We start from the raw sequence: 72,089 nt of genomic DNA, 5'->3' as shown, positions 1-72,089 counted from the left end.
ACCTGGTAAAGCTGGCACCACCCAAAAAATTAGAGTGTTTTGGAGCACTCTGGTCCCCCCAAAAACCTTCCCTGGGCACCCCAAGACCCAAATTCCTTGAGTCTCACAACAAAGGGGAATAAACCATTTCCCTTCCCTTCTCCCTTCCAGGTTCCTGGAGAGATACACAGAAGCAAGCTCTGTGAATCTAAACAGAGGGATTCCACCCTCTCTATTTCCAGTCCTGGAAAACACAAGCACTTCCCTCTTCACCCAGAGGGTATGCAAAGTCAGGCTAGTAAATCTAACACACAGAGATTTTCCCCCCCTGACTCCTTCCTCCCACCAATTCCCTGGTGAGTACAGACTCAATTCCCTGGAGTTCCCCCCCCAAAGAAAAACTCCAACAGGTCTTAAAAGAAAGCTTTATGTAAAAAGAAAGAAAAATACATAAAAATGGTCTCTCTGTATTAAGGTGACAAATACAGGGTCAATTGCTTAAAAGAAATATGAATAAACAGCCTTATTCAAAAAGAATACAATTCAAAATACTCCAGCAACTACACACATGTAAATACAAAAAAAACATATAAATCACTATCTGATCTTTTGTACTTACAACTGGGAAACAGAAGATTAGAAAGGCAGGAAACAGAGATCCTCTCATAGCCGAGAGAGAGATAGGCACAAGACCAAGAACAAAGGACTCACACACAAACTTCCCTCCACCCCGATTTGAAAAAGTCTTGTTTCCTGTTTGGTCTTCTGGTCAGGTGTTTCAGGTTACTCCTTTCCAGGTGAAAGAGACATTAACCCTTAGCTATCTGTTTATGACAGCTTCTGAGCCCAACCCACTGCAAAGGGGAGCCAAGATCAAGCAACTCATCAAGAAATGTAAGACCAATGGAGATGAAGCTGAGCCCATTAGAGCCCTTGTATGTATATGGACTCTGCTGAGAATGAGCCTAACCCAGAGATCATGTGTGATCAATCATATTTGAACATATGTACAATCTACTGTGAGTGTCAGCTCATGGAGTGTGTGGAGATCATTTTGGTGGGCAGAGCTTGGAAGAGTACTACTCACTCCCTCACAACTTGGTCTCTAGTTAATCTTGTGGTTAAGGCTCTAGACTGAGACCTCAAAAGGTTTGAATTCAATTCCCAGATCTACCACACATCTCCTGAGTAGTTTGGGCAACATGTATGAAACATCTGCACATATAAGAATCTATCCCCTGGATTTTCATAGGGATCTTATAAGACACTCTCGTTTCCATATAGGCCCAAAATGTTTAGACAGTCTCATCTCCTTGAGCTCTGCCTCTGTTCTTTTCCTCACTAACCAGGACAGAATTCCATTTAATCAAATAGTTAAATGTAATTTTTCATAAGCCCCAAAAGCCTCTAGAGATGACAGAAGCTATCGTATGAGCAGTCCTTCTCTGTATATAGTAGACCATAATTTATTTTTACATGGTCTTCTCCTAAGTGAAAACTGAAGTACGTGCTCACCTTAACCCAAATACTATAGATATGAAACCCTGCCATGACTTCAGCAAACTTCTCTTGGCTTCAGTCTTCCGGATGAGTTCAAAGAGAATATCTACTGTAATAGTAGTCACTGGTGTAACTAGACACTGGCTGCAGTGTATCCTTTTGTACAATGACTGATTTAAATTGTTTTAGACACTGTTATGTTAACAGTATATGCACAGTGCTCCTAGATTAATAACACCAAATACTTTTGCTGGAAGTTTGCAATATAACACTACTTTTATGTTTAGAATTCAGACTGATAACAGTCAGTAACCAAAAGCAGAGAGAGACAAAGCAAGGTGCTCCCTGAGGCAGAGAGAGAGAGAAAACTCACCCCATCTTGTTCTAGGCTGCTTATTTCCTGATTGACTCTAATCATAAACTTCCCTACTGAGCAAACAGGACAAGGAACTCCCTTCACCCACCCCACCACCTCACACTCTGAAAGTGATACATACCTGAGGAGCTGATACAAAACTTTCACCCCTTGGTCTCCTGATCTCAGCCCCTGAGGTTGTATAAAAATACAAAACTGATAGCTCTCATGATGGTTTCAAGCAGCTCCTGAGCTAGCTCAGTAACTACAAACACTTTTCCACATTTTGGGGGTATTTGTAGCTGTGTTCAGCTTTCTACATGTGTAGAAGCACAAATGACTACAGTCTATACCTTCATAATCCCCAAATGTTGATTACAGAACTAGAACCATTTATAATTGATGCATACATTTTTTAATAGTTTTCAGTAATTAATAAAGTCAAGGTAAATGGATACAACACTAACAGGAGAATATGCAATGATTTTTGCCTTAACTATTCATTTGTGAATTTGACTCCTATAATTAATTTAAAACTCAATTGGCACAGGAAGACTAGATCCTGGGTGTCTCAGCTACCCATGGGATCCCTAACCACCACGCTACATAGTCATTTTTATGTTTGTGTGTTCTCTCTGACTGTCTCTTTCTCCTCCCGTGACTCCTCAACACAGTCCAGTAATTCTTTCATTATTTATCCACAGTAGAACAATTTCAAGGGAGCCCCACATCAGAATATCTCATAGCCCAGTGATTAGGACAATCACCTAAGTGGTAGCAGCTCTCTGTCCAAATCCCTTCTCTCTCTCTCAGGCAGAGGAGGGACTTGAACTGATGGTCTCCACATCCCAGGTGAGTACTCTAACCACTAGGCGAAAAGTTATGAGGGAGGACCACCTGCAATTCCCTCCCACCCTCATTGGGGCCTGATTTTGGGCTTTAGGTGTCTAAAGTGGCAGTTAGACACCTAAATCCTTTTGTGAATCTAGCCCATTGTACCTTAGTAAAGATTTTGAGCAGAACAAATAATTCTTCAAGTCATTATTAGACACAGCTTTGTCCCTAGTTCATTTAATTTGTTTTGAATTTGAAGAATTACAAATTCAGTACTTTGGAGAGCTCCAAACTACACAGCTTGCTGCAAATATGCATTTGAGCTTTCATGTAGGTAACTCAAGCCAGTGCACATTGACATCAGTGGGACTTGGATTGAGCCCTGTGTGTCCAGGTCTGTTACATGCACTTGTACAGAGTATTCCCATTGCTTTTTAGTGTGACTACATGTGGAGTAAGATACTGCCAAAGGTGAGACGGTAGCAGAGGTGGGTCTTGTATAACTTAGGCTGGAATAGAGCCTCCCAATCTATAATGCTGATGTGTTTTAGAAATGCATATAATAATGATAGTGATGTTTTACATCCGCAGCAAGGCCCAGTTCAATTTCTTTGTAAATCTTAGTCTAAACTTTTTCTCCTTTCTGCACTATGGGAACTTTAGAATTATCCTCGCTACATTGCTGATATCAGCTCTGACCCAACAGCATACTGCTGCATTTCATGAGGCCCTGCAAAGTAGCTTTTATGTTATAAGGTACAACCAACATAATCTCTTAACTGATAAAATTTTAATCTTAACCCTTTTTTCATATGTCTGCCCAGGAAAGATGCCTTGACAGCATCTTATTTTGCTTACTTTTTCCAGCATCCCCACCCCTCTTGCTTTTAATAGCTTATCTTCTTCCTCCAGTTTTCCTTACCTCTCTGCCGGAATCTCTTCACTCCATTCTGCTTCTGTGGCTGAGGGCCAATTTTGCTTTATCCTAATAATTGTGCAGGCCATATTCTGTTATCAAACCCTCCTCTTTGCCTCCTAAAATGCTCTTGTACCTTATCATTAGATTCTTTCAATGTCATCACTACTTGTGCTTTTGCCTGTCTTGATTATTTGATCATTGAAGACAGAAAGGATGAGCTGAGGTTTATTAGATTTACTCTGTGGGCCATGTAGTTGCTAGGTGTTACCCCCAGCCACTTCTATAAATACTTAATAATTTTAAGATTAAATTTCCTTGTTACTTTTCATTTAAGTAGCACAAGGTGCCTGGACTTGGATGATTTAAAATGCATTATAAAACTGCTTGGATTTAGGTAGAATTCTGATTGGCTGTTAGATTAATGTTAAAGACTGGATTAATTTATGTGAAGTACACAGTTCAGCACTGCTGTTCAGTATTTCAAACTGCTAACCTCATCTTATTCCAGCTTTCAGATACATGTTTTACTCGGAATAAAGATTTCAGCCAGGAAGGGGAGAATGAGTGATAAGACACATCTAAATAGGATATTTGGTAATCATGAGAACACTCCAGAAGGATTCAAAGTATGCAGCTGTATCTTGTAGTATGATTATACTATGATAACCATACTCCTTGTCTCACTTGACTGCTTAACTTTCATCCAATTAAAAGTAAATTTTCTTGTGATGCTAGCAAATTAGCACATACTCTTCCATTATGAGTCTGTGTTAAATACAATACCATGAGTCTATCAGAATCCATTCTTTGTATTACTTATAACAGGAAGTGTCTGCAAAAAGATGTAGCGATTTTAGGTCTCTGGATTATTTCTTAATTAGTATTGTTTTGAATTGGATAATTCTCCTCCTATCACCAAAGACTGGAAAGAGAAGAGAAAATTGCATGTGCCTATCTATGTCAAGCAGTGGAACAAGTTAATAAAGATTATTCTACCATTTTAATTTTTGTAGGTCACCATTCTAAACTTTAGCCAATCAATACTGAGGGGTATATCCATTTTATAATATATATATTACTCTTAGCTCATTTCATCCTCAGTAATTAATGATTTTATCTTCTGCTTCTCTGTGATTTATTTCAGGAATAAATTCTCAGTCTACAGATGTATTTTATAATTTTTATCACTTATGTCAGTTGCTGAGTCATATGATTAGTTTTTCATAGTGTGCTTCCTTTTCAGGATATTCTTCCTTCCTTCTACTCATCTTTAGGAACATTCAGATCCCGCCCTCCCTCCCCTCAAGCCCCCCCCAAACTGTTATTTATTAACTTGAGCATATTTTTGTCTTTTCATATTTAGATTATTAGCTCTTCCAGGTAGAGAATTTGTCTTTATTATGTTCTGGAAAGCACAGTAAAAATACACAATGTAATGTAAATATTTTATAGTAGTTTAAATGATGCTTCCTTTTCATCTTCCAGAAACATCTGTTCATTGAAGAATGAGATTCATCTGCACTCAATAAGCCTTTAAACTAAAAAAAAATAAAACTAGTATAAATTTTGAACTAGTTTACAAATCTGTGTTTCAAATATCGTAATCTAGAACTTACAAAGTGAATAACCTAGGAAAAAGTACAGGAGTCCAGAAGCACCTTAAAGACTAACCAATTTATTTGACGTAAGCTTTCGTGGATAAAAAAACCCACTTCTTCAGATGCATAGAGTGAAAATTACAGATGCAAGCATTATATACTGACACATGAAGATAAAGGAGTTATCTCACAAGTGGCGAATCAGTGCTAACGGGGCCAATTCAGTCAGGGTGGATGTAGTCCACTCCCAATAATTGATGAGGAAGTGTCAATTCCAGGAAAGCCAAAGCTGTTTTTGTAGGGAGCCAGCCACTCCCAGTCCCTGTTCAGTCAGTCCTGTGTCAGTATATAAAGTACCACTGGACTTCTTGTTGTTTTTGTGGATACAAACAAACAAAGCTACCCCCTGATACTAGGAAAATGTGTTTCTTATGTGGTTTTAAATGACTTCTTAAATCAAAATCACTATACAAATTGCATTGAGAGTATCGGAAACTATTATTTGACCATAACTGAGCTCATTGGCAGACTTAGAATGTGTGTCTAAATACATAAATTCCTTTTTATTATTAAATGAACTTCTAAGGGCCTAATCTTTACAGAGCCTCTAATTTTGCACCTGCAATTCATTCTGTGCAAAAAAAGGAAGATACAATTCATAATACAAATAGTAACAAAGTGGATGTTTTGATTTGTGGAAGCAAACAGATTTTAAAGACATGAAACACTGCCGTTAGTATTCCTCATTGCCTGTGCTTGCCTTAGTGCTCCTGCAGTCATATGTGGTTGCAAAAATGAGGACTTTAATGGAGACTGGTTTTAAAAATCAGGTCTATGTGTCAGGAAGTGCTAGAAGCATAATTAGACCTTCTCATCTTACAACTTGTAAGCTACCCACACCCTTTTAAAGAAATCAAAATACTTTTTATCTTTATAGAATTCTACACAGTGCTAAGGCTGATTTTAAGGCAAATGATTAACAGTCTGAGATCTACTTTTAAGCTAAATAGGCAGGAAGTCAGGATAACTTACATTATTGTAATCAGCTTCGAGGAATTTTGTTCAGACATATATGGTATTTAGTTGGTTTCAGGTTTTTTTGTTGCTCTACACCTGATCCAGCTCTCTGTGGGCTCTGTTGTGTAGAAATGTATTTGGCATTTTATTTCTAATATGATAGGGCATCCAGCCCAGACTGGCAGGGAAGGGGTTAGTAGAGCACTGGGGAGGCAGGATGAGGACATCCAATAGGAGAGGGGCTGCGAGGAACAGCCAATCCAGGCCCGGTAGGCCTATATAAAAGGAGCTGCCGGGCAGAATAGTTCAGTTGCTGCTGGGAGCCCAAGGAGTAAGGACTGCATCCCTGGAAAGCTGAGAGGACTGTAAGAACCTTGGACAGAGCAGTGGCTGGTGACTGGGATTGAACAACTGAGGCCCTAAGATAAGGGTGAAGAAGGTGCTGGAGCCATGAGGAAGTGGAACAGGGAAATAGAACTACACTGTCAGAGGTTACAGAAGCGCATCGGTAAGGGCATGGCTACACTTGCAGATGTAGAGCGCTTCAAGTTAAACCAGCCTTTGTAGAATGCAGTAGGGAAAGCGCTGCAATCTGTCCATGCTGACAGCTGCAAGTGCACTGGCATGGCCACATTAGCAGCTCTTGCAATGGCCACAGAGAGCATGCATTGTGGTAGCTATCCCAGCATGCAAGTGGCTGCATGTGCTTTTCAAATGAAGTGGGTGCGGTGGAGTGTGACAAGGAGTGTGTTGTGTGTATGTGGGGGGAAAGAAAGTGTTTTTTGGGGGGCTGGGAACATGTCAGCGTACCATCTTGTAAGTTCAGACAGCAACAGACCTCCTCTCCCCACTCCCACCTCACACACAGTATTCTACAGTAATGGTTGCTTTGGAGCAGATAAGCATGTTGGCTGTCAGAAACAGAGCTTTCAAAGGGCATATAGGCATGCCTGCAGTGATTCCAAAATAATGACAAGAGTGGCTACTTGACTTAGGGGGGATTATGGGACGTTTCCAGAGGCTGATCGGATCCCAACACCTCCTTCACACTGACACCTGGGCATTTTAGCCAATGCACACCAAGTGTTAATCTTCTCGCCGACATGGAGTACCAGAAGCACTCTAGCCCTGGAGTCAGAGTGCTCTACATGCCTTGCCAGTGTGGCCGGGTAGTTAGCTAGGGTGCCTGGGGCTGTTTTAATGCACTCTAATTCGCAAGTGTAGCCAAGCCTTTACAGGGTTCATGGATGAGGCATGGAATGTTTCTGGAGCCCGACAGAGTGTTTGATGCTGTGGACTGAGCCCCGGGAGGCTTGTGCGATGGGCATGTATTTTATGGAAGCAGGTCATGAATAAATAACTGTGCATGTGACTCAGATGGCACATGGAAACCGCTCCGCACACCTCATGGTGCCTGGGAGCAGAAGATTGCAAGCGCTTTCATGACGCAATCCATTATCACATTCTCCATCATCTCCACTCAGAGTGCACGGAGACCCTCCTTGCAGCTCTACAGCACTAATTATGTATTGATCCCCATTGCAGCTTCCATTAGGCCCAGCACTTTCTGCCTTGCCTTTGCCCAAGGATGGAGAATGCAGCACCAGCTGAGGAGGAACACGGCTAGGCTGAAAGCACAGTCTTCCCATACTGCCTGTTTTCCCAGCTCCAAGCAAGGCCCTAAATCGAAAGTGTGGCTCGGAAACAGCTTCACGGTGCTCCACCCTTAGACTCAGACAAGGCCTGAAGTATCAAAGGAAATCAATATTAAAGAAGCCTCTGCTAAGACAGCAGTGGCTTAATTTTCCAATGCCATGTGATACATCTATGTTCTGAGGCATCACCCGCTATATTCACAGACTCTGTCGAACCAGGGAGGAGCAGGATTTATGCAAATGTTAGATGGGGAAAGGGCTTCTCGCTTTACTTTGTTCCACCATGGAGCTGAAATAGCTAGTTCTTTGCAGTAACAGACTGCTGGAGTCTCTACTGCAGACAGACCATGGGCTTTGTGGCTGCCATGGTGGTAAATCCACAAGCACATGCCAATGGAGCTAAGGCATATGGAAACATGAGCCAATCCCTGCATTCCTGATCTGCAGCTCAACTTTCCTTTCTGAGCATTGGAGGAACCAATCTGGCCAGGAGGCTCTGCACATCTCGCAATAACTGTAATGGAAGCCTCCCTTCGGTCCACTAGCTGGATTCCATCCTCATTCCAGCGTTAAGGTGAATGAGTTGCTATAGGAACAGAGAGCTCTCAGCACTGGCCATTTTCACACCAGCGACCCAGGATGTGCTCTGCTCATCCACTTAGCAGTGAATTCAGAGAGACTCAGGCCTATGGTGGATGGCGAGCATAACTGTGGACACAGTGAGAGCAGCATAGTAGCAAAGCAGACCAACTGTGTGTTCATGCATCTGTCCCTGTCTGTTTACATGCAGCATCCCAACCTGGTATGACTCCAGGTATTCCCAGATAGACCTAATGGTTCAGGCAAATCCAATGGCCCATGAAGCTATTTGGAGCAGTATAAGAGGACTATAGGAAGAGTGCAGAAGAGATGAAGGTACCATCACAACTGGGCAAAATTCAAATCTAGACAGTAGTTAATGATGGCCCTCCATGGGCATTGAATTGGGTGAGTCACATACGTGAGTGCCTCTTAATTAGCTTCTTGCAAGAGAAATGGATCATAGAATATGGACTTGGGTCAGAAGACCTGTGGCCAAGGCAGAATGCTGAGAGAGAGAAGTGAAGCAACACCATCTACCAGATAGTAACTGTGTCTCCAACACCAAGAGTTCACGAGTCATGAGTTCTCCCCTGCCCCCAAGTCAAGATGGGCTTAACAAACATGAGATTTAGATCATTTTAGGATCTTTATATCTGCTCTCTGGTTTTGAGCTTTTTGTGCGGGTGTCACGTTTTCAAGCTTTTCACTGCAAGCAGTGGGTAGATTCTCTCATAACATGACTCCAGAAGTTGGCACTTCAGGAAACACCCTCGATATCACAAGACTTGGGGTAAAATCATAGGCACTGGCAAGACTGACAATAGGCAAGTTTAGCTACTTTATCATAAGACCTTTGCATCTAATTTTTTATTCTGCTCTTTCAAAATTGGCAGTGGCCCTGGAGGTTTTTCACCTTTCTCTGCAGCTTGGGGCATGGGTCACTTGCTGGAAAATTCTCTGCACCTTGAGGTCTTTGAACCACAATTTGAGGACTTCAATAACTCAGACATAGGTTAGGGGTTTGTTACAGGAGTGGATGGGTGAGATTCTGTAGCCTGCGTTGTGCAGGAGGTCAGACTAGATGATCATAATGGTCCCTTCTGACCTTAAAGTGTATGAGTCTATGAGTAGTAGGCAGGCCTGTGTTCCACCCCCCACTTGCCACTGGGGAAATGGATGGACTGTTGAACAGAAATGCCTACTCCCAGAAGAGGAAAACAGACAACGATCTAGCCAGAGGACCGAGTCATGAAGAGGATGCTGTGTTTCTGGGAGCTGAGAGAGGAGTCATAGGCAGGAACAGAGACAGAGTGCTGCTGTGCAGACTATGTATGAGGGCATCAGCCTAAAGCTAATCCACAGCACAACCAGGAGGAGGCACCAGTCTGGCAGTGAGTGGTATGCCCCATGACATCTGCATGCAGTACTGTATTTTTTCTTTCTTTATGTTCTGTCAACTCCCTTTTCTCTGATTTCTGTTCAGGAAATATTTTCCCAGTTTCTCTTTGTTTTCTTCTTTTTCTTTTACACTTATTTTTTCACACTAATGAATGTTTTGTTCTCTTCATTTCTCCTCATAGGACTATATCCTGCCTTCTAGCACATAGTTTTAATATCTAGATGACTGGATAGGTGACACGGAAGTGCAGCATAACTCTGTACTACTTTGTTTTTCTGAGAGTAATATTTAGCACCCTTCACAGTCCTAATGAAGAACCATTAGTTAGCCACTCTGTGCTGCATGCACTGTGCAAGGACGCACACTTCAAGGTGTGTTGCTGAGAGATTAGGTGCCAGCTCATACTAGGGTCCCCAAGACTCAACTGAATAATGAAATATATATAGATGGAATCAGTCTAGTTCACCTGTTTGCTATTATTGTTAAAATAAGTATTAGGATATTAAGAATGTATATCTACAGCTCATAATGTAAGGTAAATATTTGAGCAGTTGTATTGTAAGCCTCCATGATGGTGTAAACCACCAAATAGGAGAGAAACGTTAGAAAGTGTGAAGTACTGGTCTTCAACAGAAGACATTCTGTCCTGCCCAACAGAAAAGATCTATCAACATCAGATGGGCTATTGTGGAACATCAAAAAGGACATAGGACTTTGTTTCAGCCAGCACCCCACTCCCTGGGAAGATAAGGCATGCAAGTTAATTTCTCCTGTCAGCTGTTTCCAACTCAGAGCACAAAAGAGTAGGGGGATAAAAAAACCCTAACAAGGAGTAACAGTAGAGCTACACTGTTCAGACTTTGGACAAGGTTTACTAGGCATAAGCAAGAGATCCCGTAACTGCTTAGCTTGAGTTAGCCCTGAAGGATATATACAAAGCTTGCATATTATAGAAGCGTCTATTAGCTTTTGAAACTTAAGATTGTAACTCATTTTTGTATCTCTGTTTACCTGCTTTAACCTTGTAAATTACTCTCATTTCCTTTTTCTAGTTCATAAAACTTTATATAGTATATTATAGGATTGGGTACAAGCATTGTCTTTGGTGTGAGATGTAAGGCTCAATTGACCTGGGGTAAGTGACTGGCCCTTTGGGACTGGGAGTAACCTGAATCTTGCTGTGATCTTTGGTGTAACGGACCATCTATCACAAAGGTATGCTCATCCAGGTAGTGAGATAGATTGGAGTACCTAAGGAGATTTTCTGTGACTTTAAGTTAAGGCTGTTGAAGTGCCTGAGGAGTTTTTATTTGACTGGTGAAATCCAAGTATAGAACTCACAATCAATTTTGGGTATAACCTCTATTTCTAACAGTCTGCCCTGAGGTTGGTACTTATGCTTATGAGTCACTGCAGGCAGCTTGATACTGGTGTAGTTGGCTGGATTCACATGCCACAGGTCAGTAAAGGCTGTAGATCATAACCCCAGCTCTGTTAAAGTTTGAACTTGATATTGAAAGTTTTAAAGGTTAAAGAATACTCACAATGCATGAACCACAGTCATATAATGGTCTTGAGAGAAAAGACCATGAGAGTTTGTTTACAGAGGGGACTCTCTCTCTCTCTCTCTTTTTTTATTTTTTTTTAAATTTTTTTAAAGAACCAGTTTAGGACCTGAGAGCTTTGCTCATAAGTTCTGATCAAGGGCCAGGGGAAGGAGAGGACCCTCCTCCCCACACACCTCTGAGGAGATGGATGGAACTGACCTGATTGCAGTAGCTGAGAATCAAGAAAGTATGTGACCACCAGAGACTGATGGCAGAATTGCGGGTCAAGGAGAACAACACATCTGAGGAGAAAGCCCACCAAAGATGCATGCAATAAATAGCAAAGCCAGCAAAGAAGCTTGAGAGAGCACACAAAGGAGGCAGATGGATGCTCACACAATACAGCTTAAATTACTGGAGCAGCAACTTCCCCTTCCAGTGATTACATCCCCTCACAACACAAGGGAGTGGGAGAAAGTCTGTTCAATTTATAAAGAGATTGACTGACTGTTTAAATGTCCTCATTTGAGATATTATGTGGGATGCACAATATACCAACAGACAAACAGATGCCTATCCTCTTAACCAGCTTAAGTGGGAAAGCCAGACAAATTTTTTAATGATAAAGAGAAGGGTGATGCTAAACTATATAAGAAATTTAAAGAAAATATATTGAAAAGATTTAAGATTACCCCAGAGACCTATTGATTGAAGTATAGAAACTGTCAAATGTTTGACAATGTCGCTCATGTAGAATATTTACATAAAATGTGTAATTTTATGACAAAATGGATAATGAGGTAGGACCTGAAGGTGATTATGAAAAACAGTTTGATCTGATGTCCCAGGAGAAATTGTTATGGGTAGTTGCAGATGAGTAAAAGCACGCATGTGTGACAAAAAAATCCCCACTGTTTTAGAGGCTAAAGAAATTGCTGATGAATATGTTCAATCAAGGACCAATGAGGAGGCAAATCCCCATGTCACTCAGATTAGGAGGGGATTGGAAATAAAATTAACCCCAACTTTGATTTAAAAACAAACAAACACGAGAGCCTGGAGTTTAACCCCTCCCTCCACCACTACCAAGAGGAAAGGCAAGTAACCTGCCATCCCTAGAGGGCTCCTGACCATAAAAAATCAAGTTGCCCAAAACTTCAGATAACACCATGATCCACACCCTCATCTATCCAGTGAATGCCACTACCTTTGCTCCAGAGGAAGAGTGTTGAGCAGGAGAAAAATTTAGTGAATTGTATTAGGACTGAGCCTTGGGAGGATACTGAAGCATTTTAAATAAATTCTAAGGTAAATGACATAGATTGTAAATGTAGGAGGACCACAGACACCCAAGTCACTTTGATCAAGGGAAGTTTGGTAAGAGAGGAAGAGAGACTTCCTGGTAAAGCTTAAATATATTAGTTTTGGCCAAATTCCCTGTAATTGTACCTTTAACCAAAGTTGACCTTGGAGGATTTTAAAGGAGATATTATTGTGGGCATTAGGAATCTACTTTCCACTGATGTTTTAATAGGTCATGATATTTTAGTCATGTCTAAGAAGGTTAATATCACAACTTACAGCCAGAAAGAGTACCTCACCTGGCTTGTTTGTGGACAGCAGGGAGGGAAATGCCATCAGTCCTTTGTCAGCTGAAAGTAAAAGTTGGTCATCAGAAGTATCAGAGGGGTAGCCGTGTTAGTCTGGATCTGTAAAAGCAGCAAAGAATCCTGTGGCACCTTATAGACTAACAGACGTTTTGGAGCATGAGCTTTCGTGGGTGAATACCCACTTCCTCAGATGCACCAGAAGAAGGCTTTGGAGATTCCATTGCTTTGCCAAAGTCTGCTCATAACTGAAGTGAAACTCAAAAGGAGCTTGAGTCTCAACAGGCTGATCCTTCCCTAGACAAGGAGAGGAATGAGGCTCAGAAAAATAAATAAAAGGGTAGATTTTTCCTAGAAGGAGGTTTGTTATACAGGGAGGCTCCCATAAGGGAAAAGAGGAACCCTGGTAAGGTTTGCAAGCAGGTGCTTGTGCCTGGTAAGTACAGGACAGAGTTGCTGTAGGTAGCTCATGATTGTCCCTTTGCTGGAAACACAGGCGTGGAAAGAACTTGTAATAGACTCAAACAGAATTTCTATTGGCCTCACATGTGAGACAGTAAAAATGTGAGTTTCTGTAGATATTGTGGGACCCCTACACAGACCTTCCAAAATAGAAAGAAAAATATAGTGGTTGTGGTGGATTCTGCCACCAGGTACCCTGAAGCCACAGCTCTCTCTAATATGGGAGATGAAACTGTGGCTACTGACCTAATGATAATTTTCAGTAGAGTAGATTTTCCCAGGGAAATCTTGTCAGACTATGGTTTAAATGTCATGTCTCTACTTTTCAAAAAGTTATGGGAGTTGAGTGTAGTAAGGCATATAAAGGCTTCCCACTATCATTCAGAAACTAATGGTCTGGTAGACTTCAATGTGCCACTGAAATTTTCTGTGCTAAGGATACTGCCCAGCCAGAGAATGACTGAGAAGTTTTTTTCCCTTAGTGTTGTTTCCATACAGGCGCATACAGAGTCTATGGGTTTGCAACCTTTGAACTCCTTCATAGGGAGAAAATCCTGAGTACTCAAAGGCTCTTTACAGTAGCAGTAAAAAGAGTAGCAAGAACCAATGGTTGGAAGTGAAATTCAGATGAATTCAAATTAGAAATAAGGTACAATTTTTTTTAACAGTGAAGGTTATTAACCACTTTAAAAAAAAAACTACCAAGGGAATGCTTCCTTCACCTTATGACTTGATGCCTTTTAGGAAGGTGGGTTTTAGTCAAGGATAAGTTATTGGGCTCAATACGGGGTAACTGGGGAAAAAAATTCTATGGCTATATGCTGGAAGTCAGAGGAGATGATTTAATGGTTTCTTGTCTCCTTAAAATCTATGAAAACACTGCATGAAGCTTGAAGGAAGCTTGAAAAAATATACCAGAGCCAGCAAGAAGGAAAGGAAACAGAAAATAGAAAAAAAGAAACAGAGGAAGGCCAAGCATACTAGAGAAGCAGAAACACAGAGAAAGTATTATTATTATTTATGTATTTATTACCAATACAATAATCCCTTAGGGATCAGGGTCTCACTATAGTAGTTGCTGTACAAAGAAACAACACAAGCACAGTGCTTGTCTCAGAAGATTCACAATCTAACATTTACACAAACACAACAGGATGAATAAATAGCCAATTGGGAGCTGCAGGGAAAGATAAGGTTATAGTACAGACAGGTGTGTATGCTTAGATTAGTTGTCACAGTGATTTCAGTGGTCACCAACCTAACCAGTGGCAGACAGTAGGGATTTGTAGATATATGTTACACAATTTCTCTTGCAATTAATAATAGGAAGCAAACAAGTTTTATATGCACTTTATTTTTCTATATCACATGAAATGTGAAAATAAAGTGTCATCTTAATTTCACACTTTATCCACTGATTAGTGTAAATTGAAAGTAATAATCACTTCGATGTGTGTGTACACAATGTAGAAGTCTAGGATTTCCACTGATTATGGTAAAATATTTGTTCTAAATAATTTCAGTGATTACCCACATTTCTATGCTTTGTCTATTATAAAACTCTGATTAGCTACCACTGATTTGATTACCTCTGCATTTGCAATTCATACTCTCACAACCCACATGACCATGTCAGCTTCTGAGCCCTCCTACTCTGCTTAACCTACATATTAGAGACAAGGGGAACGGGTGGTATAGGGAATCAAAAGGTGAAGCAGTTGTGTCTCTTGTAGAGCTGCTTTGATTGGCTATTGCCATCAGATGTACAGTAGCTAAGTAAAGTGAAGGATGAGAGGATATAAAGCTATAACATACATAATAAATAGACTCAGACTCTAGGACTGGAAGGGACCTCAAGAGGTCATCGCGTCTAGTCCCCTGCCCTCATGGCAGGACCAAATACTGTCTAGACCATCCCTGATAGATATTTATCTAACCTACTCTTAAATATCTCAGAGATGGAGATTCCACAACCTCCCTAGGCAATTTATTCCAGTGTTTAACTACCCTGACAGTTAGGAACTTTTTCCTAATGTCCAACCTAAATCTCCTTTGCTGCAGTTTAAGCCCATTGCTTCTTGTTCTATCATTAGAAGCTAAGGTGAACAAGTTTTCTCCCTCCTCCTGATGACACCCTTTTAGATACCCGAAAACTGCTATCATGTCCCCTCTCAGTCTTCTCTTTTCCAAACTAAATAAACCCAATTCTTTCAGCCTTTCTTCATAGGTCATATTCTCAAGACCTTTAATCATTCTTGTTGCTCTTCTCTGGACCCTCTCCAATTTCTCCACATCTTTCTTGAAATGCGGTGCCCAGAACTGGACACAATACTCCAGTTGAGGCCTAACCAGCGCAGAGTAGAGCGGAAGAATGACTTCTCGTGTCTTGTTTACAACACATCTGTTAATGCATCCCAGAATCACGTTTGCTTTTTTTGCAACAGTACCCCTAGATCTCTTTCTGCCATACTCCTTCCTAGACAGTCTCTTCCCATTCTGTATGTGTGAAACTGATTGTTCCTTCCTAAGTGGAGCACTTTGCATTTGTCTTTATTGAACTTCATCCGGTTTACCTCAGACCATTTCTCGAATTTGTCCAGATCATTTTGAATTTTGACCCTGTCCTCCAAAGCAGTTGCAATCCCTCCCAGTTTGGCATTGTCTGCAAATTTAATAAGCGTACTTTCTATGCCAACATCTAAGTCATTGATGAAGATATTGAACAGAGCTGGTCCCAAAACAGACCCCTGCGGAACCCCACTTGTTATACCTTTCCAGCAGGATTGGGAGCCATTAATAACTACTCTCTGAGTACGGGTATCCAGCTAGTTATGCACCCACCTTATAGTAGCCCCATCTAAATTGTATTTACCTAGTTTATCAATAAGGATATCATGCAAGACCGTATCAAATGCCTTACTAAAGTCTAGGTATACCACATCCACCGCTTCTCCCTTATCCACAAGACTCGTTATCCTATCAAAGAAAGCTATCAGATTGGTTTGACAAGATTTGTTCTTTACAAATCCATGCTGGCTATTCCCTATCACCTTACCACCTTCCAAGTGTTTGCTGATGATTTCTTTAATTACTTGCTCCATTATCTTGCATAATTTGAGGTAAACTCTTATTTCTGTAATAACGACATCCCGGGCAGACATCAGCAGATAAACACATTAGCAGTAGGTCTAATTTTCTTAACCAATGAGATTTTATTACCTCATAAACAGGGAACACTCTTAGCTTATCACCTAAATAATGTTATGTCTTAAGGGCTTTATCAAACAGGAAGCAGAAGCCTAAACTTCTAGCACCGAAGTGCATCATCATTTCCGTAGCATGTTAGTTATGTGTTACTGCTTTTATAAAACGTTTTATTCAGAATAATAACAAAAACAATGTTTAAAATGTCCCAATAGTACATGAATGAAAGTTTCATGATGTACAACCATTGAAGAACTGAGAAATGACACTTTTTTGAAATGTGGAATCCTTGGCTAAAATAGAGAGTAGAATGAAAGGAATAGCCTATCATCTTAATTCTATATTGGGATCCACTAGAAGGATTCCTGGGCCATGCAGAGTCCTACTTAGTTAATAAGAATCCACTTGGGCTCAGAGGTCAATACTACAGAATCCTGATGTACAACCAGGACCATAGTTTGTGTGTTTAAAAAAAAATGTGCTAGATGTAGAGGAACCCAAGATAGATTTTTAAAAACACTCCAAAAAAATTAATTGCATTACAGTTAGTTTAGGTACATCACATGTTGCTGTATCGTTTGTGACAAACCCATCATAATGAGTTTATGGTACCTTAAGTCTCTCCTTAAAAAAATCTATTTAAACACAGGATAAGAACGATTATGTCCTTTTAACAATCACATTTGTCCATATTACATAATAACACCAGAATAAATATTTTCCAGATGTACTGTATGCCAATCTAATCACGTAATATTCTGAATATCTTAATATTCTATTCAACAATACATTTAGTAGAAATTCTATGTTAAATTATTAAAACATTTAGCCCCACCCACCACCCCCTTTTTTTTCCAGCAAGTGCAAATGGTATCTGCAGTTTCAGATTAGATTATGGCTCTTTTTATCATACTCTATTTGCAACAAATACTTATACTTCTAATATTAAATTTTCCATACTTTACACAGACACCTTAAATTTTGTTATGCCTAATTACTCTATTATCTTAGTAAAATATATGAAACAAATTTAAGACTAAAAATAGATTAACAGATAAAAATAACCCCTTCCTCTCTATAAAAAGAATGTAGTTAGTAGTGTGTGATTTTGACTTCCAGACTAGATCTTTGTGATGAGCAATACTTCTAGGATTGCCGGCTAACCCGAATTTTGAGGAGTTGCTCTGAATTCCATGGAAACATCTTTTTTCCCTTATTATTCTAGTGAGGATATTACTATGAGAAATTACTTTTTGCCCCTGCAACAAAATTAGTAGGTTACAACATATCTTTACAAACACAGCAAAGAATGACCATGAAAGAGCAATCCCATCTCTGCAGCTCCTCATTAGGAGGTTATGACGAAGGGTGTTAGTCTAGTCGGACCTCCCGTATATCACAGGCCACCAACACAGCCCAGAAGCCACACAGTAAACCCAACAACCATGAGATCACAGTGTTCATCCCACAGGAGACTAGATAAAGTGCCACTGGCAGAGAATAGGAGGGAACAAGGTATACTAGTGTCCAAGCTCTTCTCCTCCCTCTGCCCCAATGGCAGAGAAATGATTAAATGTAATATACCTAGAAAATAGTGGCAAGAAACACGTACCCACATGCTGAAGAGGAAGATGGAACATCCCAAAGGTCACTGCCAATCTGACCAGGGGAAAAATTCATTTCTGATCCTGCATATGGGGATCAGGGGCCTTCCTGGTCAATTCCACTTCCATCCAAGCAGGTATAGTAGTTTTGGAATTGGAGAATGACCTTTCTTTACTCAGAACAGACATTTTCCCAGCTGCAACGAACTTAATTTGAACCTCAAAGGCTTAGTTGAGCCTCAAAGACACAACTAAGTTGTGTGGATTGCTCCCCTCTAGGATATTGTCATCACCTCCTTGAAGCTGTTGTCATGTTTGAGAAGGTGTGCTCTAGGCCACTAATATTTTGCAAAGAAAAGAATGTAAAAAGAAGCCATAGGAATTAATACAACTCTGAAGAAATTATTCTAACAATTCCTTTAAACAGAGAATTAAGTACTTATAGAATTCTAAGTTTCTTCACTGTCAAATTTGTATTATCTATTGCTGACCATAAATGTAGAACCAAATCCTGCTTACCTTACTCATATGAATAGTGCCATAAGGTGAGCCAGACTTGTCCACAAATTATTTTCTTGTCTGACTTATTTTATAATACAAATCACTGAGGGATTTTTTTACTGAAAAATATATCAAAAATGTAAACAGAATTCACCTCAACACAGGATGCACAATTTTCAGTTCATTGCACCAGTTGTTAATTATAGAAGTATACACATTTTTTCTTGTCTTTTGTTTTACTTGAATTCTTTGAACCTGTCCCCATTTCTGCAATGCTGGGTACACCTCCATGGTACAGAAAGTACCACAAAGTGTAGGGAACATTGCTGAAAGGAATATAGGGGCAAAAAGGACTTTAAATAATAAAGCAACTCACTGTTCGTACCATGCAACAGTTTTTGTATAGCACTCAAACAATTCTTGTTTGTCACTGCTTCTACTTACAAAAGGGACAATGATGATTATAATGACCATGACAAGATGAAATAGGTGAGAACCATTATATAGAGGAGCTTTCAAGATGTTTTTATTAGGCATCTTTCCTATGTTCTAGAGAGTTTTGTTGTGATGGACAATTGGAACTCAAATTTGATGATCTTAGAGGGGTAATCAGGCCATATGCACTAAACATTGTCCAATTATTTCTTCAAATCTTCTGATTATTATTGCATTAAACAGATCGTTAGGTCCAAATGTTCCCTATTCATGTTCCCCCCCCCAGATAAATGGTATTTAAGCTCTGCTGATATTAGCCATCATAGATCTAACTCAGGACAAAATTATATTGATCTGAAGCCTGCTACATAAACCAAGGATGCATCTGAGGAAGCTGGAGGCCAAATGACCATTTTTATGTATGCTTTCAAATAGGAATTCAAAGAGACAAGCTTTCCTTAAAGGAACAAGGGATTTTGAAATCTGAGCTTTAGTGACCTGAATGCCATGCACAAAGCCTAAGGGATGTTTTCTGGAAGTTACATTAAAGGGGAACATGCTTTTCAAGAAACTGATATTTCATCCACAAATTACGAGTTGGCTGCAGTTATATGTGACTAAAGCAAATCTGAGGCTGCTTATTTTTCTTAAATAAGAAATTCTTGATAGTCGCATAAATGCCAGAAAACAGCTTACCTGTTGGACTGTAAACACTATGAGCTTAAAAAGATTCTAGCTTTCATTTATTGTATATGATGTAAATAAATATGTACTAATTTGGTCATTGCTATATATTGTTGTTACTCAATGTTTAATGACAAGGCAACTATATATGATGGGTTTTCTTCTAAGCCACTTCAATAAATTTTACCTGTGTTGTAGTGCCAGTAGCAAAGCTAATGCACTGTACTGGAGCTGTCAGTCTCATCTACCACAGAAAAGTCAGTGGAATACCTTTAATAATATCTTCAAGGAACATATTTTTAGAAGTTTGTTGCCATCTGTTGAACACAGGGCTATTTTAAAAAGCCCCAGTCCTAAAGCTCCTACTCAGACCTTTTTCAAGCAAAACTTTTATTTGAATCCATTGGATGCAGTGCCTGAATAAAGGACTATAGGATTAGATCCATAAAGGTAACTGATGGACAGACAAGCTAAATACTGAGGATTCATAGGTATAGTTGGTGTAAAAGAGAGAGATCGTATTGCTTCCTTGCCCTGGTACTGGATGTCTCTGCACTTGTGACCCAAAATAGCATTAACTTTTTTGCTGTTGTTTATCTTTGCAAAGTCATTCACTGTGTGTAGTGGTTCATTAGAATCTCTACGTCTCTTTTCAGCATCACTGCTTTCCATGTCCCTTCCTCCGGTTGTGTATATGTGTTTCAGATTCTTCTTCTCCAGAGGTGATAGCATGCATTTTTCCCAGAACTAGTCTCATTTTGTTACTCCGTGTCTGTATGACATTAAAATACAGCCAATGACAGGACATAAGACCAATCCATATACCATTCCCCCTACACCTCCCAGCATTGCTGGTCATCATTATTCTTGATTTGTGGTCTTTCATCCAGTTAATCACAGTGTTTAAGAATCAAGAAATGTTGAAATAATTTTATCTCTACGTGAGATTCCATATTAAACTAAAATCAAAATTGCCTAAATCTTCTGCTTTCCCCTCATCCATTCAACCTAGCATGTCTTCAGTGGGGGCATGTGCCTATACATGAGAGCAGGTTTTAGCCCATATACATCACTCAGTCCATCAAAAAGTCCTGAGATTTGTTTCAGATTAACTTTATCATGAGTGCCGTATCTCATAGTGGGTTGTGCCATTGTGATTGCACTGAAGCATCCCCTTTCCAATTCTCATTTAAGAGAGCACTTTAGTTCATTTTCTCTTTCTTTCTCATGCTCTCATTCTTTCAAGCCAGATTTTCCCTGACCCAACTATAAGTGTATGGGTTGTAGACCCTGTCAGAAGCATGTACTCCCACAAAAGGGCCAGGAACAATGGCAGTTCCTGCACTCATGGAAAGGGAGTCACTGCTTCCATTACGTACCCCAGGGGCAGAAAAAACATCTCAAAGGAGCTGGGAAGTGGCTGGGTCATGGTCCTGTCACTTCTCTACAACAATGTGAGAAGCTTGCCTGGTGTGGAATGGGGAAAAGCTCTGCACCATCTCAAGGGATGGTTTAGGCTGCACATTTTCCTGTATCTCAAGTGCACAGGGAGAGTATTGTTCTTACTCAAAGTTGTGAATAAATGTAGTGTCTGAGGGTATGTTTACTCTGCAATGTAAGCCCGGGCTCAAACTCTGGCTCCAGCCTACCCCTCGCCCCATCCATCTACACAGAAATTGCACTAATCCAGGGCTCAGACCCAAGGCCCCAGGACAGTGAGGGTCTAAGCCCAAAACAAGCCAGAACTAAAGGTTCAAGTCTTGATGCTTTGCAGTGTAATTACAGCCCCACTTGACCTGTGTCCTTGGAGTACACCAGAAGTACCCCATAATCCTATGGGCCAACTTCCTTTGTGCTTTGTGTCCCAATAATCTCCAGTTGACTCAATTGAAAATGGAAGCCCTCTCTCCTTGGCATACAACGGCAGTTCAGTGAGTCAGTGTTAAATCATTGTCTTCTGATCCACCAAGCTGCAAATACACCACTGGAGAGCCTCCTGGGTTTGCAATGGAGACTGAACGAGCAAGTCTTTTACAAAGTGTCCTGTTTCATGTTCAGAGGAGCACAACCAAGTTTTGGTGAATCTCTGATGGAAGGTCAGTGAAATGGTGGACTTTAGCAAAAATACCTGGAATGACCATGCATATAGCAGATAGCTAAAAAGCCATCAGCTTTGCAAATTTTCCAGGCTGCTGACTACTGTGGGGAGTATATTAAGATACTGAAGAGTGAGTACTAGAAGACCAGGGATCAGAACTGCACCTTAGGCAGCTCATCAACATCATGTCCATTTTATGATGAGTTTGACCAGCTGCTGGGCACTGCACCCAGCATGGAGCCAACCATAATGCATGATGACCTGGTCATCCATCATGGTGTCCTGATGTCCCTGAATCTAGCAGAGGGACTAATGGGAGCCAGCAGCAGGCTCCTGAGTGAGGAGCATAAAGTGACTCTGTTTCCAAAACTCATCCCAGAGCAGGATGTGAAAAAGGATCATCAACAAATTCTAGGTCCATACTTGGAATAACAGTGGGGACAATAACTTTTTATGACAGAGTCATTTGGTGGGAATAGTGTCCCAGCTTGTCCATGAATGTAGACTCCTGAGTGGTGGAAAAACTCTTGCATTATGAACTTTTCCAGTGCAGCCTGCACTGACATTCATAAACCAGCATCACATTCTACATGATCTGCTCCATTTCTACACAGCATTCAAACAGATATGCCATCCAGGAGATCTTCATTGCACGATACTGCCAGCTGCCCAGGACTGCACACCAAGGTTCTGGTGAACCTATGGAGTGAGATCAGTAACGTCCATGATTCGGGAAGCCAGACCCAAAATCATCACCTGTACTATAACATCTCCAAGAGACTGGCAGAAGAGGGACTTAAATGGATGGCAGTTAAATTCAGGAAAGAATAAAAAAATTCCAAAGCTCACATACTGGCAGAAGACACCAATGACAAATCTATAAACTCACTGTCAACTTGCCCTTACAACAGGGAGTCTGACCTCCAGGAGCTGCCCCAAGCATGGAGCCCAGTGTTGTTCTGGATGGGACTTTGAGAATGAATGATGTTATTTTTGGAATAGAACCAGAAGAACCAGCAGAGCCGGAAGAGACCTCGATGGCAGAGGGACCAGAGGAGCTGCAAATAGCTGCCAGAGCCAGAACAGACCATGAATGCAGGTAGAGGGACTGGAGAATGTCTTCAGCCTGGAGTCCATGGAACTGTTTGGGGAAGCAGCTGGGAAACCAACTAGGTAGGAAGCAGCATTAGATCCACAGCAAGGTTAGATTCTGTCACCATCTTTGTTATTGTTGGGGGGGAAATTACAGCATAAGTGGGAGGGCTTTGCTGGTTTATGACCAATGCAATTATTGTTTTGGGGAGATGATGTTCTGTGGGGTGGCTTTTGCTTCAGTTAAGGGCAGAAGCCACACCGTTTCCCTATTCCCCCTTTCCTCCTCTTGTCTCCACTCCCAGACACTCATGGTCCAAAATTGATTCCAAGCAGTGGAGAAAATTCAAATATACAACTACTGATTTATTCTAGCACACACCGTTATATGTGTTCAAAGTTGGATTACAAAGTGAACAGTGCTTGCAAATGCGGGGAACACATGCAACACAGGCATGTATGTGCGCACACACACACACACACACATATATATATATATAATATACTGCACTTTGCTTTTTCTCATACTGGCACTAGCATTAAGGCATTGCCAAGGACAGTCTAGATTGTAAATGCCATTTTGTGACCTGTGGCTGTATTAAGTGAAGAACACTTAAAAAAGATCTCTTGGTATTGCTAGTCCACTGTCTGGAGAGGTACTTGTAAGAGATGCAGGGATATAGTTAAAATGCCATAACCAACTCTCAGACAATAACAGAGAGAAGATTTGCCTCCACCAAAGCTTCATTTTCCTATTGTGTGAGGCACTTGTCACTTGACTGGGAGTCAAGAATTCTCAAGAATGCTTGACAAAAGTGTCTTTAAACACTCAACAGACTCAACCTGGAAATGGATGTTAATTAAAAATTACTTTGTAAGACAAAAGCATTTCCGTTGGCATGTTAAAGTGATGCAAGGCAGCTCTGGAAAGGATTGTGCACCTCCCTACAGAATTCACCTTGGCAAGGGACACGTACATTTTGTACGCGTCCCACACCCCAGGAGTTCTGTCAGGAGGGCAATAATAAAATGCAGGTAGAGTGATACAGGATCCCCATGATGCCTTCCTGAGCTCTCCAGTATGCAGGGGGAATATGTACACTGCCTCATCTATTGGGATGCTGTGGCATGCTCCTGTCTTCTAAGTCTGAGGGAGGGACCCAGGACATGGCCCTGCCTTTTCTCTTTTGGGATTGCTTATACCTTTTGGCAGTACAGAGGGACCAGTTGTCCCTGGCCCTTCTACAAAAGAGACAGGAAGGCCCATTTTGCCCTCCTGTCCTGTGCATCCATGGCAGGGCCAAAGACAATCAGAATCTTTCTTTTAATTCATATAAATATAGTTCTTCAGGTAACTGCACACGTCCATTCCACTGTAGTTGTGTGCACGCCTCATCCACATGTCCGTTCCACTGTAGGTGTGTGCACGTCTCATGCCCAGATGTCAGATTTTTCCCTGAGCAGTACCTGTCAGGGAAGCATGAGTACCCTCTGATGCCTGGTGCCACTGCACTTAGGTACAAAGGACCACACTGACCCTGACCCCCCTCAGTTCTTTTTTACCACAAGCGATGTTTGCCAGAGCTGTTACCTTGTATTTGCAAGTGTTCCCTCTCGTTTAATGTATACAGTACCTGTTGTGTTAGTTTTAGTCTAGTGTAGTATATTTTATAATCGTGATAAGAGTAAATTGAATTTAGTTTTTAGTAAAGCAGTCTTTGGTTCTGTCCCTGCCTGCAGGTATATGGGATCTTGGGGAGCAATTACCACACAGGTGGGGTGCAAAATAAACTTTATTAAGAAAATGCAAAAACAGGGAAAATTTAATAGTGAGGGGTATGGGGTTTGTTAAGGTAGGCAATTGGGGAGGGAGTTCTTTTAGTATAGTATAGGGGGTTTCAATAGTGGGGTACAATACAGTGGGGTACAATACAGTTGGTAACCAACTAACACTGAAGTATAAATGTAACAGGTAGCTAACAATTTCTAGGTAAAGGGTGTGTCACAGCAGCATATAACCAACTAACAGTTATGGGTAAAATGTGTTAAATAACCAACAACTCTAGGTAAAAATGTGTCACAGTGGTGTAAATATAAAATGTGAGGTGTGTGAGAGAGAAAAAGAGTAACCAATGGGGTTTTATGCTAGACTTCAGTAATACAATTGAGGTTTGGCAGCAGTAGGAGCGGGGTGAACACGTGGGGGAAGGGATTAAAAGAGAGAGAGAGAGAGAGAGAGAGAGAAAGGCAGTGGTAGAGGAATGAGGTTAGGGGATGGGGGAAGAGGAGCACGTGGTGGAGCAGAAACCAAAGATAGAGGGGCTACAGAGGGAGATTTAAACTCAGGGAGACATAGAGAGCAGACAGGCTGCAATTTTAAACAGCAGAGAGACTGCAATGAGTGACTGGGGAGCTCGAGGGGGGAGGATTGGGGCAGTGGGAAGACAAATTCAAATAGTAAAAACCTTATCTATCCCATAACTTAATCAAACTTATATAAAATGACAAGCAGCTACAGAATACAACCAGGCAATGATTTTCTAAACTTATCTTAACCAACAATTAGGCAACACAACAAATATCACAGAAACTTACAAGCTCTACAATCTTAACAAACTATGACTTATTAAATTAAAAAAAACAAGACCTATGGTGCACCTTATGCTATGGGGAGGTTACAGAGGGCAGAGTGGTATGTATCCAGGACCCAGCTCCCAAGGAAGCCAAGGGATGGTGGCTACAGCGGTGGATACAGCTGAAAGCAGAGAGCCCCAAGGCAAAGCCCACAGGAGCAGAGCTTAGCAGTGGCAAAGAGCCCTGTAGTTTAAGAGAGGTTTTAAGACACAGACCAAGGTTTAGCTTGAGTCTGTGTGCTGGGGAAACAGAGCCAGCAGCTAAAATAATAAAATAAAAGTATAGAAAGTTTTACAGAGGGATTCTTACCAGTCCCCAAGGCAGCAGCAAAGGCAGAAGCAGCAGCAACATCAGAAGAGGCAAGGAGGGTTCTGTACAGTCTCAATAATCAGGAGATCTCTCAGGTAGCAATTCGTTCTTCGTGGGGGGGTTTTCAAAAACGGGGGTACGCTCAAAAATAAAACGAGAGCGGAGAAAGGACCCCCCAGAACCCCTGGCTGATCAGACCAGGCAGCAATGCAAGAACCTTTCTGAGGTGTGTTTCAAAAATGTTTGGTTTTAAAGGCAAACTTGGGCAGTTTCCCACCAGTAATCCTGATAGGCTCCCTCTGTCACAGGGGAAAAACTGAAGGTAAGCCCAGAGACATGCCTGGACATAGTCCTGTGCAATAGGTGACTCAAGAGCACATGAGACTATGACTCATGCCCAGGATCTTAAAACCACAATAGGCCTTGCAGCTCTGGACATTGCCTACCCTACACCAAGCCCAGGTTCAACGAGGTGATAACAGGACTAACCCTTTGAAAAGGGCAGTGGTCCCACTTAGCATGCAGCACAAGTGGCCATCCCTTTGAGAAGGGCAATGGCTCTTGTTAAACAACTTAAGGGGCCCTCCCTTTGAGAAGGGCAGTGGCCCTGGTAAACAACTTAACAGCCAGGGAAGGGTGGCCACAGGAGAACAGAAAACAAAATGGAGTCTGGGGAAACAAAATGGAATAGGGGAATAGCTGTAACGGACAGGTTCCTGTTTGAGTACCGGGTCCAGTACTGGAATTATGCCACATTCTCCTGGCTTCAAGACCTAATACTCTTCGGACAAGTCTATGCCAGTGAACGTAGAGGGCCAGCTGCCGTAAGTGTCTGAGAGAAACATATGTGAGTGACAAATTTCACATTTGTAGAGTGTTCAAACCTCAATCTAAAAAGGACATGGCTGTAAGACTCAAGTACCTGCTTATGGAGTCTGCACTTCACCCACCATTGGAAACTTCTTTCTCAGAGTGGGTACCAAACACATCCAAGTCTGTTAGAGGTGCTGTCTTGATCTAACTGAGTCAATAGACGCATCCTCCTCCCAGAACCAATAAATCTGAAAATCCTCAAAGGATTTGGTATCAGGGCTTCTGAAGTCTGAAGGCAGGGCATTGAGTTGAGGTAAGGACACTGAGAACAGACCTCCAGACACTCTGCATGCCAAAAATAATTACTGACTCCAGAGCCCAGGAATGACCCTTTGAGGCTGATCCCATGGCAGGTACAACTTTAAGTTCTGCAAGGTCAGGAGCCCCTTATAGTGTGGTCTACAGCAGAGGCTTTCAAAGCAGCTCAAGAGTTACTGAGCCTGTCAGTACTGGCTTTCCCCACAGAGCAGGATTCCTGCCAGTACCAAGATTAGAAGTGCTGAGTCCTATTTTGCTGGCTTCAGCTGCAGCGTACCATTTGGTACTGGCAGGGCCGGCGCTTCCATTTAGGCGACCTAGGCAGTCGCCTAGGGCGCCAAGATTTGGGAGGGTGGCTTGCCACCCTCGGCAGCAATTCGGCGGCAGGGGATCCTTCTGCGCTCTGGGTCGTCGTCGGCAATTTTGCGGTGGATCCTTCACTCACTCCGAGACCCGCCGCTGAAGTGCCCCAAAGACTGGGAGCACGGAAGGACTCCCCACAGCAGAATTGCCACCAATGACCAAGAGCGCAGAAGGACCCCTGCCTAGGGCGCCAAAAACTCTGGCGCCGCTCCTGGGTACTGGTGACTGCTACAGTTGTTTCATCTCCTCATATTTAATTGAGAGGGAAGCCAGCAATGATCTTGCCAGTACCTCCATCTCTAGATTCATGTCCAGTATCCCTGGTACCAATGGAGTCAACTCCCCTCTGGGAGGTGGAAGTGGACACATCATCAGACTCTGAGGTTGTCTCCTATGCTTCCCAACCCGAGCAAACCCAACAACCCCAGCAGGGAACCTTCCCGCCATGGTACTGACTACAACCTCAACATCTCAAGGACCAGTTGCCAGTGCATATCTGGGTCCATATCTGTATCAGTGATCTTTTTGAGCTCTTGGGGCTTCCCTCCACACTGTAGGGCATCTCTGCTGCCTTTCCACCCTTCTATATCAAACAGGCACAATAAGAATCTGCAGCAGGGTGACCTTCCTCCCCTCCTGGTCCTGAGGCCAGTACTATGCTAGGGGAAATGCATACTCAGGGATCTCCTGTGCAGGAGTTGGAGGAGGAACCTCCTCAACAACCATTAGCCTCTTTATCTTTGTCATCTGATAAGGTGGTAGTCACTGAGTATACTTCCCCACTGCCTATCAAGATTTATTGAGGAGAGTGGTGGCAGCAGTTCTGGATATCCAGCTGGAGGAGAGGTTGTAAGAAAGGTTACACTGGCTGGTGGACATTTTTTCCTCTGCAGGTCCTCTAGGGTAGCTCTGTCTATTAATGAGGCTATCCTAGAGCCTACCAGGAATTTATAGCAGACCCATCTTTTCTGTCTCCGACTGCTAAAAAGGGAGGTGGAAGGAGATATTATGTCCTTCCCCAGGGCTTTGAGCACTTCTACAGCCACCTGCTTCCAGGCCCCCTGGTAAGTCTCTGCTGTAAATGAAAAGGAGAGACAGGGACATCAGGACTCAACTCCAAAAGGAAAGGGAGTATAAAAGCTAGACTTCTTTGGTAGGAAGCTTTATTCCACAGGAGGTTTACAGCTGAGGATCGTGAACCAGTGGGCTCTGCTGGGTTGGTATGATTTTGGCCTGTGGGATATCCTAAAGTTTAAGAACAGCTTTCTAGATGAGGCAAAGCAGGAGTTCATTGCTATAATGGAAGAAGGATAATTAGTTGCCAGAACAACTTTGCAAGCAAGCCCAGATGCAGCAGACTCTGTGACTTGAGCTATGTCTTCCACCATCCCTACGCGGTGTTCATCTTGGCTGCAGTCATCAGGTATTCCCTTGGATTTCCAACATCTCCCATTTGAAGGCCTCTTATTCTTGTTCGAAAAGACAGATAATAGGCTTAACAGTCTTAAGGATTCCCAGGCAATCCTTAAGTCACTGGGGATTTATACACCAGCAACAAAAAGAAAAACATTCTGCCCATAACAGTTCCAATGGTTTCAGACTTTTCTGTCGTCTATCTCCCTCCTCATCTGCATCTTCTAGTTCATCTAGGCAAACCAGATCTTCAAAACAAATATTTTGACCTGCTGGTCAAAAGCAGTTTACCTGTCCCAGAATACCATCTTTCCCTTCTCCTATTTTTGTGATTTGCTTATTCTACTTCCTATGTACTCGGTCCTGCATTATTACAGATCTGTGGGTCCTAAGCATGATGGAACTCGGATACACCCTTCAATTTATTTCTATGCCCCCATTTAACCCTCCTTCCCTGTCCCTCTTTAGGGACCATTCTCACTAGAACATGCTACTTCAGGAGGTCTAGTCTTTCTGCCTTACGGGGGCCACAGAGAATGTTCCTATGGAAGGCACCTAGATACCATGGTGATTGGTAGAGGTATAAAACACAGTTGCCAACTTTGATATGGTAAATAAGCACCCCAAATTTCACAATAAGCCAAAAATCAAGCTAATCCCATTTCAAAACGAGGCTAAAACAAGTCAATCTCTAAGAACCCCAACACTCTATGTGACTAGATTCTCCCCGGCATGCAGTCTGAGACTGTGGTGCACCTGCTATGCACCCCTGACTCTCTCCCCCTCTTTCCCCTGCTTGCCCCCTACTCCTGCTTGCCCCCCCTTACTCCTGCGTGCGAGGAGCTGATCCAGAAAAAGAAGGAAAAAGCTGCAACAAGCTACAAGCAACAAACTAGCCAGCAAGCAACTCACAAGCCAATTAAGCTAAAACCAAACCCAATTTCTGTGTTTTTTTCAAAGGTTTGGCATGTCTGGTATAAATTATAATTAATATATTATATATATGAACCTCAGCAGAGGGAGCTGTGTAGGAATATACTGATTTAGACTATAACCTGTCCACATCCTCTTCTAGGCTGGCAGTGCCCACTTTTGGACTTAGCCTGGCCACATGCAGAAGCCTCAGCAAAACAGGGCTTTTCATTCTTTTCCACTGGGCACCATTTTGACCCTATTTTTCCACTGATGTTTTCTTTTTCCTCTTTGTTTGTTTTCTCACATTCACATGGTTAACTAATAATATTCAAGTTTGTGTTTTACTTCAACTGAGTTCAAACTTTGTCAAAGGAATTTGTTCATCTCTACTGGAAACATTGATTATTGGGAAAACCCTAAGAAAGTAGATGAAGCACACAAAGAATAGTTTTTTTCCTCAACTGGCCTATTTTTCTTACTAGGCCAAATGGCTCTGCAGGAACAGCTACTTGACATTCCTGAGGAGACTTCCTGCTGGCAAATGTGTTTTGAAACGAGGAACTGCATTTAAAATCTTTCCAATAGTACCTATGAGGAACATACTGTTGAAGGCTGAATGAAAGGCAGATCATCTTTCCTTCCAAGGCTTATGTACAGGATTATTTCAAACTACATTCCTTCTTTCTTGAAGGGATAGAACTACTTTTGGAATTTAATACCTCAGGTAAAAGAGGTAGGCCTTAATGTCTTACCAGATGAGTGCAGGTACATTTGATAGATTGATAGTTTTCACTCTTCAGTGGAAATCCATCTGTGCAGGAGGGAAAGTATTATAAACAGAGGGTGGCACAGACTACGGTGGAATTAAGGATTATGATACTGCTAACCTTTCTTGGAACTTCTTAGATATTATGCAAATATTATATTTATAACCAAAAAATTAATTCCCCTTATGCATTATGATTCCATGGTAGTATTCTATATCCTTAACAAATATGCTTGTTGGGCTAATTTCATCATCCATATTCCAGCCTTACTTTGGCAAAATTCCCCCTGAAATAAATTGGATTTTGCTTGAGTAGAGGTGGTAGCTTCACGTGGTTAATGCAAGCTGCACAGATAGACATTTTAAAAACTTACTATTTTACAAAAAGGAATTTTTCCAAACATAGTGTGGCAAAAAGGGTTTGAATTCAGCCATAACCCACCATGGAGGCATCTTGAGCATTTGTAGAACTGGCATAGCTGCCTCCGATACTGTGCTCTTGCAGTCCATAGCAGAGGGGATGCAGCTGATTTAGGAAAGAGGACTAACTCATGTGCATTGTACTCCATCTATGCTCAAATGGCAAACAATCCCTTAGGAAATATTGCCATCTAATGAAAGTTAGAGTAACTCTAGGTGGCTCTAACCCATGCCAGGGCTGTAATCAGCCCCCTTATGTCCCCATATAGACTGCTGCATACAGGAAAACTGGTGAGTATTCAGACACCATATGTTATCAGGAGAGTCCAATGTATCATTTCTAAACAGTTCTAGAATGGGCAATAAACTTGTAGGTTCTGAGCCTGATTCTGTGCTGTCATAAATTGACATAGTGTAACGCCGACAGACAGGCCCAGCAACAGAAATTCCAGGCCCTGGGCCGTCCCTAGGGTGGATGAGGCCTGGGATGGAAGTGACAAATGCATCACTTCCTGGAATGCTTATGCCGGCCTGCAGGGCCCCCCAAAGCACAGGGTCCAGAGCAGTCTCTCACTTCTAGATGCCCTGTGGCCCGTCTAGGTAATTTAAAAGGGCCCAGGGCTCCTGGCCTCCTCTGCGGCAACACCACCCCTTTTCCTTCCCTCCCTCATCCAGGCCTGCTGACAGACTCCGGTCATCAGTGGGCAGGATCAAACCTGGGATTTCTGGAGCTTAATGCATTAGCTTCTATTGTATGAGCTAAAAGCCAACTGACAATTAGCTAAGGCTGTAAAGCAGACTCAATCACCCACTGTGTGGTCTCGGTGTCACTAGATGGGGCAGAATACCACACCCAGGAGGGGTGTGGGTTACAAAGTGTATTGTAACCAAAGTGTTTCTTTTGTGCTGTAATTGGGCACAGCTTCACTGAAGTCAATGGAGATATGTCAATTAATGCCAGCTGCAAATCTCATCCTCTCTTTCCGACAGTGAATTTGTCTAACTGAAAATATTAAGAATAAAGAATCAGAGCAAATAAGACTTACATAATTGTAATGCTCACCTCAACTAAGTTCCAGTTTATTTCATATATTTAGAGAGAGGTTGTGGGGTTTTTTGTTTAGTTTGTTTTAATAACTCACTTTAAGGAAATGCTTTGTATATTTTTAAGGAGTAAAAAACTAAAAGGTATAAGATCCAACTTTCAACAGCAGTGACAGGTCCCATTTTGGCCTAGCTGTTCTACCTGCATTTGCTTGGAGTAATTTTCAGAGCACTAGCCAGCAAGTTTAATTTCATACGACAAGAGGTACACCTTGCAGAGCCTGCCCTATGACCCCCAAGGCCTATGTGTCAGTTTATGCACAGATTAAGGCTTCTCACTAAGTGAATTCTTCATACATGTGTAGACAGTGTTTCACAAAGCACTTTGAGGGACATGGTGAAGAACTGGCTTTGGGAACAAAGCTGGCATGACAAGGTTTGCAAAATCAGTTTGCTTATGTGTCACCATTGACAGATCAACCTTGGCATGAACACTGGCTTTCCTAGCTAAATTAGCTCTTAGCCAAGTATCTTGAAGGCTAGAAAAGAAAATATTATATGAGCTGAGCACTCCTGCAAGCTGCTAAGCATACTCTGCTGCCAGTGGAGTCAATGGGAGTTGATAAACTTTGAAAGATTGAGCCCTATATGAATAAAATGTATCTTTTTTCTCCTCTCCTAATGGACTGAAAAATAATATAATAAGCCCCATACACCTGCTGCAACAAATGATGTGTGGAAGTGAGGAAAAAATGCATAAAAAGTCTTGTTTTTTAGTAGGAATTTTTTTTTATTTCATAACATTTAATAACAGTATTTAATTATAGCAATTAGGACATTCACATGGATTCAACTTTATCATAGAAAAAAACCATGGCTTAATTCATATGAAACAATATTTTGCTTCCAAAGCACAAATATTTGTATTACCTTTGGCTATTTGTACAGAGGAGCTGCTTTCCTCCATCTGTCAGTTTCTTCCCTGTATGCAGTAATTATTGATCAGTAACATGTCACATAGTGCAATTGAACAGTTTGCTCATCAAGGACCAGATCTTGCTCTGAGTCACACCAATGTAAATTTGGATTAACAATCACAGAGACTCAGATGGACTTGATTCAAAATTCCACTGGAATGGAATTTGGGCTCAAATCAATAGCTTCTCTCCCTTGTTTCCATTAAAATCCTGGATTCAGATAATTGCCCAAACCCATTTAAGCATGTATTGTTTTAATTTTAATCAGCTGGCATTGAATTCTTATTTATCAATGGCTAGATCCACAAAAGGACTGATGTGCCTAAGTCCAACATTTAGGCACCACTGAGATCTTCAAACCCCCTGCTTCCTGCCACCTAACTGTGAAGGTGCCTTAAATCCATCCCTACATCCCTGAATTTCCACTATTAAAGTCCCTCTAGGCATCTAAGTTTCTGCCAGTGAGCCTGCTGCCCCAGTGCCTATTCCATTTCTGAGCCCCGGCAGGATACTCAAACTAGATATTCCTTTGCTTATCTTGCCTGTGTGACCAGTTCCCAGAGAACACCAAAATCCGCACATGTGAATGGCCTAATGTGGAGCAGGGATTTGAACTTGGGTTTTTCTCTTGTCTTGCAAGTGCCCCAAAGCCTGGGCTAAGAGTTATAAGGAAGATGGCCACGACTTCTCCCTCCCCAGTATTTGGTCATAAAGGTGACTTTCATCTTTTTCCTTTCTCCTTTCTTAATGGGAAGAGAAAGATTTAAATGGACCAAGTCTTGGGCTGGAAGATGAAACAAGACAAAAGTGCTGCTTACTTCAGCTAGCCTCTCAGAACCCTCTGAGAAGTTCTTTCTCCATTATAATGGATAATTACATCTGTGATAAAGGGAACAATGTCCTTTTCATTCAACATTGAGATCCAGGAGATTGTTGTTTACATTAAAATAAATGGTGCAAGCAGCACAATACAAGCAGAATAAGAATCATAAACACCCCCATTTAATTTTAGGATGCACAGTATCTTGTAAAAAATAACCACTCTGCTGTGTTCAGGTAAGTTTCTCTCCTATGTCAGAGCTCTGGTAGGTGCAGGGACAGAACACCAGGATCAGATGATGAGGACAAGCTGCTGACCCTGATATAATGTAGAGTTGCTGCTCAGCATCTTTAGGGTCCATTAAAGAGCCTACATTAGTGACTTACTTAGAGTCATAGTGTTGACCTGAATTTGATGAGTGAATTTTTATGACTCGCCACTGATTGCATCCAACCAGAAGATTTATAGGTTCTTATCCAATTCAGACTACAGAGTTTAAGAACTCAGAGAGTTCTATATTGGGAGAGGATTCTCAGGGTGCTTAGCAAGAAAGCATACACTGAGAACAATACCAAATTGATAAAATCTGTATTGCCATTAACATAAAAACAAGGAATGCAATGAAACTTATAACTGCAAAACAGTAAAAGAATTCCGAAATTCCTGCTGGTAACATTTCTACTATAAGTACCTTAACCTAACTTAAGCCTGGTCGACACTACGCATTGATACCAAATTTAGCAGCGTTAAACCAAAGTAACCCTGCACCCGTCCACACAATGAAGCCCTTTATTTCGGTATAAAACACTCTTATCGATATCTGTACTCCTTCCCGACGAGGGGAGTAGCACTGAAATTGATATTGCCCTGTCAGATTAAGGTTAGTGTGGCCACAATTCGATGGTATTGGCCTCCGGGAGCTATCCCACAGTGCACCATTGTGACTGCTCTGGACAGCAATCTGGAGTCAGATGCACTGGCCAGGTAGACAGGAAGATCCCCGCGAACTTTTGAATTTCATTTCCTGTTTGCCCAGCGTGGAGCGCTGATCAGCATGGACTGTACGGGAAATACTGGATCTGATCACTTTATGGAGAGACAAATCTGTTCTGTCAGAGCTCCATTCCAGAAGATGAAATGCCAAAGCATTTGAAAAAATCTCCAGACAGAGGCCACAGCAGGGACTCAACACAGTGCTGCGTGACAAGTGTAACGGAAAGCTAAAGAATCAAATGGACGCTCAAGGAGGGAAGGCGGGCTGAGGACTCCAGCTATCCCACATTCCACGCAGTCTCCGAAAAGCATTTGTATTCTTGGCTGAGCTCCCAGTGCCTGAAGGGTCAAAAACATTGTCTCAGATGGTTCAGGGTATATGTCATCAATTTACCCCCTTCCCCCCCGTTAAAGAAAAGAGAAAAAAATCGTTTCTCGCCTTTTTTCAATATCATCGTTTGTCTACTGCATGCTGCTGGTAGACACGGTGCTGTGGCGCTGAACAGCAGCATCCCCTCCCCTTCCTTTCCTGATGGCAGATGGTACAATAGGGTTAGAAACCGTCCTCATCATCCTGTGAGTGCTCCTGTCTGGTCTCAGTGAGGTCAGCCGGGGGCACCTGGGCAAAAATGGGAATGACTCCCGGTCATTCCTGACAGAGGGTACAAAAGGATTGAAAACCATCCTCATCATAGCAACTGGAATGACTCCCGGTCATTCCCCCCTTTCATGTCTAATGAAGATTCTGTACTGCCTGGACTATCATAGCAGCGGGAGGCTGCCTCCCTCTCATTTTATCTCACTAAAAAGTCAGTGTTTCTTATTCCTGCATTCTTTATTACTTCATCACACAAATGGGGGGATAACTGCCACGGTAGCCCAGGAGGGGTGTGGGATGAGGGAAGCAATGGGTGGGGTTGTTGCAGGGCACCCCCTAGAATGGCATGCAGCTCATCATTTCTGTGGGATATCTGTGGCTCTGACCCGAAACGGTTGTGCTCTCTGGTTCTCTAGTAGACTTGCCCCATATTCTAGGCAGGACTAACTCTATTTTTAGACAAAACATAAAGAAGGGAATGACCCAGGGAGTCATTCCCATTTTTGTCCATGCACCCCTGGCCGACCTCAGCGAAGCCAGCCAGGAGCCTCCATGACAGCAGCAGATGGTACAAAAGGATTGATAACCGTCATCACCAATTTCCAATTGCAGACGGTACAAAAGGATTGATAGCCGTCATCGCCAATTTCCAATTGCAGACAGTGATATAGGGCTGGTAACCATCTCTGCTACCTTGCAAAGGTGAATGAATGCTGCTGTGTAGCACCGCAGTACTGTATCTGTCAGCAGCATCCAGTTCACATACGGTGACAGTGACAAAAGGCTAAACGGGCTCCATGGTTGCCATGCTATGGGGTCTACCACGGCAATCCAGGGAAAAAGGGAGCAAAATGATTGTCTTCTGTTGCTTTCACGGAGGAAGGATTGAGTGACGACATTTACCCAGAATCACCCGCGACACTAACCCAGAATTCCAATGGGCGGGGGAGACTGCAGGAACTATGGGATAGCTATGGGATAGCTACCCACAGTGCAATGCTCTGGAAATCGACATTAGCTCGGTACATGGACACACACCACTGAATTAATGTGCTTAGTGTGGCCGCATGCACTCGACTTTATATAATCTGTTTTTAAAAAATGGTTTCTGTAAAATCGGAATAATCCCGTAGTGTAGACATACCCATACTCACATCATTCCTTGGGAGCCCGGTAATAGGAGGTGAAGCACCAGCCTCACTCCTGGTATGCCCGCTTACATGATGGTGCTGGCTTCTTCAATGGTTAGGAATGTTGAATAGTTATACTATACTGCATAAACTGAGCTGATAGCGTGATAGAAGATATAATTGATAGATAGATGAAAAGAGAGTCTCTAGAGTAAAGTCCTCCAAGAAACCAAAGTTTCAGGAGTTAGAAGAGTATAGACCTTAGAACCAGAACTTAGAATTTAGGGGAGCAAGAGTTTATCCCTAAAACTATCCTAAAAGACTAATTAACCAACCAACCCTTACAGGGTACTGTATAGAATCCTGATCTATGTAATTCAGACCCAACCTACTATGCCCAAATCTTGTTTCTGTACCCTAAGAAATTTATGGGTACCCTTCTCCTATAGGTTAGTGGATTATGACACTTATTTTCTAAATGTATTAAGAAGAATTATCTCATTCCAAAACTGCCAACCTAGGCTCTCTTGATGACCTCGAGTTGTGGTGTACCCTGCGGTTACCGACTGGCTGTAGGAGCTGGATAAACCTGTGATATGATGTAGATAGTTCCTCCCTTTGGTTCCCCAAAGTTCAGGGACCATTCTTAATGGTGCCAAAGGTTGCCAGCTTTTATGCTAACATATTTATAACTGATTATACTTTTTGCTATATAGCAGATCTAACCGGATCTTACAAAATGTTAGGCTTCTTGCATTTCAGCAAAATTTGTTGTTAGGAAATACATGTCTCAACACATCCTAAATTCCAAGGAATTAATACTGATAAAATATAAGAATAAAATAGATTAATATTAGAAAAAGAAACATATTAATGCTGGCTGAATTAGTAGGATGTAATAGCTAGCAAAATAATCCTATGGGCTACAATAGATTATATAGCCAGAAGGCATCACTGGGCCTGTCAGGTGTGACTGTCAGTGGAGGCATTGTAGTGCAGAACTGCACACTTTCCCTTCTGACAAACTCCCTTCATCCTACACAGGGTAAAACATGGGGAGCAGAGGTGAAAATCTACAGATGACAGCTGTTCCCAGCAGAAAATTTCTCAGAGATGCACATTTATGGTCAGATTATGAACTGCACATTGGGGCTGAAAACTCACTGGAGGATATAACAGATTCAGCTTTATCAAGACTTAGCTATTTTTAAAGTAATAGAAATCTTAGTGCTCCTGCCACAGTAAGGGCTTTCTATCAGCATCATGTAGAGCCAAACTTCCAAAAAGATAGTGTGAAGGAATTCTGCTTTCCAGAATATCTTTTCATTCCCTCCCCTCAATGTTAAGAAGAAAGGAGTATTATCTGCCTCTCTGCCCTATGCACAAAGGATCATGTGCATGGGCGGTGAGTGAACCCCTGCTTTTGGGAGGCTAGTGGGCTGGCTGCACCCCTTCTGCCTGAGGTTCCGCCCCCTCGCACACCAGAGCCCTGAACCCAACCTCTGTAACAGGAGGAACGCTGAGGGCTGCCCCGGTGACTGGAGGAGTCCTGATCTGCCCACCCCAGCTACTATGGGCCGCCTCCCCGAGCACCAGTCTGGTCCTAGCCATGCTGGGCCCAGCCACTGCCACACCCCCCAGCCACCGAGCCAGCCCCTCCGTGCCCAGCCAGCCCCCAGACTCCCGAGCTGCCAGTCCAGTCTCACACCCTTGGTGAGCGCCCCATACCCAGCCAGCCCCCCAAGCTTCTCGCCCTGGGAAAATGTGCTGTTTTTGCCGTTACACCAGCCCCATTTATTTAACTAAACAGCCTCTTGCCCACACTGCCCGTGGTGAGGCAGATAGATCAGTCAGTAACTGTATTCACTCATGAACTGTATGGAGCTGTTAACTGGATGGCAGAGTGGGTAGAAAAGGTGTTTATACAGTTATTTGAATCAGGGCTAACTATACATCTCTCCTGATTTGCCAGTGAAGGGTCTCTATTGGCAAACACCACAATTGTACTTTGCAGGTATCAATGACTATCTATGTTGCCCTAACTTTAGATGAAACTTCCTCCAGCTGGGCTACAGTGCTGACAACACCAAAGTCCTCCAGTGTTTCCCACAGGGACCTCTCCACCTCTGAACTGCCACTGTTATACTGCTATTGCTGCTCTCATCTCTGAGCTGCATTATGCTGGCTGGCCTTTGAATCCCTGCTGAAAATACTCAGCCACTGTGTCAATTAGTTTTTGCTTCCAGTGGCTTGTCTGTCTCTGCCTTAGGCAGGAGTAAAGAACCCACTGTGTTTTTTAAATATCGAGTTCATGTATGACGCCATAATAAAATGCTCTTACTTGTGTATTTCTCTGAGGTGGTAGTTGTCTGTCAGCATGCCCAGTGTGTTTCTGTGCCAGTACTAGATTGTGTTACTTGACTTTGGGCCCCAGAGAAACCACACAAATAAAAATGACAAATGGATATTGACAACTCAGAAGCACAGGATTTTGGTTGTTATGGGTAAGCAGAGCTAAGGGATTTTATGACATTTAAAATCAAATACCAAAATCAGATGCTTCACAAATTCTCCACAGACTGCTAATTATTTATTAGCAACATTCATCAAATACGCTCACAAAGTCTAGGGGTGCTTTGCGAATACACACTGAACGTAGTATTTGCCAAACACAGCTTGAGCAACTCTAGTTGTAAGCAATGTATCTGCTATATTCCTAGTTCAATAACAAATCACTAAGTCAATGCAGGGAATCATTGGGGTCTGTTGTGTATTCAAATATATGTAAAAGTTACAAGCTGCCATTTTAAATCCTAAGGTGTTTCCTGGGCCTGCTTGAAGGCTCTAGGAGGAAAGCGCACTATCTACTATCTGCAAAGAGCCAGCCTAGAGCAAGATGGGGTAAGGTGTGCCTCTTTGTCTTAGAGATCAGCCTGCTTTCCCTCTGTCTGTTATTGGTCGTTGTGTGTTAAGGTTGTGGATCTTAAGAAATAAAGTAGTGTTACATTGCAATCTTTCACCAGGAGTATTTTATGTTTTCATCTAACTTCTCTGTGTTTACCGAGAACATATCAGGTTCCAGATACAATTCTCTTTTTTAGTACATGGGAAAATAAAAGAATTAAGTGCTAATGAAATTCCCTAAGTCTGCTTATTTCTTGCTATGTGTCTCTCACTAAAATGCTCTCCACTCTCTCTCAGAAAGCATCAAAACCTCAATAATTTGCAGAGGCACAGTTCCTGTTACTAAAACTACAAAGTTTAAATAGCAAACTCCAGAAATTAAATATGGTGCTCAAAGCAATACTTGCATATAGCAAAAAACAAGGAATCTGTAGGCTGAAATTTGTTTACATAGTTTGTCAAATAAGTTATAAATAACAATAGCCTTATAGGGATTCTTATGTATTCATGAACAATTTTGAAGAGGAAAAGAGGATAAAACAGCAGATAAACTGTTCACATCTAGAGCTGTATTCAACATTCAATATTAAGTTCAGGGTGTATTGCCAATTTTTCCCCACAAAGTATTTGTCAATCAGTCCCAGATTTTGTGAGTATATGTAGTATTAAAAATGTTTGACAGTTATTCCAGACAAATAAACAGCAGTCTTGGAGGATGTGCTAAGTGTCCAGTTTTGGTATTTGGTATCCTGTTTATATGGTCAATTTAAGATTCTAATGCATTTGAATATATAATCTGATGTTTGACCAGATCTTTTCTCAGCAAATAATTCAACCAACCCCATATTTTTGTCCACACTTTGCAAGGGGGACATTTCCTCTTTTATTCAAATCACAGCTTTATATTCATGATATTCATATTCTGTTTATATTGCTCCCTGTTGGTATCACAAATAGCTTGCTGTGTTCCAGGCATTCCAGTCCTCCTTGTGTTATCTGTTCAAAATCAGCGCAGAAGGGAAAGTAAGCATGATTTACACTGGACTCTGATGTGTTTATGTTTAGTGTGAAAGTTTGCTCCTCCTACCTTATGACATTTAAAAGGACAATAGTCATATGTAAAATAATATCTATTTTCTTCAAACAACTGAAATTACCAAAGAAAGATATTTAACTATTTCTGTCAAAAGCTTACAAAATACTGAGATTACTAGGAGAATCAGAATTTGCGCAAAAATTAAAACCCCACTAATGATACATGGATAGGTGAGGTTTCTACCACTTCAAATAATAGAATTTATTTTTACCTTTGGGGGGGGAACCTTAAACAATTACACACAAGAACATTTCATTATGAGAAATGTTATTTAGGTCACTAAACCAAGCACTTAGAAAATGTCAGAGTTAGGTGCAACCTTAATTTGGACCCTTGTTTGTGTGTACATCATGGTAAATTATTGATTTTAAGATCACAGACTATTTTTTCCACAAATCTCTTGCTTCATTCAGTGCACGGGATGGATGCATAAAGAAGTGGAATTAAGGTTGCACAGGCAAATGTAAACCTGGATTTTGCAAATTTTTGAGTGCTTGATTTCGCAGCCCCAAAATATTCTCTTAATGTAGTCTTTTCTATATAGCTTATACAGATAATGAAAACATCCAAAGTAACTATAATGAGCGTTTAAAAACACACTTTAAAAAAAAAAAGATATGAACTTTCATAGTTTAGGATGCAAAACAAACAATTTCTGAGGCCCCAGTTCAACAAAACAAATGGTTAGCACATAACATGTTTTTAATTTTAGGTACATGCTTAAGTCACATTGATGCCAATGGAACTTAAACTCCTGCTAAAAGATAAGCACATGCTTAAGTGTTTTGCTGAACAAGAAGGGACTTAAGTATGTGTTATGTGCTTTGCCAAATCAGGGCCTAGCTGATAGAGATAAGGAAGACACTTTCCTTATGGGAAGGAGTGATGCTGTATGAATGAAACATGACCATTTATATAATTAATATTGCCACTGTTAGACAATTGCAACAAATCTTATACAAGGTATATCATGTAAGGTGTCAATTGAAAAGTTATGATTCACTGAGTATGATTATCCTATTTATGCATGTCATTTTTGTATCAGAAGTTATGAATGTTGACTCTATGCCTGTATTTCAGATCTGTTTGTTCCTGGGGTAACACCCACAAGGGAGATAACATCCACTCTAGCCAGCACATTGTGAATGGACCATTCAAGTTGGTGGCCCATTAAAGAACACTTAGCTGTCACAATGGGTCATAGAAGAAGCTTGTCATCACCAAGTGAGCCTTCCAGGACACTTTAGCCAAAATATGGGTAACGGCTGATCCTATGAGTCATCAAAGCATGAAAAGTCATGTGACTTGGTCATGTGACCCTGGATTCCATCTTGTGCCTGTAATTTTTCCACGAACTAAGACTGAGAGCATTCCCTTCACATGGGAAAAGGTATAAAAAGACCCTGGAAGCATCTCCATTTTGCCCCTTTCCTGTTCTGACCTGTAGACTAATACCAAAAGGAGCATTCCAAGCAATTGACTGAAAACTTTCCAATCTTTCAGTAGTTACCAGAGATTTTACAAGCCAGACGTTTATTCCATCACTGCTTCAAACCTAATACAAGAACTCTGCAATTACTGTATATGTTTGATTTCCTTAGCCATTTTAACTCTCTCCTTATTCTTTTCTCTTATAAATAAACCTTTAGATATTAGATACGAAAGGAATGGCAACCGCATGATTATTGAATAAGATCTGAGCTATGTATTGACCTGATTATGTGGCTGATCATTTGAGATCAGAAGAACCCTTTGTTTGATGAAATTGGTTTTCAATAATAACTCATCATTAAGTCTAATGTCTGAGAAGACTGCAGTTTGGACTTCTTGTTAACCAGTGTGGTGAGATAGAAGTTTACTTTTGGTTCTGGCTTGGTATCTTTAATAATAGAATAACCATGAGTTTGAAGGTGAATCTGCCCTATTTCTCAGCAGTTCATCCTGAATTTGGCATCCTCCGCTGTGCTCACTGAGGCATGGTGACAGAAGGTTATTTCATAACTAACTACTGCAGGGTGTCTTGCTCTTCCTCTGAAGCACCTGGTATTTGCCACTGTCAGCCAGACAGTGTTGGATTCAGGCTTATCCAGTTTGTTAATCTCAGTGTTCGCATATTTTTTCAATCTCTTCTCATATGGAATTATCTCTATGCTTCCAATTACCTTTGTTTGCTCAACTCTCAACCAATTCTATTTTGTTATGACCTTTTTGAGATGAGCTGAATAGCACTGAATACTGTATACCAGATAAAGACATACTATTGATTTAAATAATGGCATTAGAATATTTTCATGCATTTGAACTGAAGAAAAATTGTAATGCAGAACAATTTCTCCTTATTTTCTCTGAAGTTAGCAGCTACTGCAAATGGGACTCTCCAGGCAAGAAAATGTGATATCAATTCTTGCTCCTGCCATCCCATACTAATTAATCTGGGCAAACTTTAGCAGGTCCAGAGGTACAGGATATTTCTCCATGGCTCCCCAAACTTACACAAATGTATCTGAACATTCAGCTTCTGTTCTCCACTTCATTGTCTGTTCTGTATCTTCCAACTTTTTACTGTTCTCTTCCCTTTCAAGATAAGTCTTTCAGAATTTTCTTTACTTAATCATTCAATTCAATTCCCAGTCATAGAACTGGAAGGGACCTCGAGAAGTCATCTAGTCCAGACTCCTGCACTCATGGCAGTACTAAGTATTATCTAGATCATCCCTGACAGGTGTTTGTCTAACCTGCTCTTAAAAATCTCCAATTACGGAGACTCCACAACTTCCCTATGGAATATATTCCAGTGCTTAACCACCCTGACAGTTAGGAAGTTTTTCCTAATGTCCATTCTAAACCTCCCTTGCTGCAATTTAAGCCCATTGCTTCTTGCACTTTCTCCAATTTGTCCAGATCTTTCCTGAAATGTGGTGCCCAGAACTGGACACAATACTGTAGTTGAGGCCTAATCAGCATAGAATAAAGTGGAAAAATTACTTCTTGTGTCTTGCTTATAATACTCCTGTTAATACATCTCATAATGATGTTTGCTTTTTTTGAAACAGTGTTACACTGTTGATTCATATTTAGCCCTACTCCTTCCTAGGCAGTCATTTCCCATTTTGTATGTGTGCAATTGATTGTTCCTTCCTAAGTGAAGTACTTTGCATTTGTCTTGATTGAATTTCATCCTATTTACTTCAGACCATTTCTCCAGTTTGTCCAGATCATTTTGAATTATAATCTTATCCTCCAAAGCACTAGCAACCCCTCCCAACTTGGTATCATTCGCAAACTTTATAAATGTTCTCTGTATGCCATTATCTAAATCATTGATGAAGATATTGAACAAAACCGGATCAAGACCTGATCCCTGTGGGCCCCCAATTGTTTTGCCCTTTCAGCATGATTGTAAACCACTGATAACTACTCTCTGGGAACAGTTTTCCGAACAGTTCTGCACCCACCTTATAATAGATCCATCTAGGTTGCATTTGTTTATGCAAGACAGTATCAAAAGCCTTACTAAAGTCAAGATATACCACGTCTACCACTTCCCCCATCTACAAAGCTTGTTACCCTGTCAAAGAGAGCTATCAGGTTGGTTTGACGTGATTTGTTCTCGACAAATCCATGCTGACTCTTACTTATCACCTTATTATCATCTAGATGTTTGCAAATTGATTGCTTAATTATTTGCTCCATTATCTTTCCTGGTACAAAAGTTAGGCTGACTGGTCTGTAATTCCCTCGGTTGTCCTTCTTTCCCTTTTTATAGATTGGCACTATATCTGCCCTTTTACATAATTCCATATATTTTGTCCTTCTGGAATCTTTCCTGTCTTCCAGGACTTTTCAAAGATAATCTGTAATGGCTCAGATATCTCCTCAGTCAGCTCCTTGAGTATTCTAGGATGCATTTAATCAGGCCCTGATGACTTGAAGACAGCTAACTTGTCTAAGTATTTTTAACTTGTTCTTTCCCTATTTTAGCCTCTGATCCTACCTCACTTTCACTGGCATTCACTATGTTTGATGTCCAGTCACCACCAACCTTCTTGGTGAAAACCGAAACAAAGAAGTCATTAAGCACCTCTGCCATTCTCAAATTTTTTTTATTGTTCTCCTCCCCCCACCACTCCAATTGAGTAATGGGCCTACCCTGTCCTTGGACTTCCTCTTGCTTCTAATGTATTTGTAGATTTTTTTTCTTGTTACCATTTAAGTCTTTAGCTAGTTTGATCTTGTTTTGTGCTTGACCTTTCTAATTTTGTCCCTATATACTTGTGTTATTTGTTTATATTCATCCTTGTAATTTGACCTAATTTTCACTTTTTGTAGAACTGTCTTTTGATTTTTAGATCATTGAAGATCTCCTGGTGAAGCCAGGGTGGTCTCTTGCCATACTTCCTATCTTTCCTACACAGTAGGATAGTTTGCTCTTGTGCCCTTAATAATGGCTCTTTGAAAAATTGCTGACTGTCTACACTTGTTTTTCCCCTTATATTTTCATCCCATGGGATCTTATCTATCAACTCACTGAGTTTGCTAAAGTCTGCTTTCTTGAAATCCATTGTCTTTATTTTGCTGTTCTCCCTCCTAGCATTCCTTAGAATCATGAATTCTACAAATTCATGATCACTTCCACTCAAGCTGCCTTCCACATTCATATTCTCAACAAGTTCCCTCCCTATTTGTCAAAATCAAATCTAGAATAGCATCTCCCTTAGCAGCTTTCTTCACCTTTCAAAATAAAAAAAATTCTCCAATACATTCCTAGAACTTGTTTGATAATCTGTGCCCTGCTGTGTTATTTTCCCAACAGATGTCTGAGTAGTTGGAGTCCTCCATCACCACCAAATCCTGTGCTTTGGATGATTTTGTTAGTTGTTTAACACCATTTCCTCTTCCTGTTTTTTGGAGGTTTCCCCTGCCTTCACCCAGCCGGCTGCCCAATCATCTCTGATATTCACAAAAGAGGTGTTAGAGGGTCTCATCATGCTAGTATGTCTTGATCTGGCCTGTTGCTTTGTCTGCCATTGTATGTCCCTGTTTATTCTTTAGAGCATAAGAAATATGAGCAGATCAGATGGCCTAGCAGAACTTTGCTGACCTGTAGAGAACCTCCGATTCTATGTGGGGAATACCAACAATCTTCATTGTAACCAGTACTTACATTCTTTAATGTTTCCAACCAATAACAACTAATAAAATACATAAATTAAGCAAAATTGTGTTAACCAAAATGAGGGAGCTGTTGGGAGTTGAAGAGAAGGCTCAGTGCACAGGGAAAACAAGGGAAGAGCTCTTCTCTAGATGGGTTTAGCCTTTAAAGGTGGTCAGAAGAATCAGAGTTTGGGCTTTAAGGAAAATCCCAAGACTTATGCAAGTTGGCAACACTGCTAACTGCCGCAGCAAGGGAGGGAGGGGCCCATTCATGGGGTAGATTTGAGAGTGGCAGCACTGTGCATAGGGGAAGACAATGGAATTAATTATGGGGGATTGGGGAGCATTAACTAAATTTGGGGACTGCCTGTGCAGGACCCTCACCCCCAACCCACACCTGGCCCCAAAATGACCAAAATGTTGGACAGCTGTGTATTGCTGCATGCATCTCCACAACTGACAGATTATTAAGGTGTTTAAAATATAAAAGCTGTTTTGTTTTCTCAGGGTCTCACATTACTTTTGCAGTCTGCAACAGTCCTTATATCTCCATCCCCTTGCTCCCTCCCACACACATGAACAATTAACCTGTTACAAATTGCAAAAGTGGTTTATTTGCTTCACGTCGTGAGAAAAACTATGTAAAGAATGTTTTGTTAAAAACCATTATAACCCATCAATTACAGAAAGATGTACAACAACATGGAGGTATTGCACATTTGGGGCATTTGTCACACATATCCGATGACTTGTGTCACACATTGGCAGGTTTGGATGTTGAGAGATTTATGCTGCTGCATTCTTGAGATAATCATTCCACTTGTAAACTGGCTTAGAGTAATATTTCCTTCCAGGAGGTGAAGAAAATGTGATGATAAATGTTAACTGAGCACCAGTGGAATAAGATGTATCCTTGGGAAGGATTCCTTCTTGAATTTTTAAAATGACAGTGCTCCCTTTATACAGCACTATAAAGTTATTCAGCAAGTGAGGACAAATTGATGTAGTTTAGAGGCTATACTGCAATGAGAGCTGGGTGGGTGGCAAGTGAGAAATCAAAGGGCTCTGTGCAGGCAAAGGGGCATACTGACACATCTCCAGTTGCAACATCAGGGCCTTCAGTGAGTCACCATAGCTTCAATTTCAGGAATCACTCTTCTAAATGTTTGGTTTCCTATATAATTTTCACTGGAAAAACTATAAGGGACACTGTATACCAATATTAACTCTAGTTACTCTTGCAACCATGGCCACATCCTTGTCTCTGTGAATTTCTCTCCTTTTTTCCTGTTACATTGTTTTTCTTTTGCTGTTTCTTCTTGCTATCTTTTTCCAGTTTACTTGTCTTTGTTTACTTCAAGGACTTTTTTTTTAATTTTCCTCTTCCTCCTCCCCCTTCCCTTTCCTCTAGAGCACCCTATCGCCCCTCTCCCTTTTTCTCACTTGCTAACTCTCCTCATTACAAGGAGTAGCACCGTGTTCACTCTCTATAGTGAAGACTGGACTCCACTTGCAGAGGGAGACTGACTAGGATACTTTTATGTTCTCAGTCCTACTAGTGCATACACATGTAGTCACATACACACTGCCTGGAGACCTAGATAATTAGAAGATAGACACATATGTCCAAGATAATTATTGAGAATTACCGAGGAAAGTAGGATATACTCATCAGGCCAACTATGAGCAGTATTTCCAACCTCTCTCCTTGGCTAGGATCTTCTATTTTCAGCTATCTATTCTCCTGTTAGAGGGTTTTTTATTACTCCTGCTACATAGATTTTCGTACTTCCCTCATGGTATTTATTTCTGCATTATTAGGAATTTCACAGACCCCTCCAGATGTGCAGGAGCTGATTGTGAGTTCCTGGGTAAAATGCTATCATTCAGAAACAGCATAGCCTGAAATAATTCAGAAAGCAGTTAGTTTTTTGAAAGGCACTGTCAGAAAATATACACACTGGTAACGCTGATAAGGTTTTAAAAATGCAAGAATGAGCTGGTAATTTGTTGTCATATGCAAGTTATAATCTAACTAAATACAATTTATCTAAACAAGCAACTAGCTATAACTGGTAATGGCCATAAATTTGTAGGTTTAATTTTAATTAAATCAGACTATTGATGTAAAATACAGCTATAGGCAATTACTACAATTTCTGTTTCTTTTGATTATAAAAGGGTATAAGACATCTGTCCACCATCTACAGTATTAAAGATATTTATTAATAGGAACCTCTTTTCTCCTTATTTAGATAAATATAAATTCATACTTACCCCTTATGGAAATATTGTATGACCTTGAGTTGCATATAGCTATATTTTCACTGTGATTGGTAATCAAGTTATGCTTCTTTTCATTTTGGCATACATAGAAATGTAAAATAATTTATCAGCATAATACATTAATTGGACCCAAAGCTGAATTCTTGACTTTAAATTGTCAATATCTGAGAAATGATATGGACAATGTTAGGTTTTTTACGGCTTCTGGAAACCACAAACATTTAAAAGAACATACAGCCTTTTTGCAAGCAGTGGTTTTGGAAATAAACAGTAGATTCACTGTCTAACATGCCCAGAACCATATAACTAGAGCAAGAAAAACAGTAGAAATGGCAAAAAATGTTCTACTCAGCAGTATACTGTGTTTGATTCGAGAAAATGTATTCTGAAATAGCACAGGCTTTTAAGGATATTATATTTAGATCCTGAACAGTTTGGACCAGAAACCCAGCTGGTATAAATACACTGAATTCTAGAACTGTCAAGAATCTAATAAAATCAAAGGGCCTTTTTTGTGAATAATTTTCTGTGCTATGTCATGACCGATTGGTTTAAATATATTTAATTTACAAAGCCTCAAAGTTCAGATTCTGTAAATAAGTATAACACTCTTTTCAAACTATCTCTAATATACTGGGGAGGAGGAAAAGTTTGTTCTGCATATTAAGTAATTAATGAACTTTGGATTAGTTCTGACTGATTTGCAGGAGAGCATTTTACCACGCTAGCCTGTCAGAGCTAAAGTCTCTCACAATATTATATGTATAAATGAATTCATTCCAAGGTTCTGCAAAAGACTTCTATAACTCTAATGACAGTATTAAGGAGTCAAAAAGGAAAAAAAAGTTACCAACAGGAGAAACAGATGATCTGCTGAGAGTCTTGCCACCATGATGAGCACAGTTGTATATTTTGACATTACTGAACCAGAGCAATACAATTTGGTTCAGTGGAGTTATAGCAGTAACAGGGCTATATGCAACTGTTCATCATGTACTATGTAGAAGGCTGTCACAGGACAGAGAAAAATCTCTCCATTTTTTACACAGAAAGTACTAGCTTTGAATGAAAAAAGTGGATGCTGCGGAATGGGGTGCTATCCTGCATGATGTATCAGTCTTTTAAACAACAAAGAATTCTTTAACAGATATACCAAACTTTAAATCAAGTTCTGTTAAGTTTTGCAAGTGGAATGGCAGTATATAATGCATTTCTCAAGTTTCTATTTTTTCTTTGTGCATTCATTTAGTTGTGAGTAAAGAGAGAGAGAGTGCACTGACTTAAGTGAGAGCAGGGAAGAAAAATATTTTTTTTAATAACTAATTTTTTTCCTCCTTCTATCAAGCACAAGCCATTGGTTGTTCTGTGCACAGAGAAGGTAGATTCACCTTTAGGGAAGTATTGTTATTTCTTCTGAAGGACATTGTAGGGACATTGATCAGGAAGTTGAAAATGAAGCTAGCAAAAACAGAAAAGGGCCTTCTGTTGGTACAGAGGACTAAAATAACTAGGAAAAGTGCCCCATAAGTAGAACTGAATAAAGATCCATTGCACTGACAGAGAAAAGGATGAGGTAGTGCTTGCAAGGCAAATATCATGTTAAATTTTCAAAAATGCTCCCTGGTAAAATTCCCATTGACTTAAATGGGAGCAGAGTTAGTCTGCCGTTAGTGGTTTTGAAAATCCAACCCATTGCCATTTTCCCAGAACTAAGCATCTCAATCTAGTACCCAGTGGACAGGTTTCTGCATCACAACAAATGGCTCTAATTGAGAAACTCATGCCAAATTCATTCCAGATATGAGCCAGCGCAACTCCATTGACTTTAATGGAGTTGTTCCATTTATTGCAGTACTGAATCTGTTCACTTGGGATTATCAGCAGAGAGACTAATGAATGAATGAGTTTAGACATTGGATTAGCATCTCAATATCATATATGGTCCTTCTGTATCAGGTTTGATTGGTATGAGTGGTATGAAATTGAGTGGTACAGTGTTGTACATCTCCCAATGCTTGTGCCTGCTTTATGGATAAGTAAAAGCCAGCTGGCTCCAGGGCTGTCAATCTGGTATCTTTCACAAGTTCTAAATTCACACAAATTTTAAAAAGTCACTGAAAATGAAATCACTTGACTGACATTTTAAAAACAAACTGTAAAATGACCACCAACCATGAGCAACTCAAACAAAAACAGCGGTGAATGGAACACATCCCCACAGCTGGTGTAAATCAGCAAATCAATGGAGCCATGCTGATTTATTCAGGCAGAAGTTCTGTCCCCAAATCAGCATAATCTGATGCATTTATACACTAACCAGTGATGGGCTAGAGTGTGACCCATGCAGCATCACTGCACAGCCTCTCTCGGTAGGCATTTATAGTGCACCTATTGATAATGGTAGGGGCCACTGAGGACAGAGATAGGAATTATCTTATTTGGGCCAAGTGGCCTTAATTTTATTCAATTTGAAAATACCTCCTAACAGCAACCTGCCCTGGCAGCACTGACAAGAGGCATTGAGGCCACAGGCTCCCCACTTTATGATGCTCAAATTCATAAAATCCTAACACTAACTATGCCTATGAACCTGACCAAGGCCACAGCAACAGTGGAGAATGGCTCCAAAGAAGGCCACCTCTGCCTGCTGCTCTTCGTTTATAAGAAGGCCCCTAATCAGCCATTTGAAAAAAAGAGCTGGGAATTAACCAATGGCAGTCTCTCTAACAGAGGACAAATGCCATTGGCTGGTGGTCACTATGGCCAGCCCAGCCAGGGGTGTGACTCTCTATCTCCATCCTACAATTGTAGCCAGCTATGAAGAGCCAACCCTCTACACTTTATCATGGGCAATGGGAGTAGACGGACATATGATTTAATATTTGTATTACTGTAGCACCTAGAAGCCCTAGTGATAGACCAGGAGACTGCTATGCTAGCACTGTACAAACACGGAATAAAAGTCTTCTTTTCTCATTAATCAGCTGGATACAGGCTCCCCGCAGAATTCAAAAGCACCAAGAGAGATGACTGGCTAGAGTGTTAGACTGGCATGATTTTCCCAAAGGGGCATGATCTGTGGGTAAGGCTGGACTTACCCTTGCTAGCTAGTGCATATGTTGTAGCAGCAAGTACCATCCGAGGTCTGGTAAAGTTGCAGTGCAATCCTGTACTGAGCTGCAATGTGTGTACGATACAGCCTCCAACTCCTGTCCTGTCTGATAAAATCATGTAGCCAAAGACGCATCCATTTCCATCTCTGCCCAACTCCCAATGCCCTCGTTGTGCCAGCTAGGGTAATCCCTGAATATGGAAAAGGAGTTTGTCTTGGGCTTTATTTTCTTTAATAGCAGTACACTTTACAAAAGTATTCAGTGAACTGTAATAAAAATATTTTGATAAAATGGCAAATGCACAATTAGGACTCACTCTGGACCGTCATGAAATATTCATTTTAGCTATGACTCAGCCAAAAATGGCAAATGCACAATTAGGACTCACTCTGGACCATCATGAAATATTCATTTTAGCTATGACTCAGCCAAATTGCATTACTTTCCAATCCACTGTTGCTTAGTGCTTACTGGCTCAATTGGTATGGCTGTTGAAATCTTTCTTTGGATTTCTCCCTTTCTTCTCCAACTCATGCCTTCACCTATTGGTTTGGTTGGTTACTGGCTGCATTTGACAGGCTGCACTAAGGGCAAAGAATTTCAAATGAACTTTCCGATGAGACGTGAGTCCACAAAGTAGTTGGCAGGGGGAGCTGGTGACATAAAACGGCAGGGTGTGAATGAGCCAGCAGATGCCATCCAATCAATAATGCTTACTTTAGCATTGAAGGACCATTCTGTAAGAAAACTCACAGCAATGTCACTGTTATCTTCCTTCATTTGATACTGCTGTACCAACTCATATGAATGGTGATCAAGTAAAACAATTGCTATTTATTTATTTTGGTTGACAAAATGTTCTGTATTTCAGGAATTTTTCAAAATGTTGCTCTGATTTTTTTTCTCCCAACCAATGCAGATAGCAGCTGAAAGCCACAATCTTGCCTTTCTGGTTAGCAAAGACACCTTTTATAATGCAGGTCTGAGAAGCTGTACTAGACATCAGGATCAATCCTGTGAGATGCAGAACACTTCCTAGGAGGTACTGTGTGCCCTCAGCTCCTCCCACTGAAGTCAACATAAATTGAGGGTGCTCAACAACTTACAGGAGATTCTGAGCACTTGGCAGTATTGAGCTCATAATTAGGTCAATTCATACCTCTAAAATCGCATTGTCTTCACCACTGTGACCTTGTGTGGTTATTCAGTGCACATCTTGAAAAAAAAACACTCATATAATGAACATTCCACTGAATTTTCTTACAGGGCAGTTGGTTTCCTAGGAACCTCAAGTGTATTCAACTCAAGGTACTAATTATTCTGAGATCCAAGAATATATAACAATTAGAGATGGAAAATACCTTTGATATTAGATCATCTAGCCATCCCCCCACCTCTGCTTGTTCTCAACAGTATAGAAATATTAATAAGTATATTGTTATATATGGTACTAAGGACAAAGACAACTAATGCTTAATACGTGCAAGCCATTGTAAAAAAGAATAATTTAAAAAGTGTGTCAGAAGTCACTATTTACCACATCTGACATTAAGTCCACCCTAGTGATAAGACAGACAATCTGAAGAAATTTTAACATTCCCTCTTCTGACTAATTTTATGAAAAGTCTTGGCAACAAATCTCACAACAGGAAGCATCTATGAATTGTGATGTTTTGTATTTCAGTGGCCATTATAAATTATATGCCGAGACTTTTAAGGGTAGGCTGTATACCGGTCCCTTTATGGTCTGCTGAAGCTGGAGATATACAAGACACAGGAGTTTAAAAGTATTATGGTGATTTCCACATGCTGCACAAGTCTGTAGTAGGGATTATGTGTGATGCAGTTTACTTCTTGACACTAGCTTCTTTATTCTCTGTTCAGCATTCTCACATTGTGCTGCACCTCTTCACAAAAACTGTCGAACAGCACAGCTGGAGTTAATAAACTGAGGAAGGATGCCCATTACCAGTTACAGACATCCTCATTGTTTGATGCTTTCAGTATTTCATTATCTCTGCATCAGCACTGGTAGTCCTGCACCTGCAAAACCATCAGAATAACACAGCTTGAAATGATAAATGAAAGTAACAGAACAACTTCAGCACAGAGCATTCAATTCTGTGGGCTTTTCTAGGTGAAGAAAGATTTGTATCTGTGCTGTGGCAGTCTTATACTACCACACAAAGGTTCTAGCCAGACATGCTTTTTGGCATAATACTCTTTGGCTGATCTCACACAGGCAGTTTTCTACAAGTGCTGGGAAACCTAAGAAATTACAGCTAATTGGTCCTTTTTCTAAATTAGACTTTAGGTAGATATGATCCCTGTTTTTCTTTCACTGAACGGGGGCGGAGGGGGAGGAAGGGAACAGAACGAAATACAAGAAAAAAAAGTCTGTAACAAAAGTATCTTGATCCAAAATGACCATTACTTAAATGGGACTAGTCAATTTAATTAGTAAATTCATTCTTGAGCTCAGGTTGCTTAGAGAATATGATTCAGGAAAGTACCAAATTGTCAACAAGGAACTTACTTAATGGATCAGAATTCTCTGGCCCAGTTTAACAATTAGCTGGAAGCGATGAGGAATTTAACTATGCACTCCCAAGAAGGAGTCACCGAAATTCTTTCATCCTTAATAAACATAGCTAATTTAAAGACTGGACCATGTATTTCAATGTATTATTATAAATATTATCTGTTAAGTGCCAACCATGTAGTTTCAGCAACTAAAAAGTGTACAACTCTCTCCTCTGGGCAGAACTAATGTATGTCTGTAGCTACTGTATATAATTAAACGTGTAGAGAAGTGGACTAAAACTGATATTTTGCCTCCAAAATTTCAAACTGGTGCATGAGAATTTAGTCAATTATTCTCATTATAGTCAGTGAAAATCACAGCTAAATTCCATATAGCATGTAGCTCAAGGATCGGCAACCTTTGGCACGTGGCTCACCAGGGAAAGCCCCTGATGGGCCTGGCCAGTTTGTTTACCTGCCATGTCCGCAGGTTCGGCCGATTGTGGCTCCCACTGGCTGCAGTTCGCCGCTCAAGGCCAATGGGGGCAGCGGGAAGTGTTGGCCAGCACATTCCTCAGCCCGTGCTGCTTCCCGCAAGCCCCCATTGGCCTGGAGCGGTGAACCGCAGCCAGTGGGAGCTGCAATCAGCTGAGCCAGTGGAGGTGGCAGGTAAACAAATTGGCCTGGCCTGCCAGGGTGCTTTCCCTGGCAAGCCGTGTGCCAGAGGTTGCCGATCCCTCATGTAGATGATTATGGGTCAGTCTCTAAATTATTCTCACTCATGGGAGAGTAATTTTGCAAATTTTTATCTTGACAGATGTGGCATTTTCCTGCAACATCTGTCTGGGAGATCTTATGTATTAAGTTGATATACCATTGTGAGCCATGTACTGCATGTAATTCCGTGGGAGAGGATTACTACAGACCTTCCGGGGCCTAAAAACAGTGAGGTGTGATTAGGTAAATTCACTCAGCTTGTAACATCTCCAGAGTGGCACTAACCCCTGGGGCGGCTCACATATTAAGGTTGCCAACTGTCTAATTGCACAAACCCAAACAATCTTGCCCTGCCCCTGCCCCCACCCCTTCTCTGAGGCCCTGCCCCTGCCCTGCCCCACCCCTTCTCACTCCATCCTCCCTCCCTCCATCACTCACTCTCTCCCACCCTCACTAACTTTCACCAGGCTGGAGCAGGGTATCGGGGTGATGGAGGGGGTGTGAGCTCTGGGAGGAATTTTGGGTGCAGGAGAGAATGAGGGATCTTGGAGGTAGTTTGAGGTGCAGGAGTGGGCTCAGGACTGGGGAAGGTAGTTGGATTGTGGGATGTGGGGGTGGTCTCTGCGAGGGAATTTGGATGTGGAATGTGGGCTCTGGTCTGGAGAAGGGGGTTGGAGTGCAGGAGGGGGTGAGGGGTTCAGGTTTCAGCCAGGCGGTGCTTACATCAGGCAGCTCCTGAAAGCAACCAGCGCATCTCTCTGGCAGTGGCTCTTCGGTGTGTGTGTGGGAGTATGGGGTCTCTGCATGCCTGCCAGCAGGCATCACTGCCGCAGCTCCTCTTGGCTGTACTTTCCAGCCAGTGGGAGCTGTGGAGTGAGGACTAGAGGCGGGGGCAAAGCATGGAGACTCCTTACCCCCCCCCACCCTCTGCTAGGGGCAGCAAGGACCTGCCAGCCACTTCTGGAAGCAACATGGAGCCAGGACACTCAGGGAGCCTGCCTTAGTCCCTCTGCGCCATTGGACTTTTAGTGCCTAAAATCTCCTGGCTGGCTTCAGTATTCTCCGGGAGATAGAGACTGATTCCGTGAGACTCTCAGCAAAACTTTGAGGGTTGGCAACCCTATAACATATACTAATTCCAACTAGTATAGATTTTCTCGAGGCCAACAGACAAAAAAAAGACTTTTGGATAAGTAACCTGATCTTAAATTGACTCAGAACCTTCTCTCTGATCCAGCACACGGACAGGACCTTCTGTCCAAGGGAAGAGGCCCAATCTATAGAGAATGGTTGGAAAGACTGACACAGACCAGAGCCCTTCTAGGAGATCAGGTGTGGGTATGATCTCTGGTGAGCTTACTAGGGTGCATGTAGATTCCTTTATTGTTTTAATATGTTTTCTCTGCGATGCTTTCACCTTAATTTGCTTGCTTGGAAATAGCTGTGTGGTAAATTAAAAACCAAGAGCAATTACTCACTCCCAGGTGAGAGTTGACACCTACTTTAATCTGTGAATGTTCAGACCTCAAGATCAACTATAGTAGAGAGGTTATCAATGGAAGGGGGACCCCATGGTGCATAACAGAAACTACACAGTGCTCTTTCTATAATACTTACTTCTATTAGTCAACCAAACCACAATATACACACTGCAGTCGGGTAAAGGAAAGAGTGAACAATACAGAGCACATAGTATTTACATTACTCACGCTATGCCTTGAGGAATAATCCAAAGTGTTAGTCATCATCCTCATCAGTAGCAGTAGTCATTCTGGCATCTCCCCCCCCACCACAAGCTTTTATAATGTGCTGTGCTGACACCCATGGGGGTTCATACATATTTAACTCCCTTTCCTTATTTGAGCTTCCACACCCCACTACTTTTCGAGTGCCCTGTCTTTCATAGGCCAACTCATTAGTTCCATTTATACTCATTAACATTTACATCACCTTATCACTATAGTAACAGGCAGTTACAGGAAGTCTCTAACATTTCACCCTGGTTACTAACGGCCATTATGTGGTATCTACTGATCTCACCTAGATTTTATCCAAACTCAGCAGTGATTTTCAGAACATCAACATATTATAAACATAGACTCAAGTGCAACAACTTTATTATTTACTTACTTACACTAACTTATCCTAAGTCTAAAGCCTAATTTGGCTAAGCTAAATATCTTAGGTACATCTCCAAAGCAATTAAATACCTGAGGCTGGCCCATATCAGCTGATTTGAGTTCGTGGTGCTCAGGCTACAGGGATGATAGACATCCAGGATCAGGTTAGAGCCCAAGCTCTGAGACCATTGGAGAAGGGAGGTTCCAGAGCCCAGACTCCAGCCTGAGTCCACATATCTACACTGCAGTTTTATAGCCCAGCACCCAAGCCCAGTGGCTCAGCTCACCTGACACATGCTAGCCACAGGTTTTTGCAGTGTAGAAATACCTTTAAAGGTGTGAGGTCTATCCACCCTGTATTACATCATTAATTCTTATACTTCCCCTCTATAGCCCAAGTATACCTGAGATGTTTATCATTGGCTACACTCTGAGGAGAAAACAAACACAGAAACAAAGCTGTCTAGGCAGTCTGCCTTCCTGGGGAAACTGTGAAGCCTGGAAACACTCCAGTCAGGTGAGAGGGAGACTCAGACTCACCAAAAGAGGTGACAGCTGGGAGTCAGACGCCTAAGAGTGGGTGCTTTTGATGGACTACAGAGGGGGAATATATGTGCAATTGACCTGAACTGTGGCACTTATTACATATAGATCACGCTCTCCAAAACATTTTTCACAGTATTTTTTATGTTTCAATTTGCATCTGTTTATTAGTGTAAATTTATTTACTGTAATTTCAGCTATTTGCCCCTTGAAGCCAGGATCCTAGCGATAGGATTATCACAGTTCTAAATTGCTTTCCCACTAAACAAGAATACATCATAGGCCAATTTAAATTAAATTCAAGTTGAAAATGACAAACATATTTCGACTTAATGTTCTTCTTTCATGAAACCAGTGAAACATTGTCTTTCGGGTAAGGTATTAATGTTTCCAGTTTTTAGCTCAGTCATTAAGAAAAGTTTCTGAGTTTAGACACTTATTAACACACAGCTCTGTGTAACAGTGACATATGGGGGATTCGCAGGGCTTCAAAGAGACTCAGCTTGCTTTGACATTCATTGAGCAATGTCTCAGACATTTTCACTATGGAATTGTTTGGGAAAATGCAGTTATAATGTCAAGTGACAAAAGCAAGCAAATCTGGTCTATTGCTCCTGTATTTGGGCAGGTACAGTAGATATCTGGGAACTAAATAAAAGTTGACTGCTTTTGTTAGAGTGGTTTAAATTATTGTTCCTTAATTTTCTTCCATTAGTAGATCTTTGGCACTACCAAATCACAGTGGCACATTTGACTGACAAGTGCCCATATTTAAACTATCTTTCTTTTAAAAGTACCTGGATCTAGCTATGTTTTACTCTTTACATCGCTTTCTTATTTAAATATATTAAAAGAGCAAACTTTCTATTTAGACAGAAATAAAGCTGTCATTGAAATAGCTTGCAGAATTTGTAAGTGCAGTTAGTATGAATGCACAGAACAATCAGGCATTTTCACACACAGTCAATTATGTGTTTACAAATTAGTCCTGTGATGCCATGTATGTTTGTTTGCATAAAGTACCCAGAGGTTAGAAAATCAAGCTCATTTTCTTGATTTTTTTATAAAGATGTTTGTTTCACCTTTTTTTTAATATACCAGCCAGGCAGATACTGGAAAATAGTGAAGGCATTGATTCATTTAACTCATCTTCACAGTTCCATAGATGCTTGGGTTGAATAGCACATCCTGATTCATCCTGCTACATGACTACAGAATTGGGTTTCCCTATGATTAAGGTTAATAGATTACTTTGTGAGACAGTGAGGTATAGTTAGACTCTTAATTTTTTTCTTTTCACAATTTTAATCTGAGATTATTATTCTTTTGCCTGACCTTCTGAAATGTATTTCCTCTCTACCCCCTACACCTATTTGTGTTAATCCCTTTCAGGTATTTATAATTAGCTTTCATGTTGTGCCTTAGCCATCCTTTCCCCAAGCTTTGCAAATTCTGTTCTTTTAATAAACTTTTTATCATTTTTGTTATTCTTTTTTGGATCCTCTCCAATTCATCAAGATCTCTTTAGAAAATGGAGCCCAAACTGCATTTAATACTCAAATGTGGCCTCACCAGTTCTGCACAGAAATAAAAAATTAATTACCTACTCCCCTTCTCCTGACCTAATTCTTCTTTTTATACTGTACATTCCCAGCATGTTATTTTATGTTCTTGCAGTACATCAGTCTGAATTCTCCTACTGAGTTTATGCTCTGCTCTGTTTATGGTCCTGGATCTTTCCTGTAGTACCTTTTTCTAGTTAGCATTCTTCTATTTTACACCTGTACTTTGGAATCTTTTTCCCTTTGCATTTAACTAGAGTAAGGGCCAGTTTGTTGGATTTAACACTGCTCTGTGTAAGGGGCAGTGTGGAATCACACTCTCCCACTCTGAAGAGTTTAAGATGGACAAAGGAAATATACAGGGTACAAGTGCATCTCTCCCTCCCAGTATTCAGGCTACTGATCCATATATGCCTCCTTATGTCCTCTTTTACTTTGCAGCTAGGACTGTATGCATCTAGGACTCCTCCCCTCAAATGAGGGTTTAGAAAGACTATGAAGGAGATGAAGGGTTTGGATTCTTGCCACACCAGTTACAGGACCCCCAAACCCACCTTGTTTCTGCTCCTTTAACAAACACCTCCTTTTAATCTTTTACCAACCCATTTTATCTGAACACCATATCTGTTCCCTATGGAGTACCTACACTGAACATCTGCCACAAGGAGATGCCATCAATTAGCTTGGCTTCCTCCTCATAGACAGCTACTAATTCCCCCTTTGATGTTGACCAAAATTGTATCAGCTACCAAGTCTGGCAGGTGGACCCCATCCTCCCTGAATAACACTGGTGCTGAGTATTTTATGTCTTGATGAGTAATTATCAATCCCACTCTTCCATCTATGAATTTGGCTGCTTCCCTGTTCACATACCTCCTAGCCTTGTTAGCCAAGGGGAGCTTCATAGCTCCCTGCCACACCCTGCATTGCCACATGTCTGGCCAAAGAATGTTTTCTCCTGGGAAAATTTTCCAGGATCTGCCCCAAGTCCCTTTTAGGTCTAATCATTAAGTCCACAATCATATCTGGTATCAGCTCACAGCCCACTATTGTTTACAGAAGGGGCCTCAGCTGGTCTCATAGCATGCCCGTTCTCCTGTGCCAGCTCAGGACTGTTTCACCACTGAGGCCCAGCTGTAAACCTCCAGACAGCCTGGAAGCCTGCCTATGTACCCAGTAAACAATAAAGTGCCCACAGATCCACCATAACATCTGCCAGCATCTGGTGGAATGCAAATACAAAGTAAAATTAACATTAAATTCCTACATGGGGTCCCACGCCTGGTCTGTATGCCTCAGAATACCAGTGCCCAATTGCCTGAATTGCACTAGTTCTCAGATCCAGCTGGCCCACTGCTGTTGCTCCTGAAATCCTGAATGAGTGGGAACCAAATTCATGTACTGGAAGTCCCAATCTCATCCATCACCATCTTAAAAGTGTAACTTTAAGCAGGGTCTGAATGAGCTCTCCCCTGACATCTAGTGATGAGCTAGGGAAGAGGACTTCAGAAGATGACCTTATTTGAATGGGTACACTCACCCTGCCTAGGTGCTCAGCATGATGGGCCTGCTTTGCCCAAATGATCACTTTTGGCTGGTGTTGGATCACAAGTCACTTTGTTATTGAGGCGGGGGTAATAAAGAGTTGTTATCCTTGTTGTGTGACTCAAGGGCTGCAGAACTGTGCTTGGCATGACCTGATTGAGGGACTTACCCTCAAATAAATGGCACTTGCTAGGCAGGGCATGTACCTGGTAGTGTGGGCTGGCTTAAGGCTTCCAGAAAACATCTGACCCTTCCTGTCTCCACTGTGGAATAACAGAGCTGATTGAGAGCCTCGTTATACACCACAAAGCAGAAATCACTGATAACCAGGTTTAAGCATTAGATCTGGTTTGGGACAGTGTCTCTGATGAAAGAGGCTGCCTAGTGTACATTAGCAGTGAGACTCCCCCACTAACAGCTGAAATCACTGAAAGCTGTGTTAAGTAGTGGGACCTCAACACATCCTGGAGCAACAAGTGACCCAGAGGAGCAGGGTGGCTGGCAGAGAGGAGCAGTGATCATGCAGACAGCTGAGCAAGGAAGGTGTCTTTCTCCCTCACCCCCAGCTAGGGTGGGAGATGAACTCTGCAGTCTCTGGATCTGCACTGATCAAGGTCAACAAATGTGAGTGGGGTGCTGTGAAGGGAGGGGTGCATTAAATGAACTTTTGGTTGCTGGACTTAAGAACCTGAGGCAAAAAGACACAGCCCAACTAATTCTGGGATGGGTTTCTGGTTCATGGGTTTATACTTATGAATCCTGCTTGTGATGCTTTCCCAACTTAATGCTGGGCTACTTTCCCCTTTTTATTAAAAGTTTATTTCTACACCCCGAGTCTGTGCTTGCGAGAGGAGAAGCATTACCACTTAGAGATGCCCAAGGGATGGTATGTCTTTGTGCCAGGTTACTGAGCGGAGGATCAAGCTGGTTCAGCATTGTATTTTTGAAAAGGAAACCCCTAGATATTGAACCTGGCCTTTGTTTCTGCCCACTCCAACTAGCAGAAGGGCTACATTGTTTGGGGCTTATCTACAAGATTCACAACCCTCTCTGAGATGGAAGCCATGCAGCATCACCTTCAGGAGCTGATTGTGAATGACATCATTACAGAGTCCTGCAGCCCTTATACCTCTCTCATTGCGTCTGTCAGAAAAATGGGAAAATCTGGAAGTGTATCGACTACCACACCTCCTGTGATCATGAATCAAAACGGGCTCATCCCTCCCTGGCCTTATAGCCATCAATGCCCTGATAGCCTCCACAGGGCAGATCCTGCGCTTGCCACCCTCCTTAATCAGTCTTTCACCTCCGCAAGGTTAATATCACTGATCACGCCTCCCAATGTATATCCTTCAAATCCATACTAGTTCACTGATCCTGTCAGTTAAAAAAAAAAAGAAAAAGAAAAAAAAAGCAAGCTACCAGAAAGGCCACATTGAACAAGGCCATCTCCTGTCCACAAAAACATATGGACACTAGAATCTGCAACAGATCCCTATGTGTAAAAGCAGTTATGGGATGATGTAATGCTCCTAGGGCCAGTGCTTTAAGACCACCCACCACAAACCTCTGAACTAAAAACCTGCTACAAGGGTCTGGGTAACTGTTAAGCCTATTGACAAATGTAAGGGACAATACACAAACGGACATGGTTCATGATGCCAGTTGCTGGGTTTCTAATGCCAACATGTACTACAGCATGTGGTCCTCTGTAACTGGCCAAATCAGTGATAGGCCTTCCCACACCTGAAATTGTACAAAACCATTAAACTTCTTTCATGGCTCCAAAATGTTTGTGGAGCATTTCACTGACAGCCATCGTATGCCAAGGTTCCATAGTGCTAGTGGCATCCATTTGGGTTCCTTTCTGGCTCCTGATGCCAGCTCCTGAAATCTGTCCATCTGAAAATGAGACCATATATCTGCTATGCCTTTGTCAACTCCAGGCACATGTTGGAAGAGAAGCAGATGTTAAAGCTTACACACTGTAATACAAATACCCTTGACAAGTCTGTGTGAACTGGAGGACTGGCAACTGATAACATGTACCACCACCATGTTGTCACACCAGAAATACACTCTTTTATTAGCAAATTCCATTTCCCAAATGACCACTGCAACCAAAATGGGGGAAAAATTCCAGCAATATATCCTGCACCATCCCTTTTTGTAACCAGGTGGAGGACTGCTGCTTGCATAGTCCAGGACATCAGCTTCCATATTATCCCATGTTCTAGGCAGCCTTGGACACTTTGGTATATCTCCATATATCATATTATATGCTTGAGCCCAGCTTACCAGGTGACCTAGATCACTCCATATTAGGGACCCGTCCTCTTCATTATTTACCATTCCCCCAATGTTTGTGTTATCTGAAAACTTTATCAGTCATGATTTTGTTTTCTTCCAAGTCATTGATAGAAATGTTAAATAGAATAGGGCCAAGAACTGATTCTTGTGTGACTCCACTAAGAAACACAGCCCGTTCATGGTTGATTCCCCATTTAAAATTATATTTTGAGACCCATCAGTTAGCCAGCTTTTAATCTAGTCAATGTGTGCCATGTTAATTTTATAGCTTTCTAATTTTTAATCAGCATGTCATTACAAAAGCTAGACATGGAATATATAAATATTAGAAGAGGAATAACACTCTGTATGTACAAGAAAAACTCTTGGCAAACATTTTTGTCACAATGCTGATTAGTCCCTGGTCTAACCTTTATCTGTAAGAAATCTTACCAACAGCCTCTGACAAAGGACTTGCTCACTTATGAGAAAACCTCTAGATGTCTTTTTCAGACTCTTTGAGGAATTTCCAATACTCTCCCTTTAATCTTTCAAGTAGTCTCAGGAGGTAGATATTTAACCCAGTCTCTCAGGCTATAAAGGATCATACAGTCATAAAATCTAAAGTTAGAAAAGACTTAGTATATCATATAGTCTATCTTTCTGCCAGTGCAAGATAGTCCCCTTTATTTTCTCCAGTCTAGCTTTAAATGTGACAAGCTTTGCATCTTCTCCCACTTTCCCTTAGATATTTATTCTATTTCTTAATAGGTATCTGCCAGGAGTATTTCCTCATAACCATATTTTCTCTTTCTAAATTTCATTCACTTTCTCCTATTTCATATCCCTTTTTATTACGTTAAGTTGCTCCTAACTCTCCTTGGTGCTTACATTTTTAAATATTCATACTGTTATCATAACCCAGGGCTGGCCAACCTGAACCTGAGAAGGAGCCAGAATTTACCAATGTACATTGCCAAAGAGCCACATTAATATGTCAGCAGCCCCCCATCAGCTCCCCCATGCTCCTAGCACCTCCCGCCCATTGGCAGCCCCACTGATCAGCACCTCACCCTCTCTCCCTGCACCTCCTGATCTATCAGCTGTTTCATGGCATGCAGGAGGCTTGGGTGGGGGATGGGGAATGAGCGAGAGCATGGCAGGCTCAAGAGAGAGAAAGGGTGGAGCGGGGGCAGGGCCTGTGGCAGAGCCAGGAGTTGAGCAGTGAGCACCCCTCATCACATTGGAAAGTTGGTGCCTGTAGCTCCAACCCCAGAGTTGGTGCCTGTACAAGGAGCTGCGTATTAACTTCTGAAGAGCCTCGTGACTCCGGGCCACAGGTTGCAGTAGCAGATAATCCCTTCCCTTACAGTCTCAGGGTGTGTCTACCGTCAGAGCTGGGGATCTGATTCCCAGATAGAGGACACATACTCAAGCTAGGTCTCATCAGGCCAGTGCACTAAAAATAGTAGTGTAGCTGCGATAGCATGGTCAGTGACAAGAAATGACACAGGCTAACCACCTGGGTTGGTACCCACAAGCTGTGAAGTGAAGTCAAGTCATGGTGAAGAGATTGGGAGGGAGGAGGAGATTGAAGCAAACAGCCAATCAGCACAGGACAGGCAAAGATATAATTGGACAAATTCATTCTTGATTTAAGGGGTTGCAAATTTACTGAAGTTAATGGAGTTACACCAAAAGTCATTATGTCCACTGCATTACCCTTATCTTCTCTAGCAAATTGTTGGATTTCCTTTATAGCAAGTAAATTTGATATGACCATTTGCTTATGAACTTCTGCTGCCTGATACTTATAATTTTCCTCAAGATACTTAAAGTAGTTATTGAAGTATTTCTCTTATCTTACCAATACTGAGTTTGAGTGATTTGGCATGTAAAGACTGAGGCTATAATTGACTTATGTCTTCACTAGACACTCTCAAAGTTGGTCATTAATGGTTCTAAATCTTATATTCTGATGGAATATAATAACCCTCAGTTTATGTAGTCTGGCCTTACTACTTATTTTATGTACATTACATTTCAATGATGTTTTATTTCACATGGTTTATTAATTCTGTTTCTATTTACTCCCAGACACGTATTAACTCATTGAACCTCTTGCTTCCTTCTCAACAAAAAATAAACTGTAAAATATTTAGAAATATAATTATCCAAAAGTAGTAGTTCCAAACCTCCCACTGGTGACATCCATCTTTCTGAACTTGATATAGATTGTGACACTGACACTATGGAAGCTTGATGTAAACCAATTTCCAGCTTGCCATAAAACTTGTTTAAAAATCTAGAAAAAGGAAAAAATCCATGGTAATATTTAAACACTACAATTTTTCCAGGAGGAGGATTTTTTTATAAATAGTTTTAATTGCATAATTATTTATAACAAAAGATGCTTCCATGTGTAAAAACATGATCAAACAGCATGGGAGGGATCCAAGAAAAACTTGAGTTATAATATTGTAAATGTAAGACATTAAAGGAAAAGTAAGAACGTTTTAAAGAAAAAATTAACAATATGATAAACAAGAGGAAAGCTTTTTCTGGAATGATACCACCATCAGACTATCCAGTCATTCAAGGAACACAATTTAATGTAAATAAAAGAAGCATATTAATACCAACATTATTTGGCCCAGAACTGTTACATGATTGTGTGGAATTAGAAACAGTTTTAAATGACAACACAAGTTGCTGATATAGGGAATTACAATTCAGGATGAACATCTATTGATCAAGATACTTTGTAGTACCTGAGTGCCTCAAACATCCAGTGCTGTAGGAAATCCTGCAGGATGATGATATTTTCCAGACTCTGATGCCTGGTCCCACCTGCCAGCATCACTAAATAATGTCAGTTTTTAGCAAGACTCAGAAATGCAAAATATAATTATTTCATTGTTTTCAAATAAAGTTTATTCATGCAGAGCATTCCTTTAAACTTTCTAACTAATGGGATGGTGTAAGTGAGTATGGCCTCTTCTTAAAGATTTGGCTCATAGCTAAAGATGAGAAGGAATTGAGAGCCATGCTGAATATTAATCCTCCTTTCCATCCCTGCCACCCCACATTATATCTCCCAGTCAGTATTTCAGATGTGAGCTGCATCTAGTCTGAACAGTCATGATGGTGTTAAGTTACTGTATGTAACACAATATGACTGGTATAATGGGCATGAAGTGTCAAGGAAATTCTGTATCAGCTGAAGATTTTTGCAACCATCTTTGATTAAGAGAATTGCAATGAATTGCCAATTTGTTACTATGAATTTTATTGATAATTCAAGGTTATTAATACTCTGAAAATGAATTACATTGTTATGTGCATTTGAACATAATTATAATGTGCTTCAATTACAGTGGGAATGATCAAAGTTTCTAAAAATAATCATGTAATTTCCATTTCATCTTGCACCGTCCCTCTACTGTCACTGTGACATTATGTTGCATGAACTCAAACTACTTTGAGCTCAAGACAAGCAGAAACAAATTAATGACGGTTTGCCACAATGTGGGATTTGAACCCATTCATTTCAGGTTTCCTGAATTATTAAACATCTCACCTCAGTCTCTATGTGTGAAATAACCTTTTTTTTAAGTCACATTGGTTTTAGTAAGCTTTAATAAATGAAAATTTAAATGGTTACATAAATTGGTAATTAATAATCATGTATTTTAGTTTCAAGTGTTTGCATATTTTTTCACCCATTCTTCCCTTATCTTCAATGTACACAAACTAAAAATTCACATACCTATTACCTGTGTGTTTGTGCATGGAGAGAGAGAGAAAGAGAGAAAAAAATAATTGTGGTTGAGACGTGACCTTTCTTAGGGTATGTCTACACTACGGGATTATTCCAATTTTATATAAACCAGTTTTATAAAACAGATTGTATAAAGTCGAGTGCACGCGGCCACACTAAGCACATTAATTCGATGGTGTGCGTCCATGGTCCGAGGCTAGCGTCGATTTCTGGAGCGTTGCACTGTGGGTAGCTATCCCGTAGCTATCCCATAGTTCCCGCAGTTTCCCCCACCCCTTGGAATTCTGGGTTGAGAGCCCAGTGCCTGATGGGGCAAAAATCATTGTCGCAGGTGGTTCTGGGTACAGCCTCACCCCTCCCTTCGTGAAAGCAGCAGACAACCATTTCACGCCTTTTTTCCTGGGTGAACTGTGCAAACGCCATAGCACAGCAAGCATGGACCCTGCTCAGATCAATACTGCAATAGTGGACGTTGTAAACACCTCGCGCATTCTCTTGCAGTCTATGCTGAACCGGGACCTGCAAAGCCAGGCGAGGAGGAGGCGGCGGCTACAGCAGCGCGGCTACGAGAGTGATGAGGACATGGACACAGAATTATATCAAACTGCAGGCCCCTGCACTTTGGAGATCCTGCTGGTAATGGGACAGGTTCTAGCCATTGAATGCCGATTTTGGGCCCGGGAAACAAGCACAGACTGGTGGGTGAAGCCCTCACAGTAGAGAAGCAAGTGGCAATAGCCCTCTGGAAGCTTGCAACGCCAGACAGCTACCGGTCAGTCGGGAATCAATTTGGAGTGGGAAAATCTACTGTGGGGGCTGCTGTGATGCAAGTAGCCAAAGCAATAATTAAGCTGCTGCTACGAAAGGTTGTGACTCTGGGAAACGTGCAGGTCATAGTGGATGGCTTTGCTGCAATGGGATTCCCTAACTGTGGGGGGGGGGCGATAGATGGAACCCATATCCCTATCTTGGCACCGGAGCACCAGGGACCCGGTACATAAACCGCAAGGGGTACTTTTCAATGGTGCTGCAAGCACTGGTGGATCACAAGGGACGTTTCACCAACACCCACGTGGGATGGCCAGGAAGGGTTCATGACGCTTGCGTCTTCAGAAGCACTGCTCTGTTTAAACTGCTGCAGCAAGGGAATTACTTCCCAGACCAGAAAATAACAGTTGGGGATGTTGAAATGCCTATAGTTATCCTGGGGGACCCAGCCTACCCCTTGATGCCATGGCTCATGAAGCCATACACAGGCAGCCTGGACAGTGGTCAGGAGCTGTTCAACTACAGGCTGAGTAAGTGCAGGATGGTGGTAGAATGTGCATTTGGCCGTATAAAGGCGCGCTGGCGCACATTACTTACTCGCTCAGACCTCAGCCAAACCAATGTCCCCTTTGTTATTGCTGCTTGCTCTGTGCCCCACAATCTCTGTGAGAGTAAGGGGGAGACCTTTATGGTGGGATGGGAGGCTGAGGCATATCACCTGTTGCTGATTACATGCAGACAGACACCAGGGCGATTAGAAGAGCACACCAGGGAGTGGTGCGCATCAGAGAAGCTTTGAAAACGAGTTTCATCACGGGCCAGGGTACGGTGTGACTACTGTGTTTGTTTCCCCTTCATGAATGCCCCCCCCTTTATTGACTCCTTCCCTGTAAGCAACCCACCCTCCCCCTTCGATTACAGCTTTCTTAAGGAAATAAAGTCACTATCGTTTAAAAATCATGTATTCTTTATTGAAAGTCATTCCCTGTAAGCAACCCACCCTCCTCCTTCGATTACAGCTTGCTTAAGGAAATAAAGTCACTATCGTTTAAAAATCATGTATTCTTTATTGAAAGTCATTCCCTGTAAGCAACCCACCCTCCCCCTTCGATTACAGCTTGCTTAAGGAAATAAAGTCTCTATAGCTTAAAAATCATGTATTCATTATTAAAAAGTAATTATAAAAAGTGGCAGAGAACTGACAAGGTATCCCGGGTGTGGTTTGGGAGGAGGATAGGAGGGAAGGAAAAGGCCATTAAATACATTTCAATGTAATGACAGCCTTTTGGTTGGACTGTCCACTGGCGTGGAGTGGATGGGTGCACGAAGCCTTCCCCCATGCATTCTTACATGTCTGGGTGAGGAAGGTATGGAACATGGTGAGTGGTGAGGGTGGTTACACAGGGGCTGCAGCGGCACTCTGTGACCCTGCTGCTCTTCCTGAAGATCTACCAGACGTCGGAGGATATCAGTTTGATCACGCAGCAGCTCCAGCGTTGCATCCCGCCACTGCTGATCTTCCTGTCTACACCTCTGATCTTCCTGCCGCCACCTCTCATCTCGAGCGTCTCTCCTATCCTCATGTTCATCCCTCCTATCCTCACGTTCTTCCCTCCTGTCCTCACGTTCACTGGCATCTTTCCTGTACTTTGCTACCATGTCCTTCCACTCATTCAGATGAGCTCTTTCATTGTGGGTTACTTCCATGATTTCCGAGAACATTTCATCTCGTGTCTTCTTTTTCCTCCGCCTTATCTGAGAGAGCCTTCGGGATGGAGTAGGGAGGCTTGAAAAATGTGCAGCTGCATGAGGAAGGGAAAAAAGGGAGAGAAGTATTTAAAAAGATACATTTTACAGAACAATGGTTAAACTCTTTCACAGTGAACAACACTATTCAACTTACATAGCACATGTGATTTCACTACAAGGTCACATTTTGAATCTTAATATTGAGTGCCTGTGGCTCTGGTGTTACAGATCTCACAGACGCAGGTCCGGTCATCAGAATTCAGCTTGCATGCGGCCATGGTAAGCCATTGTCTTTCAGCTTCTCCAGCCTTCATATACACAGTGCCCTCTGATGCTTCTTTCCTGTTAACATGCAGCAGTAGAAGCCAACCCCCCCCCATCCAATTCTCTAGGATGATTGCTTTACCCCTCCCCCCACCGCATGGCTGGTATCATAGAAGATCACTGCTAATCACCCCCCTTTCCGCCCCCCACCGCATGGCTGGTAGCTGGGACGATTCCTGCTAGCCAAACGCAAAAAAGCTTGGCGCTATCCTTCCTCCCTTCCCCCCGCTTGGCTACATGCAAGGAAGGATTTCTTTTAAGCAACAGCCCAGTAGGAAAATGACCATCTCTGTCCCCTTAATTAAATTCCTGAATTTCAACCAGGTTACCATGAACGATATCACTCTGCTGAGGATAACAGAGTGAGATAAAGAACGGATGTTTCTTGAATGCCAGCAATCACCGGGACCATATGCAGCTATGCTTTGTCATGCAATGATACCCGATTACTTGCTACATTCATGGTGTGGTAAAGTGTCCTACCATGGTGAGTGGAACAAGGCTGCCTTGCCCAGAAACCTTCTGCAAAGGCTTTTGGAGTACCTCCAGGAGCGCTTCATGGAGATGTCCCTGGAGGATTTCCGCTCCATCCCCAGACATGTTAACAAACTTTTCCAGTAACTTTACTGGCCGCGAATGCATCCCAAGCCCTCATGGCAAATCAATCATTAAAAAACGCTTGCTTTTAAACCATGTTTTATATTTACAAAGGTACACTCACCAGAGGTCGCTTCCATGGCTTCACTGTCTGGGCTAGTGGCTTGGGAGGGCTGGGAGGGTAATTCTGTCTGAGTCACAAAAAGCTCCTGGCAGTTGGGGCTAACAGAGTACTGTGTTCTTGCTGCAAGGTTGTCTTCCTCTTCCTCCTCCTCCTCCTCATCTTCCCTCTCCGCAGAATCCTCAGCCATGGTTGAGATTACAACCCCTACCTCGGAATCCATGGACAGGGGTGGGGTAGTAGTGGCGCAGCCCCCTAAAATTGCATGCAGCTCAGCCTAGAAGCGGTATGTTTTCGGCCCTGACCCGGACCTTCCGTTTGCTACTTTGGTTTTCTGATAGGCTGGTCTGAGCTCCTTAACTTTCACTCTGCACTGCACCGAGTCCCTGGTGTGGACTTTTTCTATCATAGCCTTGGAAATTTTTTCAAATATTTTTTTCATTTCATCTTTTGGAACGGAGTTCTGTTAGCACTGAATCCTCTCCCCATATAGCGATCAGATCCAGTACCTCCCATGCGGTCCATGATGGAGCTCTTTTTCGATTCTCAGGAGACTGCATTGCTACCTGTGCTGATGAGCTCTGTGTGGTCACCTGTGCTGATCACAGCTCCATGCTGGCCAAACAGGAAATGAAATTCAAAAGTTCGCGGGGCTTTTCCTGTATACCTGGCCAGTGCATCCGAGTTCAGACTGCTGTCCAGAGCAGTCACAGTGGTGCACTGTGGGATACCGCCCGGAGGCCAATACCGTCAATTTGTGGCCACACTAACCCTAATCTGATATGGTAATATCGATTTTAGCGCTACTCCTCTCGTCGGGGAGGAGTACAGAAACCAATGTAAAGAGCCCTTTATATCGATATAAAGGGCCTCGTAGTGTGGACGGGTGCGGCATTAAATCGGTTTAACGCTGCTAAAATCAGTTTAAACGCATAGTGTAGACCAGGCCTTATATTACTGATACCTGGTTGGATGCTGTTACCATAGATTTTACTTGGCCTTGTGCAGTCATGTATTTGTTGCAGCATGAGCATAGAAGAGGTAGGGGAAGAGTTTGCTTTTTTGCTTTTTGCTTTTTTTTATTTTGAGGGGGCGGGACAGTGCATACAGCCTGACTTGTAAGAAAAGACTTACTCTGAAGATGAAATCATTTCAAGTATTGCTCTAGTGCAGAGGTTCTCAAATTGGGTGGGGGGGCGGCTTGTGGGTGTGTGGAATGTATTCGGGGAGGGGAGGAAACATGAGAAGCTTTAGGGAAACAAAACTTTCTGCTCACACTTTACTCATAGCAATGACTAACTAGCAAAGCTGATTCCACCAGACATATCAGATCCTCAGATGGTGCTGTGCATTTTGATGGATGTCTGTTAAGCTTTATACAAAGCTGTTGCCATCTGTATGTTAATCCATTTGCTAAGACGTGGTGTGCACATTTAATTGTAAGCATCGACCACAATCACAGTTCTGCTTTTGCTCTTATTACAATGGATCGTTAGCTCTGTTTGAATAAATGCCTTACTGTTTTTAATATTTAGTGAGAGTTGCATGTTGATTTTTTTTTTAATCAGTATATGTACCTGCAAGGTAGGTTACAAAGGAAAGCATGATCAAATAAGTTTGAGAACCACTGCTCTAGTGAGTCCTGGGATGAAATGTAAGTATGGTGATGGACAAATTAATTGTTTACCTTCAAACCTAACAATGTTTTGTCAGGCCTGTCATTGGAATAATGTATTATATTTCTTGAGGTAAAGTCAATGTCCAAATTTTGTGAGTTAACTCAGGATCTCACAGCCATGTGGCCAGGGCCAGATTAAAGCATAAGGCAATATAGGCCATTTTTGTAGTCACCAGCTTCTTGGTTATGTCAGGATCTAATCTTACATTAAATAAAATAATAATAACAATAAAGAGCCCAGCTCTCTTGGTGATGGAGAAAAGCTTGAAAATATGATCTGAACAGAGCTGATGTAGTGACACTTACTGGTGTCTGCATACAGCCTGAAAATAACTGGGAGAGTGTGACCTGCTCTACTCATCTCCATAGGGGATTAACACCAAGACTCTTTGCTTTGTGGGGTCCTGCAACACCACCCAGCAGAGGATTCTGTGTGTGGCAGGACAAAAGTGCTGTGGGTCCAGCCCAGCCACCTAAATAGATGCAACCTGGCAACTGGGAAGAAAAGTAGGGCCTCTCCTGCTTATACACCTGCATCTCCAGGCAGGAGATGTCATTCATGTTGCCATCCTTGCTTAGGGGAAGAAAGGGGAAGAAGAGTGACTTGTGCTGCTGCCCAGGTCCTGTGGGGTCC

This window comes from Gopherus evgoodei, chromosome 5 (assembly GCF_007399415.2).
Source record: "Gopherus evgoodei ecotype Sinaloan lineage chromosome 5, rGopEvg1_v1.p, whole genome shotgun sequence".
In the NCBI taxonomy this organism is placed as follows: Eukaryota; Metazoa; Chordata; order Testudines; family Testudinidae; genus Gopherus; species Gopherus evgoodei.
This window is presented reverse-complemented; position numbering follows the sequence as displayed.